This window comes from Hippoglossus hippoglossus, chromosome 13, assembly GCF_009819705.1.
Source record: "Hippoglossus hippoglossus isolate fHipHip1 chromosome 13, fHipHip1.pri, whole genome shotgun sequence".
Classification (NCBI taxonomy): domain Eukaryota; kingdom Metazoa; phylum Chordata; class Actinopteri; order Pleuronectiformes; family Pleuronectidae; genus Hippoglossus; species Hippoglossus hippoglossus.
In genome coordinates this window covers 20,764,484-20,836,572 of record NC_047163.1, presented here as the reverse complement: position 1 = coordinate 20,836,572, position 72,089 = coordinate 20,764,484, and the positions used below count along the sequence as shown (strand labels likewise).

The 72,089-nt window shown below is 40.3% G+C and overlaps 4 protein-coding genes across 4 annotated transcripts; 2 read left to right on the top strand and 2 right to left on the bottom strand.

The window, feature by feature from the left end:
- Window positions 1-11,796: 11,796 nt before the first annotated feature.
- On the bottom strand, window positions 11,797-43,972 carry snx19b (sorting nexin 19b). Its single transcript, XM_034604403.1, has 14 exons — window positions 43,903-43,972; window positions 41,641-41,926; window positions 41,297-41,491; window positions 39,832-41,007; window positions 38,751-38,949; window positions 38,410-38,510; window positions 38,172-38,291; window positions 37,840-37,964; window positions 36,430-36,523; window positions 36,129-36,288; window positions 33,048-33,177; window positions 17,149-17,333; window positions 16,480-16,567; window positions 11,797-13,959 (listed from the first exon to the last, which is right to left on the bottom strand). The coding sequence occupies exons 2-14, from the start codon at window positions 41,842-41,844 to the stop codon at window positions 13,836-13,838; spliced, it is 2,901 nt and encodes a 966-aa protein (XP_034460294.1). The 5' UTR covers window positions 41,845-41,926; window positions 43,903-43,972; the 3' UTR covers window positions 11,797-13,835.
- Window positions 43,973-45,753: 1,781 nt separating this feature from the next.
- Window positions 45,754-51,860, top strand: il4i1 (interleukin 4 induced 1). Its single transcript, XM_034604404.1, has 7 exons — window positions 45,754-45,853; window positions 46,672-46,886; window positions 48,243-48,355; window positions 48,899-49,100; window positions 49,787-49,855; window positions 49,951-50,087; window positions 51,040-51,860. The coding sequence occupies exons 1-7, from the start codon at window positions 45,823-45,825 to the stop codon at window positions 51,806-51,808; spliced, it is 1,536 nt and encodes a 511-aa protein (XP_034460295.1). The 5' UTR covers window positions 45,754-45,822; the 3' UTR covers window positions 51,809-51,860.
- A 1,446-nt stretch (window positions 51,861-53,306) lies between these two features.
- On the bottom strand, window positions 53,307-56,239 carry timm8b (translocase of inner mitochondrial membrane 8 homolog B (yeast)). Its single transcript, XM_034604407.1, has 2 exons — window positions 56,018-56,239; window positions 53,307-53,534 (listed from the first exon to the last, which is right to left on the bottom strand). The coding sequence occupies exons 1-2, from the start codon at window positions 56,117-56,119 to the stop codon at window positions 53,367-53,369; spliced, it is 270 nt and encodes an 89-aa protein (XP_034460298.1). The 5' UTR covers window positions 56,120-56,239; the 3' UTR covers window positions 53,307-53,366.
- A 3,261-nt stretch (window positions 56,240-59,500) lies between these two features.
- sdhdb (succinate dehydrogenase complex, subunit D, integral membrane protein b) lies at window positions 59,501-68,240 on the top strand. Its single transcript, XM_034604406.1, has 4 exons — window positions 59,501-59,610; window positions 60,509-60,619; window positions 64,393-64,543; window positions 66,467-68,240. Exons 1-4 carry the CDS (start codon window positions 59,562-59,564, stop codon window positions 66,630-66,632), a joined length of 477 nt encoding a protein of 158 aa, XP_034460297.1. The 5' UTR covers window positions 59,501-59,561; the 3' UTR covers window positions 66,633-68,240.
- Window positions 68,241-72,089: the final 3,849 nt, after the last annotated feature.

Sequence of the window (72,089 nt, the reverse complement as noted above, 5' to 3'; positions counted from 1 at the left end):
GAACTGAAATTCAAGGCAGACAAGAATTTATCGCTGTCCTCTGTAGATTGGTTTAATGCTCCTGACTCATTATCCTCTGTTTATTTCAAACAAACTACTTTTTTTGACTGTTTGCAGAAATATTAATCACATCAGATATTCTGAGAACGGTTGATTTACATAAAGTATCATGTGTAAATGTCAAGTAGTTCACATCTACTTGTTTTCCCTGTTCAGGCATCATTAGAACAACAGAAGCAAGATGAAGTCTTGATGGTTTGTCTCATTGTGTCCTATTGTGTTTGAAGCCTCCTTTAAAAAGACAAAGCTCTGGAGAAATTGTTACTTTACAAAAAACCCTCACATTCACATTTTCATATTTTCACACCTTACCATCACTTTTCGTGCGTACAACTAAATTGAAAGTGTGAATGAGTCTGAGGAGCATCTGTCTCTCTCAAGTGTTGTTATCTCAGCCCCAGGGTCGCTGCTGCTCTCTGCTCCAGAGGGCGCAGTCATCGGGGTCTACAGCCAAATACAAGTTCAACAGATTCTGACAGCCTGAGATGAGCGAGGACAGAGGGGAAAATCTCCAGTGATCTATTGTAACATGAAAGGAACAATGTCATTGCTCACTATTAGTACCAAAACTCAGCTACTCTGTTGATACCAGCAGAGTCTCACCTTGGGACAGTTTGCTCTCATTGTATCTGGAGTTTGTGGGTGTTAAACAACCTGTATCCGTCCAGCATTTCATAAAGCAGTGCATCCAACTGCCAGACTGTGTTGGAGCCGGCCTCGTATGCAGAGGTTCCACCAACATGCAAGAGAGGATGAAACAAAAAAAGCAAAGTATGAAGAGCAGGCTGAGGTTTAACATAAACTCATCACTCCAGAGATGAACAGAGGAATGAAGACCAGAAGCTTGAAATCGTACCAGAGAAGGAGTGGTAAGCTCTGTTCCTCAAAACATTTAAAGTCTATGGGCTGCACTCGAGGGCCATCAGAGCTGGTTTCCATCAGGATGTTTTCTGATTCGATGTCTCTGTGGAAGACTCCTACTGAGTGCATCTTAACGTCTGCATCCACTTGCTGCATCATGATGATCTGGCAAAGATGGATACTAGAGTGGTGAAGAGACAGACTCTGAGCGGCTACTGATGTTTGTCAATGCATCCGCTTTACATGTTGTAGCTGTCCTGGAGTTTTTCAACCAGTCATCATGAAACTTAGTTTTTCAAAACTACATTTTCTCTTGAGCACTTTGACCACTCAGCTATTGCTCAAAGGACCGGTTCTGTTCTCTCAACAGAAAACCAGACACTGCAGGCAGCAGAGCACGCAGTTCACACCCATACAACAGAGCCTGAGCAAAACATAAGACTGCAGAGAACTGCATGCCCATCACAGGAATGTACATTTGAAGCTATGTCAAGGTCTGGATGCCAGTGAGGATGGTAATAACCTTATGGATGTTTTGACTGTGTGTGTGTGTGTGTGTGTGTGTGTGTGTGTGTGTGTGTGTGTGTGTGTGTGTGTGTGTGTGCGCGCGCGTTCTACACTGGGAAATGATCAGATTTTCTTTTTACAGCCTTTCATTGCCTCTATTCAAAGAGCAGCACAGTCACTTTGTTTCATACGAACAGCTCAGCTATACTGGTTTGGCCTAATAACAATGTGCCACAGCTGCACTGTTTGGCTGGTGAAGGGCCTCTGGAGCTCAGGGCTCATTACTCTTGCGTACACAGTTCTGTGTTTTCTTGTTCAGATAAATGTAACTGTTGAATGCCAACAGATTCATTTTCATTTTCTGTTGGCCCATCAACAAAAAATGAAAATGAATGCCAACAGATCCAACTTGTTAACTAAGTGTTTCAGCAAGAGGTTGGTTGGTTTGTTGGATCACCACATAGTGTTAAAATGGGGACGAAAACAGCTGCTTCCCTTTAAGCCATATCTCCAATAATGGATGGATGGATGTTGGCTGCTTGATAATGTAATTGTCATGATTAAAATTAGGACCCCAACATGTTCCTTCCATTCTGAATTGAATGATCAGATCCCAGACACCAACTAAAGCCTGATGAATGATTAGTGTGGCCACACTGAAATAATAGTGCTTTTGGTATAGAGAGACAACTAAAGAAAGGCATGCAGATACAGATACAGAAAGTTAATATATATATTTATGCCAAAAAAGAGCCAACCTGATCACCATAGCATGGATCACTGTAGAGTTGTTCTAATTTTACTGATTATCTTGTAGATGCAAATGACCATCAATCAAACCACTTGGTTTATTAAAGCATAAAAGCCAGAACTTAGAGTGTAAAAATGGAATTAGCAGTGATCGTAAAAAATATATTTGTACCAAAAGCAAGCAAACTAAAGGCATGTCAGTAAAGGATTATAACTAAGATGTGGGTCCTAAGCAGCTTACTAAGCATCAGTGCAGGTTGTTACTGTTGAACAGCCGGATCAACCCAATATCCCCCTCTCTGTAGCTGACATAGTCTGATCCCATCAAGTTTTCTAAGATTTTTAATCTACTTAAATGGAGTCAGTGGAATTCTGGGAGGTTTAAAGCGACAAGTTAAGTTGATTTTCCAAATGTATTTGCAAGCAGTTGCATTCATTAGAAGGTGTTTACAACCAATATCTATTCTTTTTGCGACGAAAAAATATGATATACCATTTTGTCATATATGCAAATTACATATATGAATGCATGTCGTGAGTGGATATACAGTATATTATATATATTATATGAAAATGTAAGGTTTTTTTGCTTTTTGATATACAATATATTTCATTGATATATAAATGTTAATTATTTATTTTACAAATATTTTTTCTCTTATGTATTTGGTATTTGGTGTTAAAGTATGCCCCCTCTAATATAGTATATTAAAGTTTAACCCCTCAGTTTTGGCTGAAGGGTCAGATTCAAAAAATGCCTTTAGAGCAGTGATAGAAGGCGGGGCTAAGACATCTCTGCCTGCTCCTGCTCCTCCAAAACGACCACAACAAGACACAGGTACAACAGGACGAGAAGTGCATGTCAAAATAACAATGTGTGTGAACCAAAACAATCAAATATGCTAAAACCTCAACAGAGATCAATACAACTAAAAGATCAACAATCTCTGTCATTTAGCTCTGTTTTGGTCTCCACCACCTCCTGAGGGAAATCCATATATTCAGCAAACTAGCTAAGTTCCTGTGTCTGTAATTTGGAACTGGGCCTGTAGAAGTTTTTCCCTCACACACAACAGCTGCCTGCTTTGGGAGTGGTGAGAGAGAACCAAAACAGAACAGTTGTGCAGATAAAAAAAAGCCTCATAGACTGGAGGAGAGTTAGCTGGCAATTCTTCCGAGGTTTGACACGACAAGACACAGCATTGACATAACTTTTTGACATTTGACCCATCAACAGAAAAATGAACATTCACATGTAGAAATATACATAGAACAATGCAAATTTAAAAGTCCATTTTGAACTAAATCTAGGTTTTGGCAATATGGACAAAAAGAATACCTTTTATTGTGTCTACATATTGTCTCTGTAAAATAAATAAAAAAATAATTTACATATGTAAAGCGAAATCTTTTCTCTTACCACTTATAGCGCATGAGGCTTTCCAAGAGATCGAATTGCTGCTAATTCTCCACTCAATCTGCCCAATTGGACTGTATGTAAACATACACCTGCAGTAAGCCTGGTTCAGATCTGAGGGGGCACACAGGGTTCAAACCTTTGATCATCCAACAGTGTATAAAAGAGAACAGTCAGCTGCCAGCAAAGATGGTCTGAGAAGCTTCAGGTTGAACTATAAACAAAGAAACCCAGAAAAAAAGATCCCTATACGACCAAGAGAGGGTGTTTTTCTCCAGACTACTGAGGCAGAGAAGCTTCTTTACTCAAACATAAAAATAGAATTAATTAATTTGCAAATAATATATCTGAAGGTGACAGTTTTAAGAATCACTGAATAACAATGGATGGGAGATTCACACCTCCTTTCATTACAACAACGACCTGAAGCAGCCAAGACAATGCTGGGTGGCTTCGGTACAAGTCTCACCGTCTCAGCGTGGCTTAAAATCTAAACTCAATCATCTGTACACAACTGTGATAGACGTGAAGATGACAGACCACATGGCAATCTAACGGCAACCTTATACAAACTAATAAATACTATTATAACTAGAATGAAACTCAGTAGCAAATACGTCTTCCACGTCTACCACAGCTCAACGGCCCTTAAATTCAATCAAGCTGCAGCTAATTTCTCATAGAGATCAGTTCACTAAACAAGTGTGATTGTTTTCATCAAGATCCATGAATTATTTTCTGGGAAAATGTTGACCCCCTATCTAACAACGTGTAAAGAAAGCAACAATATTTCTAAACTTTGTCGCATTCAATTTTTCCCTTGAAATATATTAGAGATAATATCAATATTAAATGTTAAATTTAAACCCAAATATCGCTGTAAATCTGATTAAAATGACTGGTAAAAAGAACAGACCACTTTTTAAAGCACAGGTACAAAAACAAGGCAATCTGTTGAGTATTCAGTATATTTCATTGACTTTGGTTACTGCTTGACAAAAGTTGCCAAATGACTGACTGTCAGATTAATGTTGAGATCCCTAAAAACAAGAATAAAAAAAACATATTCATTCCTCTTTACCTCCTACAGGTGGATATAATATTGCAAGAGTTAATATAGGAAATGACGTTGCCAGTTAACATTTTGCAAACTCATTCACTCCAGTCCAGATGAACAGTTTGTAACTAGGCAGTAACTCTAATGAAGGTTCCTTAACTAAGTTTCCATACTTCCTTCCTGAAGTTGCCGATCAGCAGTACATCTATGCAGGTTGAAGGAGACTCCAGCCTTTATGGGGTCCCAACTCTGGTTACATACTTATTAAAGGAGGACGGTCAAGGGGAGGTGGGAGTGATGCTGATTTTCTCATCTGGCTTCTTGTGCTCGGCAGCTTTATGGTTACTGGTATTTTTTATGAATTTAAGCTGTTTTTTAAGATGCCAAGAAAAACCCCACACACGTGTATTGAAAAGTCTCCGAAACATGTGGGAAGAATATTTGGGGAACAATCGAAGAAGAAGATCTCGTCGAAGTAGAGTTGACGTGTTCATATGTTTGGCTGTTTCACAAATGATGCACACGGACAGGGGGGTCACTGTTCCCCACCTGTTTCATTCACCATCACTTCATTGTCTTAGTGAGTGAGTGCAGCAGGAGCAGCTTTGTTAAATTCACAGTTTAAAGAAGTTGTTGCTGCCGTTTCACCACTGGAGGAGGATATCCCCAGTTTCACACAGATACAAATACAACGTGAGCCATTTACGCAGGCGGGGAAACAAATTAAGTAGAGGAGGATTGTGGTTACAAACCCAGCTGTGGGTGTTGCTCAGACTGCTCAGTGGTTTGGCTGCATTGCGACAGTGAGTGGGAGAGCTGGTAACCACCAAAACAAAAGGCTGGACTGGGAATCAACCCCTCTCTCCCTGTTGGTGCTTTTCTCACCCCCCTCCCCCATGAGGCCATCATTCATTGTCTTCATTCGCAGCCTCACTGTCATCACATTTAAACTGATACATTTCCTTTAACTCGCTGCTGACAGTAAACACCAAACAACCCTCCTACAGAGATCACGCTCATTATTTCTGATGATGGATATTATCATGGTAATTAATAATAGAAGATACATAGTCAACCCACAGAGCTGGCCTCCTGAGCTGCCTCTGCTACATCCTCACCTCCACTGCCTCCTGTTCTCAGCAGTAACAGGTGCGTCACCGTTACTTTGCCCTGTAGCGCCTCCCTATGGTCACTTTAAAAATGGACGAAAGGTCAACAGTTTGATTATGTTGCCATCTAGAGGTGAAGGAGCCACACGTCTCGCTCATTCCCAGAAACAATGTCAAATCTTTAGGTTTGGTATGGCTCATGAGACTATGTGTAAAGTTATAAATGTAATTAAAAGTGTTCTGGATGTTACAATAGTCACATAGTAGTGCTCTAATTCACCTTGGATCTGTCTCCCATTGCACCTAAGACGGTTAAAGAGCTACTTGACTTGCATTTGAATAATTTAATTTATTGTAGTTTTCATTTTCAACTGTCTCCTATTTGTCTCTTGGTGCTGATATGTTAAGTTTCCATTTTGTCCTGAATCGTGAAGCAGTTTGTGATGTTTGATCATGAAGCTGCCGTTTGAAAACAGATGAACTTACTTTCAATCATATTCATCAGCATCTTGATATGTTTGATGGTGATGAAGATGCAGTCAATGAAAACACAACTTGCATGCACGATTATTAATTTGACACAATTGAATCTCCTCAGATTGTATCGTTTACCATATTGAACTGTGTTTTCTGTTTATTTTACTAAATTTTAAGTCATTTCAAGTCACTTACTTTGCTTATGACACACTAGAAGGCGCTGTAGTGGAGCACAGTAACATTGATAGACAATAAATTCTTGCTGGATAGTCTCATTTAAAATATGCATGTTGTTCTCAGCCAGATTGTAAAACTCCAGTGACCATCAGGGGAGATTAACATTTCCAGATTCCAAGACGGTCAGTTTAACAACACGTGTTGCACGTGTTGTTAAAAGAGCAAACTTCTCACGCAGGCAGAAATTAACTCCTCACCTTAGAAGAGAAAATCATAAACCCATAACTTTGGCAAAAAGCACAAAAGGTTATTGTTTATATGCTAATTTTGTTAATCTGTGTGTGTGTGTGGGGGGGGGGGGGGGGTCAGGAGTTTCGAGCTTTTTTCATGAGCTTGGACAGATTGATTTTCAAAAGCAGACCTCACTCTACTGAGTAGTTTAATTTTTTCTGGCTGGTCACAGTGTCCTGAGTAGATTTTTCGTACATTTATTTGTTCCAAGATGTTACAGCCACAATGAAACTGACAAAAGAACTGCTCCAAACGTCCTGGAGTGGCCTCGTAGATTTTTATTTATTTAATTTTATTTAAAAAACTGCTACTCATGCTTCCAGAAGTAGACAGAGCTGAAGGTCAGTACAAGTACCTGTGGGGGTTCAGTCTCCGATTTTGTCCTTTAAAGGGCTGTCAGCTCCAACATGTATGTCCTCAGAGCTGCTGGTGTGCGTGTGCACAGTGTGCGTCTGTGTTTTATTACGTAAGAAAGAAAACAAAGAATGAGAACAGAGAACGAAAAGGTGGAGTGAGCCTCTAGAAAACAAGCGGTGATGAGAGGGGATTACATAATCTATAATAAGTGGTTAGCATGTAAATCTGTCCGTGCTGGAGACTGACGCTGATGTGAAACCACGCTTCTACTCCATTAACTGCGGTGGCTTCATGCTGCCACTCAGGACCGCACGCTGATGATACAGACAATTAGCTCCGTGGTCTGGAACAAGATGGACGTCCTCTCATGACACATAATCTTGTTGTTGTTGACTGAGGGAATTTGTGCAATTACATGTTTGGCTGCTTTTTCCTCTCTGTTGCTACGTACATAAACTGTATCACACACGATAAGAAATAAATGTGTGTTTGAATCTGACGGAACAATCTCACCTCAAAGTGTATTCAGTACCCTAACTGTTCTGGAGCTGGCGATCTCACCACAGGAGTAAATCTGAGTGTGTATTCAGCGACAATAAGTCACATAGTTGGCACTGCTGCAAATGTCTGGCCATCACAAAAAAAATTATGTCATCCAAAGAAAATGAATAGATTAAGCAATAGTAAAGCATACATTTGTGTCCACTCCAAACCCTCCATCCCACATGTGATGACTCTCACATGTATTAAAAAGAGTTGAGAAAATCCTCAAAGACAATGAAAGAGTTCACTTTCTCGAACGTTTCAATGTGGCTGAGACAATTCATTATTCATCTGCAATAACTTTGTTTTTTCCAAATCTCTAATGGTTCTGTGGTCCCAGTGGTTCACTGTGGGGACCTGCTGCTTTTCTGTTTTAAATCCTTTTCCTCTCACAAAACAAGACATGATCTGGGGCTGGAGAAGGTTGTGCTGCACATTCTCTCTGGTTTAGGATTCTTCTTGTACAGACTGAGGAATTGATCAACAAATATTTGCAGCACGAGCTGTTTTTCTTACAGACGTTGTTATGACTCTAGCTGGTTTTGACACGAACTCGAGCGTGGGGCCTTTTTCTTTCCTGGGTATTGCTCACTTTACCAACTCTCTAATGAACCCACAGACACTGCAGTGATATTCTGAGGCTCCTTACTTATTTGGTGTCATGCTTCAGTGTTTCTGGCTCCAACAACAGAACTGAGCTGTTTTTTTTACGAGTGTCACTGGGATGGGCATTTTCCATTTGAAAATGTGTTGTAGGAAATATAGTGGAGCCAGTTTGTTTGAATGGGCCTAATGGTAATAAGTGTTGTTAATTTCCTGGAGCTGTTTGAGTTTGTTAGCAGAGGAGATCTTCTGCTGGATCGTCAAGTCAAAGTCAGGGGTGGCTGTGGCTCAGGGGGTAGAGCGGATCGTCCACTCATCCTCCATCCACATCCAGTCTCAGCCAGCAGCAGCAGCAGCAGCACAGATGTCTTTAGCAATTACAACAGCCTCAGCGAGGACTAGCACAACCAGACATGTACAACCAGCAACCCTCATAGAGCTGTTACTGCTCCACCAAATACAGCTGACTGGCCCTCACTCCTTACAGACTCCATGAGGACCGAGTTAGTGTGCAGGGGCCCATTTCTGCTCAGGGGTCAGGAAGGAGGGCCCCTTAGCAGAATTTTGCTTAGAGCCCCAGAGGGATCGAGGGCGACTGGTTTCTGGGTCTCAAGACAGTGCCATGAAGCTTCTCTCTATGTTCTGCTGTGTATACTGTACTTGATGGAAACTTGGATATGAGGGGACCAATTGAATTTTTTCTTTTACCCTGCATGGGGCCCCAACAAGTTATTTATAAAGAGAGGTGACATGTATTATTAACTTTAGCTTTAATCCTCAGGAGACTGCACACAGAACACAGAACTTTACATTAATCCCTAGATCATGCAACACGGCTGAAAGCTCATGAACAAGTGAGTATATGGACTTAAAGTGGAGAGTGTTTTATCAAGTTCATTTCTGAAGTGCTCAACATAATGATACACATACCTACTAATTCCACAAACGTCTGTCTGTCTGTATTTAGAACACATATCTCACAAACCATTCAACTGATCTGCTTCAAATTTGGCATGAGTGTTGTTCATTGCCCTAGAAAGTGTATAGCTGAATTTGGTGTCACATTATTTCACCTTATCGGACAGACAGAGACATTCACGCATGCTGATCTCCGTCATGGCAACAACATTCTTAGAATCACTTTGACTTTAGCAATTTGTCTTCAAAGTAAAAGCACAATTGCCATTTCGTTGCCAGCGCATAATTCCAGGGTATATTACAGAACAGAAGAAAAGTTGCGAACTTGGGTCTGAAGATTGAGTCGGTTTCTTAACAGACCTCTGAAAGAACCAAAATCTGTCTGTGGCTTCCAATCCAGGTCACATCACGGGCTGATATTTGTTGCCTGGCAGTGATACATCACAGGAAAATACATCAATTTAAGTTTTCAAAATCAAATCTAAATCAATTAAAGTTAAAAAAAACTAACTGTGGGATGTTGAAATTGAAACTGTGAAGCACTTATCCAAGCCTGAGCCCCAGGGTCATAGCCTTCAGGAGAGTCAGAAGTCAGATGAGGACATAAATATCATATTTGACTGACAGAAAAGAGATGTATTCAGTGTACATTTTCAACAAAACACACTCATGTCTATATCTGTATTCCTCGGTTTCGCAACTTATCCATAGTGTTCTTTACAGTTTTATCTGTAAATCAAATTTCTGAGGAGTAATGCAAAGCTGCCCTGCAATGGCCTCCCCACCACCTCATCCCAACCCTCCTTTGTTGTTAGAGAAGTGGAGCTGAACACAAACTTCTCCAAGAAATGGGTCTGATCTTTATTAAGGGTTGTATAGAGGTTTTTATCCACAATCTCCTTGTTGTTGTTGGACATGAATCATGAGTCTGCAGGCTACAGCAAATTAGTGGCGGGCTGACTGAGCACAGAAAAGAGAGATTTATATGGAATACAGACATTTCTGATGAACCTCAGCACTGTTAGAAGCAGGCATGGGATACATTTAAAATTAAATCTCATAAAAAATAAGCCAGCTACTCACCAGCCTGCTGTAAAATGTAAAACCGCCTCAGGCCAAGAAAACAACGAGTGCGAACAACAGTTGGATGTTTTAATAAATCATGTTTGGTAACTTTATTGTGTTGGCAAATATATATTCAGGAACCACTAGCAAGCGTTTTAAAAGACTGTGACACAATCGGTGAGAGGAAAAAGGCGAGAGGGATCACAGCGTTTATATTAACACAACCACATGTTCAAAAGTCTGATAACAGACAACAAGACACAAACGTGAAAACCAGTGCAGAGGAGAACGGAAATAACAGTTAATCATTATCACACATTACTATGAAAGACTAAACTCTGCTGTTCTACGTAACATTTAATATAAATATGTGAAGTTCTAATAGCAAACAGCACTGTGCATTTTTCTATTAGGAGTCAAACATCTACCATCTACTGATTGAAGGAGGAAAGTACAGCAGCCACCACATGACAAACACTGATCTCTTTTTACTTGGGTTTTATGATGACGATGCTTTGACATGATCCTTTTAACAATCATTTCTCTTGCCGTTGTAGCTACATATGAAATGATCACATAACAAAACAGTTGGCTTTACACAAACAAAAACCCCCCAAAGTTCCCTGTTCTAATATTATACAGACTTTTCTTGTTATAAACATAAGTTGTTGCACATTGTTATGATTAAAATATCCAGTCTATGCAACACACAGTAGCCAACAGGCAGGATGTTTTTTTTGTACAGTACTATTGTCGTGAACGACTTTCAGATTGTTTTGTGCAGATTTATATGACCACTATGATGAAAATCAAGATAAGATAATATTAAAAGGTGTTGTTAAAGCAGTGATACACTGAGCAGGTAAGTTTCTGTCTCTGTGCCAGTTGTATGAAGCAATGTGATCATGTTCTGTGGCAATTTGCAGTTTAATCATAACAACATACATGGAATTCCTTCATCAGAGAGAATGAGAAAGCAAATGTACGACCCTCCGCAGCATTCTGTAACATACAACAACTGTAACATACAACAACTGTAACATACAACAACTGTAACATACAACAACTGTAACATACAACTGTAACACTTCAACGTTCAGCACAGTCGCTCACATAAAAAGAACAGTAAACAGGTTCACCACAGGGAGCTACAAGGGGCTGCTTGTCACTCTGCAGCTGCACACCTGCAGGACACACCAAACCAAACTTCCATCAATCTGCCTGTAAGGCAAAACCCAGGGGGTAAAAAACACTTCACAATACTGCAGGGGGCCCCTCTCCGTCAGCAGCTCACTCCTTCTTTTATGGTTGGAATTCAGAATAAGACATTATGTCATATTTCAAACACATAAATAGGTTAATAAATACACTGAATCACAAGTAAACACAATGGAAAGAAACAAAGGAATTTAAGACGAGGATGCGGGTTTAAGTGCAAAAAACAATGGAATGATCGTAGCATTAAAATATGGCCTTGTTTTTCACCACAAAAGACAGACTGAAACATTTCACATGACTTAGCTGTCTTAACATTTTGGAGCAAAAAGAATGTTGGCAGAAAATGTCGATGTACTCTGTACTACATCATTTTGTGTGTGTGTATGTGACAATATTAAGGTTACAACATTTTCTGTTCATTCTTTATCCAAGTGGCACTGACCACAAATAAGGCAATAAGATAATAAGGCAATTTTCACAAATATGAAAACCTTCAAAAGTTTGTTTACAGTGACTGCAGATTGTGTGGTGACGCCACTAAAACCCTCTTCAGATGGTTCCTAAGGTGACTGAAGGACGAGGGTTCGGGCTCAGACGACCTTCGGGCTCATATGGGCATCAAACAGATCTGGGGCTTGTTAAGTGGAAATCCAGGATATTATTTAGGCCATTTGGGGGGAATGAAAACATGTCATCTTTCTTTATTTACAATCTATGATCATGATTATCTGCTGACTGTCTCACACCTCATTCATATCCTGCCTTTACTTTGATAATCAACAGAATGAGTAAGAATAAGTGAGTTAGTACCAATGATCAGACGCTGTTATTTTAAAGAACAGGATGACAACACACTGAATAGTCTGAGCATTGACTGTATATCAAAAATGGACGGAAGGACTGCTCTGAAGAAGTGAAGCCAAAGCATCTCAATTCTCACCTAGTGGACATGGACCAAACTAAAGTCCAATAAAGTTTTCTCAAAAATGGATTCTGTCATTTTAAGTAGTTCTTATTACACTGACTCATGTTTCTGACAAGTTTGGTTTATATTCGTTATTTGATGATTAATAACAGGGTGATATGTCATGATTAACAATTGAGACTGACTCGTGATTAGTCGAGCATGGAAATTGACAGGACCCCACTACCACTGCTCATATCCGAGATATTTTGGCTTCACTTCTGGATAATGGAGACGTGTCGTCCATCTTTATAGACAGCCTATGTATCAGAGTATAAAAATGTTGTGAATCATAAGCTATGGCCCTCAGAGTCACCGGATTTCAACCCAGTTAAACACCAAAGAGTAGATTCTGGACCAGCATGTTTGACAGATCCCTCCACCACCACCATCATCATCATCAAAACACCAGATGAGGAAATATCTTTGGGAAGAATGGAAATCTTCCTTCCAGCAGAGTTCAGAGACTCACTGAAGCTGTTCTGGTGGCACATGGTGACCCAACGTCTTTCCAAGACAATTGATGTTGGTTTTTCTTCATTGCACAAGAGAATATGCTTCTATGTAATTTACGCTTAAAGACCTGTGGTTAACCAGCCTGCCAGCTCACTGTTTTACAGTAGCCTACAAAAAAGTTATTGACTGGACCTCTGCCAACAGCAAATGTCCTTCGTATACCTGCTTTTGTGAGGCTCGACTCTCTTATTATTTAGGCATTAACTGCACCGTGGAACTTATTAAAAGAACCTACCTGGAAAGCCAGTAAAATACCTTATGGACAACTCTTCATCCCAACTCACATGTACTTTTCCTACATTCGGATAGTTGCAGGTTTAAAATCACTGCAAGAGACCTATGCTCCCCTCACGAGGACGTATATTGTGTCAGAATCAGGATTGGGTATATACAGCGCCAGCAGGACACTGACGAATGAAACTGGTCAACAGCTAAATCTTGGGGTGATAAATCCTGCTTCACTAGATGAGAGACAGAGGTGCGAGGTCTTGTTCCCAGAGACGGTGGGAGGGGATGAGGACAGAGTGTGAAAACCATCTGTAGTGAGTTTAGTCAAAGCTGGACGTAGACAACGGACAAGGCTTTGCCACATGTTTGGATCGCACGTCAGGCACATTCGATCAAACACAAACCAGGTGCTCTCGTGTAATTAATGCTTCCTCAAACATGTGTGTTCGTATACAGGACACTGTGCTCAAGACACTCATGTCCGTACATCAGTACATAATTAGAGACAGAGCAGACGGACCTCGGGAGATTAAAGTGGGGACAGAGGAAATTCAGTCTTACCAGAAATATTCACTCACACTGTGATCACAGAACGTTAGCAGAACAGGAGCATCCTCGACGTCACGCTGCTTTTCAGCATCTCATCTGAACTGAATGACGAGTCAGCTTGATGAAAAATGAAAGCTGGGTTAGCAGGTGTTCTTGTGGGTCGTCTCCTCATGCCAGCAACTTCTCAGGGTTTTTAGAGAGGGTCTGCAGCAGCCTCCTCTGGAAGTCCTCCTCGGGTATTTCAGGAACCAGGAACTCCAGCAGAAGGTCAAATATACAGTAGACCAGGTGTCTAAGAGAACAGGAGCGGCACATTACTCTTTTCATCTGAATTAGACCTGGTTTTGATAAAGTGGCTGATGTAAATTAAAAAAACAAATGATAAGGATCTTATTTGAGTTTGTGTCACTGTCTTTCTGTATGCAAAGAAGGAGGTTTAAGTTATTTCAGGCTATAGCTGACCAAAAAATTTGTTTGCATTGTTGTATGTTGCTTAGCCTCTAGGTGATACACATAACCAAACTGTACTATGTACATCCTGAGTTGACAAATTTACCATCAGGAGGCAACTACATTGTAACGTCAGTGTTTACTGAATTTAGATATAAGCATTGAAACAACAACAAAAAGGTATTCTTACATAGTGATTACTTACAATAATATATACACAGCCAGGTATTTTATAACTCAAAAAAGTACCAAACAACAGCTACCTAATATATATAATCTAATAAGAGTAATATATGGTCCAAATATTTGACCTTCAGGGTGTAAATCAAATGTACATCAAACTAGAAGCCTTCACCCACCATTGCAGATTTAGTCTACATACATTTTCTTTCCAGACTCATGAGGTATATAATGAAGACTTTAAAGGAATTTGATAAAGGGTATTAGGAGTATTTTATCATATTTGGCGTATGAATTCTTGAGTTAGGACCAAAAGAGGTCACAATGACCTTTAACCTCCTAATTCTTATCAGTTCATCTTTGAGTCCACATCCACCAAATGAAGGTGGTTTGAGAACAGTTACACTCACACTCTAAAAGGCTCATTTTTAAAAATTGGGTAAAAAGCTGCCCTTTGATGAAGCAATCGTCATGCAAACATATCACTGAAATGATGAAGAAGCAGAGCAGAGTGGTAACAGAGGGCGACAAGCTCAGACACTTGGTGAAAATTGGCCTAAATAATGATTAACTGCAACATAATTTGTCTCATCATCCCTGAGATGTCCCTACTCTTATCCTGATGTTCAACACCAGAAGTAACAAAGTCACCTGAATGTGATAAAGACAAGACATATTCTGTATCTGTCTACGTGTATCCAATGTGCTCCCTGTCCATGTTAGAGCTAAAGTGAGGTCAGGAGGCTCTCGCACAGAACTGAGACAAAACCGCTGACTACTGACATTTTCTATGATTACAAAGGACATCATTATTACATGAAATAAGTTTGAAACCAGTGGCCATCCAGTGACCATCACAATTCAACCATTTTTTGTAAAAACTAAACATTGGAAAAGTGAAGGCTTCTCGTCCCTTGGTTAGCATCACGATTGAAGGAAATAACGTATGGTTTGTTTCCACCTGTGAACCATTTCAGACCCTTAAACTGTTGTTTAGTCAAGAGATAGAGACTAAACAACAGTTCAGTCGACAGCCTGTTGTTTAGTAGACAAACGAGTCTTCGACGTAAGATGCCGAGTGTGTTTCTGTCTCTGGAGTGAGCTCACACTCTTCCAGGCCACTTAATTAGATGCATCTGCTTGGTAACGCAAGCCAGCTCCTCCATCAGCAAACAATGTGGCTGCATCTGAGTGAACAAAGCACGCAGCCACATTCTAGAGGATCATCTAGCACAGTTTTGACATCAGAGGGGACATGACCTGTGAGGTGGGCGAATGCTGTGGCGTCATTATTGTTACTGGAGGTGGTCTCTCCAACAGAATCACACTTCTCTCTGCCTCAGATTACTGTGGAGGCACGACACAGTGGAGCAGAGAGGCCAGAGGAACATGGTGTGTTGTAACGGCGTGCGTGTGTGTGTGTGAAGGTACTACGGAGATCTTCTTACTGACATGCCATACATTATTTACCGGAATTACAATTTAAATATCCTATACATGCTCTAGTATGATTTCATGGAAAAAAAACTGCACCAATTTGCCTCTAGAGAGTCCGAATTCTGATGATGAGACTTTCACAATGTCGAATCAGAGTTTACAGCCATGCTCGTAGCTCTGTGAGACTGTAGTTGGGCACAGTGGTGTCTTGCTAACTCCAGCATGTTAACATAAGCCCCTTTTCTACTGGTCAAAACCCCCCAATAACATCTGTCTTTTGGCTGCAATGAGAATGGATACAATCGCTGCTCTCTCCCGGGTCAAATTACTCTGCAGTAGATACGTGTTATCGGGTTTGGCTCCGACAGGGTCTGATGAAAACACGATGCCCTTTATTTTGGCAGTCTAGATGCTGACGAGGCACTTTTTCAGCGCTATGTTATGATGCACATTGAACTTCTGAGCGCTTACACGTAAACAACCATGAACGTTTCAATACTTGGTTTTGACATCTTTGGAACAACGTGCAACAGCTGTTTTTTGCTTTGTATGATGCAAAAGTGCAGCAATAGCAAGTTGAGAGAGCTTCTCAGTTTCTGATGCATTTGTGACATCAAACACAACGCACAGAGGGAAAAAAACAGAACAGAACCATCACCATCTTGGCTACGTTTCAAAAAGGGAGGGACCATCAACGTATTTTTCAAACTGTGGCCATTTAGTGTAAATTACACAGTATATTCACCTGTTAATGTAGGGGTCTTGAAGAGAGTCCAGTGCCGTCTGCCAGCTCAGTTTGTACTTGTCTTGTCCCAACATGTCTGAGACCAGATCTGTAAAAACACAATAATATGGAGAATTATCTATAGTTATGTAACTGGCTGTGTGTGTGTGTGTGAGTGTGTGTTTGCATATGTTTGTAAGTGTGCGTCCGTGCATGTGTGTGCACAGCATACAGTACAACACAACCTGACTGATGCTGGACATTGGAGGGAGAGAGAAACAGAGGGTATGACATACAACAGGTCCACAGCCAGTTTTAAGCTATGGACATTAAGGTGGCACACACTGCAACCATAGCTCTGAGGATAATATTATACATATATATATGACAATGTACATTATATGTAATGTCTGATAGTGATCATTTTTTTAATGCAAGAACATAAAGATATTTATGAGGATTTCTTTATTGTTGTATGTAATGGAGTTTTGTAGTTTAAAAGGACGACATTTTTGTACTGCAAATTTTGTTAGTTATCAGCCTGTATATACTGCAATAGATATTTCTGTGATACGCTAAGCTAAAGTGACAAATTTTACAAGTGACATCATAGCACAGTTGTCTTTAATTGGCCACGTCACTATTTCCTGTAGTTACTATTGTGTTACTATTGTCTGTGTGTAAATGTACCTGGTAAGAGTCTCATCAGACAGTGTAGGGCTTGTTGTCTGGTGCTGTCCTTCTGCTGCTGGCTGCGTTCAAGTTGAGGGGACGTAGGCAGAGCTCCACCAGGCCATACAGCCTCCTGTATGACCTGCAGGTAGAACACCCAGAAACTTGTGGATGTCAGGTTGGCTACGCTCACGTCTAGCCACCTGAAATTCACAAACACATGACAGTGATTTTAAGTTAGAACCAACGTTTAGATCAAGGTAGAGTATATTCTTCCTGTTACTCAAGTTTTGAGACCTTTGTTTTTTTGCCATCACCCAAATATGTAGGCATTTGGAATCTGGGTGGGCTGGAACACTTCTGTCTGCAAATAAGTGTGTCTAGTGTCTTGTGACCTCGGCAACAGCTGATTAACCTGCTGACTTAAGGTCCCACAAGACAGTCTGCAAGTTCAGTGAACTGTGACCTTTTCATCGTGCCTAACCTGACAAGTACTGACTGATCTTGTCCTCAGACCAGCCAATCCTTTCAGAGGTAACCCGTGCCTCACTGCATTCCCACACGGATTTGAAAGGCAGGGCTCAGCAGAGGAGTGCAGCCTATAGCACAGTCTGGAAGCAATCTCAAACTGAGCCCATTCCCCTGAACTATTCCACATAACTGTTGGATTCAGGGTCGTGTGATGAGTAAATTCAACCCTTGGGTTCTGACCGACCTGACCTTTTCCCCAAACCAAGATTTACCATAGGAGGAGTGGAAACACAGCCAAAGCTAAAAATAACATCAGTGTAGCTCAAGCATTGTATGGGTCAAGCCTGTGAAGGTGACAATTGGCAGTTGTCTTAAAGACGACACAGCTACTATTTACATGTAGAATAATGGTGTTCAATGCCATCAAGGTCTTAGCATCATTTCAGATCCTGTGAGATTCCAAGACTTGCAGACACCCTGTAATGTTTAATACCATGCAGATGCTGTGATGCAACATTGTTTAAAACTTCAGAGAACCAAGGACCTCGCCCGGGGCTTAATGTTCTGCTAAATGTTTGCTCACTTCATGTGGGCCCTAATAAAGTTATTTCATTAGCTTGTTCTGGCCATTCACCAATTTGCTGAGCTGCTCTCAGAGAAGCTTTGGATGAAAAAGTTGTGCCAGCTGCCATTTCTGGCTTCAACCTTTGTGCTTATTTTCATGGTATTTTATATTAGTGCAAGAGAAGCCAAATTATAGATTGGCTTCTGTAGATTGGTGTAAAAATCACTAAAAGTGAATTTTGATTCTTCAAGTTTCAAGAAGATCAAGATCCCTTGAACCATTTTTCAAGCAAACAAAATGAGTTTGGGACTATATTGGTCTTTATGAAGATGTCACGACCTGCACTTCAGGGAACAGGTGTTTTTAAAGCAGACGTTACTAGTTGATGTTACTAGTGACCATAGGTTAAGGGCACTGCTGCGCAAACAGTTTTTTTTCGATATTGACGTAAACCCACTAAAATTATAATTGAGACTTGTTACTTTAATGCAGTATCCATCCATCTGTTTCACAAAGGTACAGAGATAAAATAAATAAATACAGACTGGACAGTAGCTTTTGTAAAGTTTAGGACAAAGTTTAAGACACAACACAGGCAACATGCTCACTGGGCATTTTATTAGAAACACCACACTGACACTGGGGAGTTCCTCTTGTTGCCTCAGTTCTTCATGTCGTTGATTCCACAAGATGTTGGAAACTTTCCTCACTGCCTCACATCATCTCTGCAGATTTGTTAGCTGCACAGTTATGCTGCCAATCTGCTGTTCTACCACATCTGGTGACTGAGGAGGTCACTGAGGTTCACTGAACTCACTGTCATGTTCACGACACCTTTTTGAGACTTTTACTTTGTTACATCGTGTTCTACCCTGCAGGAAGTATCCATTAGAAAATGGTTAACTGTGGCTATAAAGAGATGAACAAGGTCAGTAACAATCATCAGACTGTGACATTCAAACCATGATGGACTGATATTAAGGCCCAAAGTGAGTCAAGAAAACATTCCTGACACCATCACACCGCCAGCCGCCCGGACTGTTGACACAAGGCAGGTTGGGTCCATGGTTTTATCTGTTCTTTGCTGACAGGAGTGGAACCTGACGTGGTCTCTGCTGTTGTAGAACATCCACCTCAAGGTTGGACGTGTTGTTCATTCTGAGAAACGAGTCGGTTCACCACAGTGGTGAGAGTGGTTATCAGAGCTACTGCAGCCTTTCTGTCAGTTCCAACCAGTTTAACCACTATCATCTAACCTCTTTCATCCGCTCCAGAGTAAATTCTAGACTCAGAGACTCTAATGGGACATTTTAGCAATTTCAGCAGTTTGTGTGTAATTATAGTATCATGCAAGAACAATACAACAAAAACTGAAACATAGATGTTTCCATAATGTTCTCTTGGTGTTACACATTTATGTTTGTTATCGTTTATGTACTTATTTGGTCAAAACTGTAAATACATAATTTCTGTGGTATTATTGAATGATGGCAACTTGGATTTTCTTACATTCATTCCAGTTCCTCCACTTTCATAAACTACTTGACAACTAAATGCAATGTTGTCGTTGAGCTTTGACCTTAAGTCCAGACAGAAAACCTGAGGTAGTAATTAAGAGCTGTAGTAAACACACCATTAAAAAGTAATTGGTTTCTATATAATATTTGTTTAACTACTGTGTAATACTTGGCTGTAGGGGGGGTCCTCTAACAAAGGTATGTGTTTAGTTTTTACAGGCTTGGGGAGCTGCAGGGAATTTGCACAATAGCTGAAGCATCATTGTAACTAAGAGAGTATATTTGGAATTTTATGTTGACTTAAGGCAAAATTAAATTTAAAAACATAGATGCGAAAGTAAATCATACATCCAACATCTTGCAGTGAGTGATTATCAGGTTGCCTAAAGTTTTAGCTGATCAATGAGACATTTTTCCATGAAAATATTCCACCAAAATTTGCTCCCTTCTGATCCTTTGGTATGATTACTAGAGTCAATGAGATTTGAAAGAATTTCGATGTAGTAAGTAGTTTTGTCGCTAATCATAATAAAAACCTGTGTGTATTCATTTGAAATAAACTCAAAATTCAAGAAACTGAATTCATGGGAACACAGAGTGAAACTAGTCCACACACCACAGCCTGTAACAGACTGACAGAGCTTGTAACTGGACAAGAGAAAGGTTCCTCCATGTTGCCTGTTTTACTGGATAACATGACACCATGTACATCCAGAGAGAAACTCCACAAGATGTGAAACAGAAAAAACTTGAGCACAGACTCAGGAAACGGAGTCGAAAACAGCAAATAAACATATTATCTAATGCCTGAGGTAAAAGTGAGTCTATCCCCATTCATAAGACGAGCATGTTTTTTTTTATTTACCTTCCCACATCTTAGCTTCGGCATCTGAGTCTCATGAGTACAGTTTTACTTCTGCCCAAAACATCGGAGCTCTTTTCAGAGCTTAACACGTGAGAAACGCGACACAAAAAGCAGGATCAACGCATACAACCTTCTCTGAATTCACTGTGTGTATCACTGTGACAAACACCTGAGAGGAAACACCAACAATTCAAATATGTGTACATGAAGCAGTTAAACGACAAAACATCAGAGCTGTGTAAAGCCATGAGGAGACTGTATCACAGTTATACATGAAACACATGTCATTATTTCCATCATGTTTTCTTTGAGGTTTAAGTGGCACTCTTTCAATCACGTCATCTCGCTGAACCCTCTTCTTTTGCAACTATATCTAGGCAACAGGAACAACAACATCACTAGCTGCTTATCTCAAAAACAAACACAAAATGCCTCATATTGACGTAACAGTAATGAGTGGATGGATATAGAGCTAATGAGAGGCAATTAAGTTGATGAGTGTTATCTTGGGAGGTGAAGTCAGAGGAGTCGACGCAACAGATTCTACTTTATTCACTCTGTCACATCCTGCTGTGTAGTAAACACCAATTAAGCTGTTGACTGTAGAAATTAAGCTGATGTCAAGAAACACAAAAACAGACGCCCAGACCAGGACCCACGCATCATTACTCTGCCCATGGTTCCTTTATATCTCTACTACCACTATCAAACAAGGACAAACAATATGAAAAACTCTATAAAATAGACCTCAAAATATGAGCAGCAATAGACACATTCACATGGACAGCAATTTTCTAACATCAACCTGATTAATACAACTAGCGTCTCTCTGCCTGTTCTCTTGTCCTGTGTTGATGCTCTGGAGCTACCTCAGAATTAGTCCTTGTCATTAGTGAATCCTCCTCAAACAGTTCTACAATATACTGTCATTTTCTATTGTTTGTGTGCTGGATGTTGTGTGCAGAGTTTTAAAAACAGTCTATGTTGCAGAGTGAAGTTAGAAAATGTGTTCATCCTACCTGGTTTATCTGAAATGAAGATTTTATAGTCAAAGTATTTCACTGGATCTGCTTTATTACTGTTCACATTTGATATATATATATATATATATAAATGACTAGATATATGGCTCTGTAAATGATAGAAATAGAGAGGAAAATATCAGACACATGTAGTCATAAAATAATTAAAATCTATAATCAGCATAAACATTCTAAAAAAAAACAACCTTCCCCTTTCCAGAATAAAATTCTATCCAAATGTGGGTGGGACTGTTAAAGGACAGTCTCACCCCCACAGACAGGCCATTTCAAACAGGAAAAGTAAAAGTCAGAGCCAGGCCTTCACCAAAAGCAGCTGTGTTCAGACAGAGAAGCAGAGATAAAATTAGAGGTCAGTCAATGTGATGAAGTGCTAATTGTCCCATGTTCACAGCCAACCCTCAACTCAGAGCCATCACAGCTATAGACAGACGAGACTGCTAAGATTAACACTACATCTGTTTACATACAACAATCTAATTATCATGTGCTAAAACCAGACGCTTCATAAGGGAAGAAAAACACTCAAATTAATTTTCATTGGAAAAGTACTGATGGCCAAATCAGAACCACAAAACGTCAGCTAGCAGTGGTGGGATTTAACAAAGTAGGCTACATATACTTTGTTACTGCATTTACGTATACTTTTCATGTATCTGAATTTCACTTAAGTAGATTCAGGTATTCAGGTACTTTTTACCCCTACTCCACTACATAAATCAACAAATATCAGTACTTTCTACTCCACCACATTTTTAAAATGTACTGTGTTACAATCTTTCGATTGTTTTTTATATTTTTAAAAGTAATCAATAATGAGAGGGGAACTGGTCCAATGATTCAATCAGAGCAGGTAGGTAACAGCAGACGCCACCGCCTTCAACGTGTGCAAAGTGAGTCTGAAGAAGCTATATAATAGTATAATGGATGGATAGACTTCCTCGACCAGTACCTTCTGTAAGCTTGTCATATAATTTCTATAGTGCTGACTACAGACAGCCACAGAGGAGATGGTCCACCAACAAGCAGACAAAACATGTCTATGGACTGTGGGAGGAACCCAGAGGAACCCAGAGAAACACACACACACACACACACACACACACACACACACACACACACACACACACACACACACACACACACACACACACACACACACACACACACACACACACACACACACACACACACAGAGAGAGAGAGAGAGAGAGATAGAGAGAGAGAGAGAGAGAGCGAGAGACAGAGATATACCGAGCAGATCCAATCCTTGCAGGTCTGAACACCAAAGATATGAACAGTAACTGCTGCTGTTTTACAGCCCTCTGTCCTGCTGTCTGAGGTCAGCTCTGTCTCTCTGTGTTATGTTTAAGTGTTTGCCCGTACAGTATGTGCTGGGCCTGGTTTTACTGGGACACTTTTGGTGTCTTGTTTCCCCGTGGCTGGTCAGCACAGACACGTGGCGTTATAATAACCCTCAGCCACAATTTAATCACATGTGGCCCACAGAGATCAACATTAATGCCGTCTTGGCTCCATTCATGTCACATTAATACCCGAACTGACACACGACCAACCCTGAGATGGGTCACACACACACACACACACACACACACACACACACACACACACACACACACACACACACACACACACACACACACACACACACACACACACACACACACACACACACACACACACACACACACACACACACACAGCTGTGTGCTTTCAACCAATTAGAGCTGACAAATGCCAAGTAATTCTATATGAGAGATTGTGGTCTGGTTGAGTCTAACATGGTGCAGCGTTATTGCTACCATGAAAACAAACAGCTCCACTGTCAACGACATTTTCGTTTAACGAAAGTTCTGCTCTCTGGCCCAAGACTAATGGGGCTTAAAACAAAGCGTGAAGTGTAATGTTTTAAAGTCACACTGTGACAAATGTGGGGATTTCGTTTGCAGAAGTATCCAAAATGTCACCAGTCTGGTATGTGAGCCTGATAACTTTACAAACTTCATGCAGATTTGTGTGTCCTCATTCTTGGCCTTTTTAGGTAGGCTATACAACAATAATCATAAAGAAAAGTGTTGTGCAGTAGGTGACTGTCGCTGACCCGAGGCCGCCTGAGAGAAAAACATGCAGCTCTCACGAAAGAACACAGGGACATAGCCAGCTCTTCTCTCTGGTAGTGATTAGCCCAGCTCCTCTGCTGGGCTTGCCAGGAAAGAGACGTTTACAGTGCAGGTGACACACTATAATCCTGAGAGGAAAATCCCCTCAAGCATTGCAACTTGAGTTTCCAAAGGTACACAAGCAGCAGGGGTAGAGAGTAGGCAGTGCCAGCCCAATATGAGCTCAGGATGAGATCTCTGAGAGAGTTCTACATGGAATACATATCACGTACATCAAAGTGGATATGATGCGATTAAAAAGCAACCAAAATAAAAAGTTTCGTTACCTTGAATAAAATAGGGGATTTCTCTGAGTTTGAACATTGCTGGAAACATTTTGGATCATGTTATTACACAAGTCCACAAAATATATAACATATTCATGGTATTTTTTAGATATTTAAAGGAAGAACTGTTAAATATTAAATCTTAAAAGTCACAATGAAATTTGAATTCTTATAAACTTTTGAGTGAGAAAATATAAAGTACAATGATACTTGAGCCACAAGAAATGATTTTTTACCCACTGAGCCATTCTGCCTCAGGAGAGGTTCTACCTAGTGTTTGCTGGTTATTCTGCATGGGTCCAGTTGAGATGAATGAATGAAGTACTGTACATGTTCAGTATTCCTGATCCGAGATAGTATGAGGAAATTAAATTATCAACATTAGTCTGGTTTACATCTACATTTATTATAAAACCTTCAGAAACCTGAGAAAAGCAAATGTGAATTGTTTGTTTCCCTTTCCTTAAAGCCACTGCAGAAGTAGAGACCGTACCCAGCCAGAAAACACATATCGGCATATATAACATTTACTAACATTATAGTCTCCTCGCAAGCTTGAGTGACATTTGCTTCACATGCCTCACGTACATTATGATTTATTTGCAAGGTCTGTTTCCTTTGAATGCTGTTGCATATTTGTATCGATAAACCACATCCGCTGAACATTTTTTCTAATATGTTGAGAAATAGTTTGAACCAATAATTACACAAATATACATCCAGGATGTATATACCAATTTCATAGCAAACAGGAATTTGAAGTTTGACATTTAGTCATAACACCCTTCATTTACAAGGCCTCCATTAGTACCATGTGTCCTTAGAAACCTCTGGAAGACACTATGTTCGTTTTCCACGATTAGGCATATTTATTCAAAGTTGTGAGATAAAGACCAGTTACATTCACAAGTGCTCAAGGGTTTAAATCAACTGATTAAATTAACAACTGTTGGGCTCAGCTCCAACAATCAGCAGCAATCAAGATAAAGGGGGGATGCTTCAAATACTTGGCAGGAAATCAGTAATGTGTGATGCAAGAAAACGTAAATTAATATAAATCAGCTGAGCTGGCCTGAAACTATGTCTGTGTTAGACTCCACTGGGGTTTATTTTAGTGACCATTTATGGAGAACACAGACAAGTATAACCAGGTCACGTTTGAGCTAAAATAAGCCTACAGACAGTTTTCAACAGACATACTTGCACAAGTATGTCTCTGGAGACAGAAGATGAACCATGACTTAGGAGCCACATCTCAGAGCCCCAGCTCAGGTGAGGGGTGAAAACACACCCCAGAGATGTGAAGGGGCCAAAGGGGCCTTATTTAAGACACACTGTTTATTATGTATCAAGTCCACTGCAAACATCCCAGCAGTGCTTCAGCACTGAAGCACATGTCCTCCAGCACTGAAGCACATGTCCTCCAACTAACTTTATCAAATGTGTAGACAATAATGACCGGTATTATCTTTCATGTCTGGCCAAGGGAGGATTGCCATGTCACTACAACCTTCCAACACTAAATAAGGATAAATGGACAGAGGCTGGAAGCACTGGCGCTGAAGGGATAAGTGTGTTTCATAAGCTCCACAGGAAGTAACCCAGGTAATTGACCTATGATGTCCCCTAGACAAAATTAGGGAGATCTGAAGGCATACGAACAAAACTGCAGAATACTGTCAGCCTGTAACAGAAGTCAATATTTATAGTTCAGAAATGTCTTCACAGAAAAAAAAAGAAGGAAAAAAGGCTGAAACACAGCATGAGATACAAGCTGTCTGAATCTGTCTCATCACAGGAACAGCCTGTCTGAGGATATCACACCTCCCCCTCTCAACACAGGCTGGTAGCTCGCACCATTATGTAACAAGCATCTTTTCCATCCAATGCCAAATCTATCACGTATGGCCCTGCCATCTGACCACCAGCACACTCAGCCTGTTGACAAAAGAAGCTTGGGGCTTCCATGCGGGTTCTTCTGTTTGCATCTCATGTCTGGTTCAGGACCCACATGTCAGGACATAGCACCAGAGCAGAAAGAAAACAAGACTCTGGTATCACCTCCTCACAGCGAAAACAACCAGATGTTGTATCCCTGGTCGAAGAGAGGCCGCTGTTTTGGGTCCAATCATTGAGAAGAGTTAGTCCCTGGATTCCCCACATCGCTCTCACTGAGAATCCTTAGGTCTTCACACTGTAACAAGGCATGAGGTCTTCTGTTATTTTAAGACGAGATGAAAAATGATCTCTGACACTTGTTAAGTCAGGCAGCGCTACAAATGAAACACCATGTCCACAAGAATAATTTCTCGCAGATGAAGTCACAACTAGACTAAAACGGTCAGTTCTTCACAGCCAGACACAGATGGCTATTTTAGCTACATATATTCGTACATAGAGTAATTTTAGACCACAGTGCCTGAACCAAATATTCTTCTCTCTCTGGAGAACAAGGTGTCAAGCCAACAGCAGACAAACGACAAACTGGCAAATGACCCAGTTGACATGGGTAAACATCACTCCATATGGATCTGCTCAACACATGACACCAGCAGCTAGCTGGAGCCATGAGGTGTGTCTGCATGGTGATGCACTGTGCTGCAACATTACATCCAACAAATAGCTGCCGTTATGCTTATTCATGAAAGCTCCAAAGGAATCAATGCAATGGCCTTATGCAACCACAACGCTTCAACAATAGAAAAATAATCAACGACCGTTTACTACACGTCTTTCTCACCCTGTTTTTTGACTCTTCAATGTGTCTCTATAAATAAAGACAAAAACGACAAATATAATATAAAATGTCTAAAGTTACCTTATTGTTATTGTTTTTATTGTCACTGTTTTTACCATGTTAAGCGCCTTTGAGTACCTTTTAAAAGTGCTATACATATAAAATGTATTATTATTATTTTTAAAAATACTGGTATCAAAGTGTACCTTTAATCGCTGACATTTAATGTTTTAAAACAGCATTAAAAGTTACACAAGATTGTTAGAAAGCGGGCTTTTCTTCATGAATTGCTGCTACAACTTCCTGTTTAAAGTAAATTTGTGGTAAGGTTTCTAGTGTGACTCTATCTCCTTGAATAAAAGTAGCCTATGCACTCAATTAAATGCCAAGACTTTACTGTATGAAGTCGTGCATCTTCCTGTCCTATAATAACAATAAAAACCTTTTTAAATCAAATGAATGGATTCAGTCAACAGAAACGCTAGTGTGCTTTTGCTATTCATAACAGGCACACGAAGTGTTGCAAATATTTATGTTTGTGGCATATTCAACATCAGCATTGAAACTGTGGTAAAAGATAATTAACACTGTCTGTTCTGCTGTGAACTGCGCACAGCACATTGGGGAAATAGTTAAGACCCCAACTCTCTGGAAGAGCAGCACGGCTCACACACAGGAGCACGTGTTGTCTGATGCAGGCAGTGCGGCCACTGTAGCCTGATAACATGGGTGCCGTAATGACAAGCAAGATGTTCTGTGATGCCCCTTTTCATACTAATCATATTTGATGACATGGTCTTTACAATTCACCTAAATCATCTACATTCAAATAGTATTGACTGTAATAATCAGAATAACATTCTGCATTCTTAGATACAGAATGTCTGCCCATGCTCCAGAAAATTCCAAAGCTAGCTGTCGACTCAGAGAAGTGAAAAACAGATTACGAAATACTGTGCGAGAGGACTCGTATAATAAATCATAGATTAAAACATACTACTTACAAAAGCCAGTATAATGTTGTTTTTGGTTAATATTGTAGTTCAGACCACATCTTCTGAGCTCTCTCCAAATGCCATTATGTGGTCATGGGCTAAACTGTGCAGCAGTGAGAAAGAAACCACTTTCCCCAAAGCCAAACTAATTGTTGTTCACCGCCAGTGAAACCCAAGCAAGCCACTGGATGTCAGATGGAGATGCCTGGGTATTAATTAACAGTGTAGCTGGAGCAGAGAGAGGGAGAGCAAAAGAAAACTGAGAGTGAGCGCGTTCTCTATGACAAATGTTGACAAGCTTTAAAGCCTCCATGCTCCCCTTCATCCTCACCTCACCACCACCTCATCAAGCTGTGAACTGAATTGTTTATGGAAGTGTTAATATGCAATTTAAGGGAGTAAAAATAAAGGATCATGTCATAGAATGACAGGTGCAGCTGGCAGAGAAGAGGTGATCCAGTAGAAAGCCCTTTGGACCAACAAGGAAAAAACAGAAAAAGACTGCTAGGCATCAGCATGGTAGGACAGGTGCTCCAGCAAAATCAAGTCAATTTTATATTTATGACATCAAATCACAAGACTTTTTTTTAACATTGTGAGATAAGGCATTTTTTCACATTTTCACAGATTTTCCAGGGATCAATTCATGGATCTTGATGAAACCACTGACAGTTTCTACAACACACGATTACAGGCACTGTGGTCCAGAGAATGTAAGCCAGTGTCTCAATGTGCATATTTTTGACTCGTATATCTATCACACTCTTGAAAGGCTGAAACAAGTCTCACACTGTCTGTGATGTGAAACTGAGTAATTATACGGATTAATCTTTGCCTCAAGATGGTCACCAACTGGAACTTGCGCACCTTTTTATATGGAAAGTGAAGGAAGCCCAACATTTGCCGACACATTTTAGAAAAAAGAACGTTAAGTATCCTTAGACATGCTTGTGATGTTGTCACAAAGTGGCTATACTCTGCTTCATCTAGACACAGTTCATCTAGACCCTGACAACAATCTGGCTCCAGTTGGATTTTCCATCCAGACTGCTGTCTAAGAGAAAAAAACTATACTGATCTTGTCCCACTTTCCAGTCCATAAAAATCAGACATCTCCCAAACGACAGCTTCACCTTGGACCCCATTTATATGAGAAGAGAGCCGGCATTTCCAGCCAGATCTGTCCCAAACACACACAAGATTTGGCCACCGAACATTGGGTCCTGGTTTCGTCTCTCAGACAGAAGCACACACTTGCTTTGTTCACTTTGAGTTCTAAATTAGATTCTGGGATATGTGCAATAACTGAAGCTGTGGACTGGCCTGGATACATATTTTGCTGCCTCCAGCTTCCATTTCCCTCCAGCTAACAGCTGTCAGATTATATAAAACCTGTCACAATATTTGACAAATCTTTTCAGTCCCAGTACAGAAAAAAAGCTTACCAAGAGATTGTGTGGATATATTTATTAATGCGAAAAATGGACCAAAACAGAAAAAAGGTCCACTTCAAATTTCAAAAACCAGTTCTGAGCAGTAATGCACAATGAGGTGTGTATGGCTTTTATAACATAAAGGACAGAGTGGAAGCAAAATCACTTCCTCCACTGAGTTCCTCAGTTATCTCCGGTAAGTAGGTTTTATATATAGAAGGTTAGTTTCTTGATTGAAGATACTCTACTGAGTGCCATTCTAGTTTCTTCTTTATCCCAACATCTCAAAGTGTCTCATCACCCCTGCAGTTGGAGAACTGAAGAAGCCTCTTGGATGAGAGGTGAAACGTCTTCAAGAAACATAAGCGAGTCTGCACCATGATGCTGGACCTACCAACACTGCTGCCCCTGCAGCTAAGCTGGTAGCTTTTAGGCTTAGCTACGAATGGAAAAATATGAAATAGCTACATCTTTTGTCTTTTGTGTTTCTTAATTCGATGGAGTGCATTCAAATATTCCCAAGCATTGTTCTGGTAAACATCATTTAACACTGGCTAAAACCCAAAGGTTGTGGCCAGGACACATTAAAGCACCCTGACATATGCTAACATTTTGAACAATTATTCACATCATTCTTTAATCCCTTTTTCCATTTACAAGAGAGGTTTTTAAATTGGGCTTTTGTGTAATTTAATTTTTTTTTAGGTATTCCTGCTTGATTTTTGCATTTTGCTTTTATGTAGCCCCATGCCTGGACAGTTTTATTGTTCATTTGTTTTGGTTTTATTTATTGATGTTTTAAATGGTAAATGGTCTGTATTTATAAAGCACTTTTCTTGGTCTAGATGACCACTCAAAGCACTTTACAGTACCATTTTTTTGCCATTCACCCATTCACACACTCATTATACATATCATACAGTGCATCTATTGGCAGCACATTTTCAAAGAGAATGTCAGGGGCAATTTGGGTTCAGTATCTTGCACAAGGACAGCTCAGCACGCGGAATAGGCTTTGCATTTGTTTCAATTCTTCTATAAAAATAATAAATGAACAGAACTATTTTGGTCATGTGGTGTTTCTATTACAAGCAATTCAAAGCATCTTGTCTCCTCTGCACAGAGAAATCAGTTGATGAGAGGAGATACCTGCCACACTGAGAGCTGTCACTGCCATGTTGACAGACTGCTGCCTAATATAGATGAGGCTAAACAAAAGTACAAGGTCGTTCATGCTTGGCTGGTGGAACTTCTTAAAATAGAGGGGCCTGGCATCAATGTGAAGCAATTATATTCTGATACTGACACCCCAGGGAACGTGAGGTCACAGCACGAACAGTACAACCTGAGAACATTGTCTACATGTTCAGTTTACTGGCAGCACGAGATATATACCTCACTGTGACAAATGTTTGCGTCGGCATTCTCTTAAGGGCCAAATAGTGCAGGCATGCATGTGCACATAGACTGCAAATGCAAATGCAGAAGTGAAAAGCCTTCATACTATTCAAAAAGCGAGTGCAAGCTTGCCTTATCAGATAGTGGGCATTTTTTTTCTTCACTGATTATGTTTCTGTTTTGTTTCTGAATTAATAACTGCATGGCGAGTGATGCCACCGATTTTTTTAAGACATAGACCTCTGCAAGGAATCAGGGTCGCTTTCAAATATCAACTCTTTTGACAATCCAAATAGTATATAAGCCTGTATATAAGTCCCCATGGCTCATTAACATCTCTCGCTCTCTGTGGAATCTCCACTAAGAAACATATGTCTCCATGTCCTGACCTGGCTGAGGATACAAATTCCTCCTATGCAGAAGTTTCCATTGCATTTTTTGTTGCATGAGAAAAAGCCAGTAAAAGCTCTTTGAGAAGACACAGTCATTCAGAGGCAATCGACGTGAGGGGGGAGATAGCCAATGCTTTGCTGCAGGCAGCATCAGTCAGGTGGAAAGATGGTTCTGCAAATGCAGCTGATATCTGCTGATAACCAAGAATAGGTAAAGTCAATGTTTGTGTAGAATCTCAGTGAGGTTTCCTCTCTGTTATATTACAATATCATATTATAATCATCATTGTTATGTTTGTCAGTTCCATGGATTGAAGTGACTTTTGATTTTCAGCAACTAGCCTGCAGCCTTGGCCACAAGAGGGAGACAGATAAATTGGTGCAACATCATCTGTGATACTGGCTAGGACAGGGCAATAAAACGACATCAATAATTATCACAGTTTTTATCAACAGCAATATAAATTGGAAGAACTTAGTTAGCGTAGAAAGGTTTGGGAGTCTGATTAGCATGGCAGCACCAGCAACATTATACCTAAGTCTTTTTGTTAAGTGTCGGCAGTTTTTTCAGGCCAACAATGTCAAGCTCCAAAATTAATGGGGAGAGAGTCACACCTGCACTTTCAATGATCACCAGAAAATATGAGTTGCATGTACTGAATCACATCTAAAAAAAACTTGATTACATCATTTTTACCACAGATAATACTTCTACAACAAATGTGCAAGGATTCACCTGCATCCATCCAAGAACACCATTAGTTAGATATGTTTCCCATTCGACTGATATTCATGAGGAGGAGTATCTTTCATACAACCACCATCTTTGGTGTTATGGACTTTTCTTCCCAGGAATCTGTATGTGGTTCGTGTCTCTTAAATCATCACTGATCACACACCCTGGGAAAGACTCTGCAATACACGGCTGGAAAGAGAAACATCTGAGCTACTTTATTTAGACTGCTGTCATTGCACCCAGAAATACAGCAGAAAATGGCAGGATGGGTTTAACTGAGCTAACTCACAGTACTATATATTATTTTTGCCCTGCTCAGCAAAGCCAAAGAATATTGGTGCAGACGAAGGTACAGATGGATGACAACTGAAAGAAAAAACAACATCTTTGAGGAAATTAAATAAAACCTGAGCTCAGAGGACAAACCCTTTCCTGTCGTCAGTGTGCATGTAAAGATGGAAGACATGATGGCTCCCAAAAGTGAAGCCAATGTGTCTTCATAGCTACCTGGCACAAGGTTGCACTCTAGGTCATTAATCCTGCCTCTTCCATTTTAGTAAATGGGACATGGGCCAAACTAAAAAGTAAAATTACACATCAAATAAAATCTTCTCAAAGAGGGTCTCTGTCATTTTAGGTAGTTCTTATCACACTGATGCTTGTAAGTTTTAATCTTTCCAGCAAGTTTGGTTTATTACTTATTTGATGTGTAACTTCATGACTAACTAACTGACTCGTGATTGGTCAAGCAAGTGTATCAGCAGGACCTCAATACTACGGCTTAGGGCTGTGCGATATGACTTCAAATCAATATCACTGTTATTTAAAACTTTTTACCTCGATTACAATTAAAAAAGGATTATTTTATGCTCCTCTGCTCTTTTCTAATCACTCACACGAAGAACTGATCTTAATAAAAACCTGCTGAATTCATATTTATGTTCCTGGATGAACAGGAACATAAGGCGACACCGGTGTCAATGTATTGTGAACAGAATCATGCGACCTTCGCAGCAGAATTATTACATTACATCCTGCCTCTGCCTGATGCACCACCCATCACCTGAATATCTGTGTTGTTGTGAATACGTCTGACCGGAGAATCTACTGCTGCCTTGTCCATGTGTGAAGGACAAACACCAGAAAAAGTCCAGACCCAAATGTGCGGACATATGTTTGAATGAAAGATGCACAATCATGGATAAACCCAAATCTAAATTAAGTATGTTGATTGATTTTTGGATGCATTTGACATCTGCTATTAGACAACTCGTGTTTTTCAAATGAATGTGGCATGTCACCTGTTAATAAAGGTCCCAAACAGCAGCCTGATGGTCCTCTGGACGTTTTCAGTGCACAGCCAGCTCCACTGCTCCTTCATCAGCAGACACAGGATGTCCAGAGCCACCTCAGCCAGCGCCATCTCAGAGGCTGTGCCCACGACATACAGGACACAAGAAAAACACAACACTCCGGTTTTACTCTGCAGACTCATAAATTCATTACTGTGTTAGATAGACTGACAGACAGATTACAATATGATGTTGTCTTTTCTTCAGTGTGCATCTGATAAACAGCCTGGTTCAGTTGTCACATCAGCACTACATGCATTCATTAATACTGCCCTCATGTGGCAGTGAGGGAGAAATTACTCATGGTAGGTGATTATTGCTGTGAACCTGATCGCCTGTTTGCAATAAATTCAAGGCAATTTTCTTAACGATTAGAAATCTTTTGAATTTTAAATTCCCAAGAAGGTGATACAGTTATGGAATATAATATTCCATATAAATAAAATGTCTATACTACTGAGTTAATAGCACTGAAATAGTGTACTTTGGAAACCATCTATCTATGATGTGACTTGAATTCTTAAATTCATTTAGATTTTCTATTCAGAGTGATGGGTTAAGATATACAGTGCATTTTCAAGGGTACTTTCTACATTTTACTACATTATTTCTTCTTGGATCATGTGAGTCACAACTTAAACCATGTTTGCAACTTGAACCAGTTTACAATTTTCAATTTTGGTGTTTGAGTTAGCTCATTCTGAGAATAACAGCTATAATTTGAATATTGAAAAAAATCAATACTATTCAAAAATGCATTTTTATTTGTTTTATAAATGTGTTCTGTGTGGGTCTTTCTCGGCCTCCTTACCTCGGCCTAAATGCATGTGAAAACGTAACGCCTTAGCTGCACTGGGTGCGTGTGTAGCACATGACAGCTGCAAGTATTTTTTTACAATGGGTTTGTGTTTCCCCTTGTTTCGAGAAACAGGGAGGGAAATTCAAACTACATACATTTGGAAAGAAAGGCCATTGATTTAGTCTCAGTAATTCAGCAGGGATTGAATGTAGGTATTGGGTTGCTTAAAATTCAGTGTAATGTTAACACACTGTGGTTATATTGGTTGTGGAACATTGCAGCATCTGTTCAGAACAGACACTTCATTCAACCTTCATTCACTCGGACTGTCTGGAAAAAGCCAGTCAGAGTGAGTGAGACAATGGCCAGATGCCTGAACAAGGAAGAAATGCAATTGGGATTCAATTAAACAGAGAAGGTCTTATTTCAATGTCAACCAAATGCAAAGATCGTTTCCATATGATGTGAATGAGTGATGGACAAAGATGGAGCGGTGACGTGCGTGATGCAACAAGGAGGACAATCTCAGAGGTAAAGACAGCTAAGGGGTAGAGTTGGGGCGAAGGCATGGGTCCCAAATGATAGCACCTTAAGGACTCAATCTCTGGTTGGATGAACGCGGATTGAACTGTTTGGTGTCATGTCTGGAGGAAAGCAAGCACAGCTCATCTTCTGCCCAATAGCACCCCTTCAGGGAAGAATGGTGGTGGCAGCATCATGCTGTGGGGTTGTTTTTGAATGGGAGACTAGTCAGGTTTTAGGCAGGGCTGATCAGAGCAAAGTACAAAGAAATCCTTCCCAGAAACTTGGTCCAGAGTGCTCAGGACCTCAGACTGGGCTGACAGTTCACTGTCCAACGGGACTATGACCCTGTGAGCTCACAGCCATGACAATGCAGCAGTGGCTTAGCTCGGACTTGAACCCAGTCAAATATCTCTTGAGAGACCTGAAAATCCACAGCCCCCATCCAACCTGACAGAGTTTGAGAGGCTCTGCAGATAGAATCGTAGAAAATCCCCAAAACCTAAAATGGATGCATACCACAATGTGATATTAAAGTTTTTTCCTTTTTAATAAATCCTGTTGTCATAATGGGATGTAGAGAAAATTAAAACAGGACACAAATTATTTAAAAGATTTTAGCGTGAACCTAGAATATTACAAAAGGAGAAATGTTCACTTTCACTTCTCTCCTCTACTTAGTCCCACTTTCATATGGTGCAGCTGTCTTCCCCGCCAATGAGTCAAGTTATACAACGCTTAAATTGAAAACATAATTCCACAAATATAGTTTACATCAACAAAGATGGCTGTTTGCCAAAGCCGAGCAGAGTCCAAACTGGGTTCAGATGCAGGCTGACCCATGTCACTGTTTGTGGAAACTTTTTGGTTTGGAAAGAACAAAAATAAAAAAAAACAGGTCTGTCGCATCAAGTCAATTCCTGTGCTTTTGTCTGTTCAGCTACAGCAGCATGCCAAAGGTTGCCAAAATATATAACCTGGTCTGGTGAGTCTGATGAGTGACTGCAAAACACAAGCTGGTTTCGATCAGAGGGCGCTGCTGTAATTGTGATCAGATGGTGGATGGAAACTGGTAAGTGAAGCAGACAGGAAAGAAGGAAGACACAACAGGGAGTGAGTCAGTGTGCTGGTCCGACACGAAGGAAAACGAAAGCAGACAAGCCAGAGTGACGCAGACAAGCAGACATGATGATTGCACAGATAATGACGAGAGGCCTGGAGGTTAAAGGATAAGACTGTTTTAAATATTTGATGACAATATGAAGAATACAGAAAATTGCTGGCCTTATCATTTAAGGCTCTAGACAAATTTGGGATTTCAGCTAAATTACAATATTTGATTAAAAATATTCAGGATCATCAATCTAGCTGTAGCAGCTCTCTTTGTAATATAAGCTTAACTGCTGGTGCCAACACTGTTATGACAGTTCCTCCAGCAGTCCAGCCGGACGCCATCAACAGTTCCAATCTCAGGACCTGTCCTCGGTCAGTGGACGCAGCAGAGTACAAGCAGTAACTCGGCTTCATATGGTGTTGTGTTGGCAGTTGGGTGTGAAGACATGTGATGATAAGGGTTTTACTTTTAAAGTCCTCTGATCCCTTTAAAATGACCAACAGTCACTCTGGGAAATTGACCAACTAACAACCTGACTGACCTTTACACAAGGCCAGTGTTTCCCATTTCAGGTATCTAGACTGTGCGCTCTTACCACGCTCCTGACTCTGCTTTCCTCTCAAGCTGTTATCCAGATAGCCTCTGAATTCTCGGACCACTGCGCTCTCCTCCCTCTCCGACTCAACTCTGATACACAGTTTTTCTTGTTCAGTGATAAAGGCTTGCAAATCTCCCAAGGACATCCTGCTGAAAACCTTCGAGGGAACAGAAAAAAAGAGGAAGAGGAAATTATCAGGTCAACCAGCAAACAAAATGCAACAGAACTGAGTAAAATGTAGTTACTGTAGATTTCAACTAATGGTGAAATATCAGTCGTGCAAATGTAAGATACTTACTGTGCTGGTTTGCTCCCAACTGAACAAAACTGGTGGTCTTATGTCAGAGCCGTTCATAGAGGGACTGTTTTTACTACTGAACTTCAGACGAGACCTGAGAGTAAAAAAAATGTTTTCACCACAAAGATAAAATCAATATTGGAAAATCAATATTTCCCATAATCCCGTTGTTCTCTGCTAGGAATGATGTTCTCTTTTTTTACGTTCAACAAAGAGCGGGTTCAGACTCCCCAAATCCTGATCATGGTTGAATGCACTTATTGTGAGTCTCTTTGGATAAAAGCGTCAGCTAAATGAAATGTAATGTAATGTAATGTAATGTAATCCCCTTTCATGCAAGACATGGTCCCTCACAGGCTTCCCACTCAAAGTCACTAATAGTATTTTTTCATTAAAAATAATGGCAAAACTGACTTAGGAGTAAAACTGGCCCTGATAGGGTACCTGCTTCTCTCTTCTCCACCTTACTGTGTTTTTTAATGAAAACTAAGTTTTATAACTTATAACTACATTATTTGCACCAGCTCCCATCAGAGAGAAATATTTTTAATACGCCTGTACTGTAAGACCATGTTTTTGTGTGGTAAGGCAATTCTGGCAATGCTCTATTAGATAGAGACTGTAACATTTTCCATAACATTTTCACAATTTCACCCATGTTCAACCCCTTTTCAAGGGTTACCAGTTGGAGTTGATTTTAAAATATTCTCTGATTACATTTAAAGCCCAACATGGGTTGACTCCTAATTATATTGCTCAGTTGCTGCTCCCCTACAAAGTAGACTGCTGCATTAGGCAGGGTTTTTCTCGACCACAAGACCAGAGGTGACCAGGCTTTTAAAAATGGGGCCCTTTATTTTGGAACAATCTAAGGCATTTTATCAATGCTATATCTAATTTGAAATTTCTAGTCTTGATTTTCCAAATGTCATGCTCTTTGTACCTTTCTTTTGAAAGGTGCTGTATAAATAAAGCTTCAGTATTATTACTATTTATCAAAGTATGAAGAGAAAACATCTGTAAATAGAATTACCTCCTTGTGGTTGTTTGCCTCAGCCGACCAATCAATTTGCAGGAAATATGTTCACAATCTCCTCTTCAGTCTCAGTGCTCACATAGTGAAAAGTGTTTTTGCGTAATGATGTAACAGTGAAGTTGACCTCTGAACTTTTGGATATAAAATGTAATCATTTTATCTTGATGAGCATTTAAGGGACATTTTGTCATAACTATGGCCAAAAAACATGTTTATTTGGGGACATTGACCTTTGACAACTAAATTCTATTAACCAAACTTCTACTAAACTATTGTTTGCATTCATTTTTTTAAAATTGTAAAGCCCCTTGTATTTGTGTTTTGAAAAGTGCTTTGAAAAGTGCTTATTTATCATAATTTATTATTTTTATTACTTGCTCTTCTTGTCCAAACTTATTTTCCAACCATCCACCTCTGCTTCGTTATCCTCTGTGGGGCTTTGAGGCTCTGAACGAGGAAAGGCTGTCTTCAGGGTGTCCACAATGGCATTCACCACAATCTACACACAAAAAACACACACGTGCTGCATTTTAAACCCATTATGACCCCAGCAGAGGCTTAGACCATCAAACAAGTTTTTATCGTGTCTTTACATCGTTGCATCATGGTCTGATTATAGTTATTACTAAGCATATACAATGTTCTTATTGTGAAGTCAACTACATTATTATTCAGCTGTACCACAGTGAAATATTCAGGATCAAACCTTGTCTATGCGTGACACAATGAAAGGTTTCTTGACAAAGGCAATCCTGGCGTCTGTATTGAGAGCCAGAAACTCCTGCATCTCCTCACTATTGGCTATTTCAGGGATGGCACAGAGTTGCTGAAAAAGAGAACAGAATGTAGGTCTACAAGCTCAAAGATCAAAAGCCATGTACAATGTTTGTGCATATACATAAAAATCCTTAATTCATAAAGTAATAAAATATCAACCCACCAACCTTCAAAAAGGTTTCTAGCAGTCCTTTCCGGGCCTCAATCTTGTCACTGTCCATGTTCCCAAATGGCATGTCTGGAAATATTTTCCTTGGACCTTTTACACCTACAGCACAGTAAGATAACAGTCAAATTAAGTTTGTTGGCTCAAGTAACAAACATAAATCAAACATCTAAACAATGTCCAAGGACTAAATGGCAAATCCAGGTGCATGGATTTCTCCAAACCAGACAAAAGATAACTGGGCCACAGTGCACAATGGTGGCTCCTAGGATCAACAAGAGGTTTCCCATTTTAAATTTCATACATAAAATAGACAAAAAGGCCAGACTTCACTCCTCCTACCTTTGACAAGTTTCCTTAGGTCAGTTTTCTCTTCCAGCCGTGTTTGCAGGTTGAGGAACTCGCTGTATCGTCTGTTGACCATGTGATAGGCTACCGGCTGAATGTGAGAGGGATTCTCACAAGTTGTCTGTACGACTTCGGCATAATCAGAGCCGGACTGGATGCTTCCTGGGTTCTCAAAACCCATTGCTGTCTCATACTGAAAACCAACACAACCAATTGTAAAGCTTAACATTTTCTGTTGATTCCTGTCAGAATTTATATTGTGTGCAACATATTGCAGTTTGTGGCACAGCTTGTAAAATGTCTTAAGGCCTAATGCTATTGTACCAATGTTCAATACAATTAAGTTATAAAACTAATGAAGTTTAACAGTTTGTGTCCAAAATGCCAACATTAGAAATAAATTCCAATACAAATAGTTTTGACCTAGATAATTTAAAATGTTAAAATAAAAAATCAGCATAAAGCATTAATTGGAGAATGGAAATAGAGGCCACTTTTCTTCATATTGTTGCTTCTTATTTCCATTTGGCACTTGTTTAATCGTCAGCTTCTTTGAGCTGAAGTTGATTAATTGAAGTGAGGTGTGTCTAAGCACCCAAGTCAAACGTGCTTCAGCTCTGAAGTTGACACTTTTCATCATCATTTACGATCGAAAGTAAACCTCTGTGGGTTTTGGACAATGATGAAATAAGACGAGCAATATAAATCACGTTGGGCTGTGGCAAACCAAATTTCCAATTGTCTTCTTCTCTTTGTTGGTAAGTTGGTATATTTGTTGGTGCATTTCCGCCAACAACTGTCAATCAGTAGAACGGCATTTATGGTCTTGTGTTTACATGCACAATCCTGTGCATATGCATGAATGACACAAGCAAAATGGGGTTAACCCATTTAACATAACATTGCGACACAGCGCTGTTAGTAGTCAAAAACTCCACTATTCTTCATTTGTAACTTTGAAACTTGTCTTTCCCTTTGGATTATCATATTTGAGCCCTTCATCAGCCTGGAAAAGTACAGGATCACAAATGAACAAAATAATGATTGGTGAACAGAGGAAGTGGACACTTCTTACTTTGATAGTGTATAATGTGTAGGGGTGTGAGCCAGTGCCTCTGTGTTCCTTAGCTGTGATGGTACCAGTGATGCGGAGGTTCTGAATGATGACTGGTCCATCTGGGCTGCTGAGGGGCTGGAAACTGAATGCTGGCATGGGAGAAGTGACCTGCGAGGGACTGACTAGTTCATTAGGGTTACCCAACCCAGTCTGTTCTACACTCAGGAGAAGCTCCCTGGTTGGGTTTACTGGTGGGGAACTGGCCTCCCTCTCCAGGTCCTGGAGGCTGTTGACACTAGGAGTCCCCTGTGATGCCCCAACTGATGAGGGGCCATAGCCATTTGGATTTTCTGAATTCACATCCAATGGACAGGGACAAACATCCTCCAAGTCCACACCAATGTTATTTTCAACAGATGTGGTAAACTCTTTGCATCTGTCATCCAGAGCCTCCTCTTGGCCTATCATGACCAGTGAATCGGTGGGACTCTGTTTATATTCAGCCAAAGGAGAATCAAGGTCCGAGTCATTTTCCTGGTAAAATGGATTTGACTTGCTTCCTCTCATGAAATGCTCTAGAAAGGGTGGAGGACTTTCTTCTTCTTCAGTGTTATTCTGTGGACAGTCCACCTCCTCTGAGTCAAAGACGTCATAGGCAGCAAGCTCAGCCATCTCTGCCTCAGGGACAATTTCAGTCTGTGCTCCTGCTTGAGGAATTTCAGTATTCCTTTGAGGAACCTGTGCAATCTCTTGTAATGCAGGGAGATCAGATTCATCTGTTGGTGGTGATGGAGTCAGTGGCTCTGTCGCAATGCGTTCCTGGGGTTTGCTGGACCTCCCAAATATTTCAATTATAAGGATGTTTAACCAGTCAGGGTCAGACAGTTTTGCAATAAGAGGGAGAAGAACATTGCAGGTGATGAGCTCTCCAACAACAAACCGTCCAGTTCGGGACTCCAAGTGCGGCAATGGCACCAAAACATGCAATAACAAATCTACAAATGCTCTGGTGTAGTTTAGCTCCACTCTGTCACTGGTCATGGCAAGATGAGGTGTGGTAAGACTGGAATAAGCTTTCCACAACCGCTCGCTCTCACGACTCATGGTCATCTGCTGCTCGGTCACCAGCTCCTTAGCTCTGATGTAGTCCTGCAGGTGGCAGCCAAACAGATCGAGGATCCTCTGGGTCAGCTCCTGCAATGATGTGAAAAGTTTATCTTGCCCCTCTGAAGTCCAGTTGTTTAGAAACTAAAATTAAAATTAGGGTCTTCCATGAGTAAATGTGGTTTCTATTAATTCTGTTTCTATCATTAAGAGTGTCAATATTGCTGTAATGGCAATTTTGTTCATTTACAAATTAATCTACAACAGAATACAGTGTGTTATAAGTGAAGGGGTCTAAAGCAACTGTAAATGTAAACTTATTGTTTTATCAATAAGATTAAAAAGAGCTGCCAACACAGAGGAATTTACATTAAAGTACCTTCCTGTCGACATGTCTTGCACGCGTTTTCAGTTCCATGGCCATACAGATCATGGCCTCTTTAACTTCTGTCTCAAAACCAGTCTCAGAGGACACCGTGCAGTACCAGGAGGTGACAAAGTCCCTGATGATTTTCCTCACTGTCTTGTGGATCTCTTGGTCCAAGTGTTGATCAGCCTCCACGGAGGGTGGAACCTGACATTTGGCAAGGACAAAATGAGAATGACGTGATACAGGAAGTATAGGAAGCCTATTTCCCAAAAGAGTCTTACGGTTAAATGTATCTCAACCATGTACAGTATAACCAATTAAATGGTTACAAAGCAAAATACCAGAAAAGTTACCTGCTCCAGTGTGATAAACCTCTCCAGATGAACCACACTGTTGGAATCTAGGACTGCCTGCGACCCAAGCCAGCCACCGAGCACCACCAGCAGGCTGGTGAACAAACAAAGCAGCCAGATGTTGACCAGCAGGTGGAACAGAACCAGCCATGCCAACACCACACCAAAGCCCAGCAAGCTCCTCTGTCCCATCACCTCAGCCATGGCACCCTCCACGGCGTTACTGTCTGGGTTGACACCGTCAGGAAGGGATATGGAGATTATACATGCCAGAGCCACATCACACCTTGAAAAATAAAAGCAATTAGGCATACAGATTAGATCCTGCTCTGTCCTGGTATAGAGACAGTCTGAAAAACCAAGCATTGACATACATTCAAACTATTTTTTTTTGTTTCGTGTGTGTGTGTGCGTGTGTGTCTGTGTGTATCTCTGCTTCTTTGGATGCAGATCAGTTGAGGAAAAACAAATAGCTGTCACTCATGTGCAACTCTCAACAGAGGTGAGAAGGAATTGAGGTGGCTACTGAGTGATGACACATTGAACGATCGTTTATACCTGATGTGCTGTAAGTACAAATGCTGCCTGATCACCATTTGTTTCTCTGTGATGCTACTGACGTGTTTGTGCTCTCTTTAAGCAACAGATGTTTGTGCTAAAGTTGTTGAGTAAAGAGAAACTTTCTGAACTTAGTGAAACGCTGTCTATGACTAAAACTTAATTATTTGAGGCCTTCTTGTTAATTCGACAAACGTTATATACATGAAGTTATTTCTTTCTTCTTCTTTCAGGCCCAGTGTGTTCGCTCAATAGTGTCGAGGTCAGTTAAAACGCATTACGTCTTCTTTTTTTTTAAATAAATTTCATCTTTGCAAACAGGGTAATGGGCATGTTTATTTGCATGTAGAGCGGGGATTGTAGTGGTCTGTCTGATTGGGTTGCATATAAGCTCCTCTACTGAGGTCCTCTGTGTGCGACTCCCAGGTGAGAGCCTGTCACAGCCCGGCACTTGCTCTCTGGTATTAATGCCTGTCTTCGTCATCTACTGTTTCTGTGACGTGAAAGGATTTCCACACAGTCACAGAAAGTTAAAGTGTGTGTCCTGCTCATTCAGCCCTTTAGTGTCTATAGAGCGGGGAAGAGAAATTCGATCCTCAGTTGTCACTTGGATCAGGCATGTTAATCAGTGGTATAAACAGAGACATAGACCCTGTGATCGGTGATCAGCCGATACTACTTCCACCGAAGACTAATTGTACTAACATGATTCTTGCTGTTCTGGGTTTGTACCCTCATGGTTGAATGCACTTACTGCAAGTCCCTTTGGATAAAAGCGTCAATTCAATGACATGTAAAGTAATATGTAATGTATTCATTTACCAGATCTTTAACCATCTCATTTAACGACTGAAGTATGACAATCTATATAACTGAAGTTATGGTGTTATGGCTGCTTCATGTCACTGACTGTGGCAGAGATGTTGACATGCCACCGTAGAAAAAGCAATGGTGTAAATACAAGCGACCTCCAGTTCATTTTCATTCATAAAGCTGCGAGCATGTTTATGCTAGCAGCTAACGTCGGTATCACGATGTCTGACCAATGTTTACTGGTTTTACTCTCCTCAGCCAGTGTTCAGTTCAATCACACTTGTATTAATTTGTCTTTATCCGTGATAACGACCTCAAACAGCTTGGTGAGGGGATTAGCTAACGTTAGCTGCACACAAACTTGTTTGCTCTGCACCAAACCCCGCAGAGAAATGTGACACTTTACAAGTCAGTTGTTACACAACAAGAATCCGCTTCTACCAACCTGTTAATCCTCACGTAGTTTACTGAGCCCGTTACAAACAACCTCTGGATATTTGGCAGACAGGTTAATCCACTCCGAACAACACAATGTCCACTTCAATGTGCTGTTGACTGTGTAAGACCTACTCCGTTACATGATGTTTATTAGACGAGGGTAGGGACTAGATGTCAAAGGGGCAGTCGAAATATTAGAGACATAATAGTTTATTCCACTGTCAAGTATATCCCGAAGTGAAGCCAAGACGCTGTCGACTTGTCAGAAGTCTGTGATAATGTCACGTGTTTTGTTATAATCAGCCAAAGCGCATAACAACCTTAAATTGTGTAGTTTGTGGCCTAAGACTGGTCGCATTAGAATATGACTCGTTAGCTAACAACAGCAACGTGAGGAGGCTTCACACACACATTTCAACGAGAAGACCAAAAAACAAGAGAGCTGCGTTTCACCTGCACGAGCTGTCACAGCACGGGGGGGGGGGGGGGGACGGCGAACACTGCGGTCCGCTTTGTTTACTTCCGGTATAGTGACGTAACTCCGAGCGTCGGCACGGCGGTTTGTGAGAACCGCGGTCACGCTAAACCATAGACTGTGTATAAAAGCGCCAAACACCAGCTTGAAAAATCAATGCGCGTCTATTTGCGGTGTTACGGTACAGGTCCTTGGAGCTGCATTCCACACAAAACATTAAATGAAATGTAATATTATATATATACATGCATGTATTTCTAAGAAAATTAAAGGGAAAGTCAGCTTAATTTTCTTTCAGAACTTGCTCTGAATATTATTCCCCAAAAAAACTCAATCGGTGACAAATAATTTTCACCTCACTCTTGTTCAGGATGACGTGTGTGTGTGCATGTGTGTGTGTGTGTGTGTGTGTGTGTGTGTGTGTGTGTGTGTGTGTGTGTGTGTATGGTGACCCATGGTACTGCTACTGGAGTAAATTCCCCTGAAACTTGACATGCAGACAGTGGGGGGTCATATATATATATATATATATACATATATATATTTATTACCTGCAATCATCAGACCCTGTGAACTGACTATAGCTCAGACCCCTGTCTCATTTCTCCGGGCGTTGTGAGAGCAGCAGCTTAACGCACATTGTTCATTAACATGGATGATTTCACTCCACAAGCCTCATTGGTTCAGTCAACTCAGTCTTTTCCCCCTTATGCTGACAAAATGTGAAATTAAAACCTGCCCGATAACAGAATCATATTCAGCTACACACCATTCCTATACTGCTTGATAGTTTGGCAGCCTGTGACATAGTCTCACCAGGTGAAGGATTCCCAGTTTCTGCTGAACCAGAAACTGTTGCAGTTCAAACCAGGCTGTGGCATAAGTCAGCAGAGCAATGGAAGTCCAGACACTTCGTGCCCCTTATGGTTTTTGACATGTCTTTCAATTAAATAAAATGTATGTTCTAAATAACTTGCTTTATTTCTTTCACTTTCCTTTCCTACAGAAGTGTTTATTCAGCATTTAACTATGAATATGAATCACCACCATACAGCCACTGATGCTGTCAGGAAAATGAAACTTTGCTTCTTTTTGACCATCCTGCTTTTGCATTAATTTACTGCAGCATCTGAAAGCTGTGCTTTTACCTGTTGGACACAGACGGAGGTGGGTTAGTGGAACTGCTTTGTTATGGCATTACAGATGATATGACATTAAATTAAAGCAACTGAAAACATTTACTGCTGTTGAGTGTAGATTGTTTCATGGGATGTATTGCAGCTTTAAATTTGAACTAGGCATTTCTTTTGATACCACTGACTCTCAGGTCAGATATTGAAATGAATGAAGATGGAGGAAACGAGGTATGCAGATGACTAGTAGAAGCTCACTAATCTGATTTGTTCAGTATGATTGACTCTGGAGCCGGTGTGGGAAAATATTTCCAGACTCAAGTCTCGAGGAGCCACACAGTCCCCTCATTAAGATGATGTTGTGTGCAATTTCACACATACCACGCGTCCAGGTTTTGCAGGTTGCTTTCATATAGGGGGACACAGCATTAGAAGTGAAGCTTTATCAAGGACTTGCTCATTTCTCCTCAGTCATGCAGAGGTTTATGATGACGTACGAGAATTTACCATTGATAAAGGTGAGTGGAATGTGGCCTGAGAGAAATCTCATTTCTCATTCACTTCTGCATGTGCTGCTCGTTTTAAATCTGATTTAATGTATGTGTGTCCGAGTTTATTGAGATCAGGTGGATATTCAAGTTTTACTAGTTCATCATCCATTTAACTTATTCAATTCTGTGTCTTTGGTAGGTGTCATTTCCCTCTTATAGTGTCAGGAGCAGCAGCACAGGGAACAAGTCTAGACGTTGGAGTTCCATCCTCAAGATGATCCCTCCCATGGCACTGTGTAAATTCTGTGAGTATTAAAATGTTAACACATAATACATTAATTTAATAGTTACATTTGGTGCAATACTTCAATGTCTTTAGTAAAAATATTTCAATGTATTCCGTTTCCTTTTGTGCAATAATGCAGAACTGCATAGCTGATTGTATATATTTTGTGTATTTATTTGATATTTTCATATTTATATTTAATTATTAGAAGTTTTTTGCTAATAAAAATTATTCAAATGTATTGTAATAATAATAATAATAATAATAATAATAATAATAATAATAATAATAATAGTAATAATAATAATAATAACAATAACTTTATTTGTACAGCACCTATCTAAACAAGGTTACAAAGTGCTTCACAAAAAAAAAATCCATGGCAAAAAGAAGACTGAATTAATAAAAGGTATTCAGTTAAGTTCAAGTTTAGGAGCCAAATCATAACATAATAAGGTCAAGACCTTAACATTTATAGAGAAACCCAACAGTTCCCACAATGAGCAAGCACTTTGGAATATCTGTCTAAAAACCCAATGCAGCTATTGGAATTTCATAAATTATGAAATGTCTCTTTCGAGTCTAAGTGAAAAATCTAAATTAGCATTACAGTATAAGTGAATTATTGCAAAATGCAATATGACCACAACATTTATGTGCAGACAGTCATTTGTCATGGGTTGTACTTAGAGGCGAGAGACATGACTACGTTTGTAAGCTGAGCAGGTTTCAGTCTGAGTGGTTAAAAGTCTGAATAGCCCCTCACTTCTCCTTATTCACCTCGTGATGCTTTGAATTAATCCCCCTTGATGAATTGGTACTTTCTGTCTCCGTCAGTTCCTCTGGTTCTAGTGGGGGTGGTGGTGATTGCTGTGAGTGGGATCACTGGAGACCCTCTGAACGACTGCCTCACAGACGGAGACTACAGTGAGCTTCTCGACATCGTGAATACAGGTCTCCCCACCACGAAGACGTCCCGTCATGTGGCAATCATCGGTGGCGGCATTGCAGGACTCACGGCTGCAAAGTATTTAGAAGATGCTGGCCATAAGGTAAAATGTGTTTATGGTGATGAAAGAATGACCTGAGCTTGAAAACATGGTAATCAAACCTTGAGTCAGCCTCTTGATCTATCTGTGTGTGTGTGTGTGTGTGTCTGTGTACTTTGTGAGACAAAGATTTGTGAGGACCATTCTGAGCATACAACCTACAGAGTGAGAACATTTTGGGAAAGTGAGGATATTTGGGCCGGTTCTCACTTTCTGACCCACTTTTAATGGACTGTTTCAGGGTCAGGGGATGTCAGGGTCAGGGGATGTCAGGGTCAGGGGATGTCGGGGGCTAGGGGATGCATTATGCCACCGAGTGTCCTCACTAAGATACATGTAAAAACATGTTTGTGTGTGCGTGTGTGTATCCAATGGTATTTCCACAGGTGTTGAAGTGTTGTCCCACTCAGCTATATGTGATGATAAGATTTTAACTTTAACTGTCTTCTTGTTTTGCTATTACCTTGTCTTACCTGTTCTCACCTTTTGTGGCCTGTTACGGCGGCTGTGGATGAGCGGGTAGAGCAGTCGTCCTTTAACCAGATGGTCGACGGTTTGATTCCAGTCTTCCACATCTACATACATGTCCTTGGGCAAGATACACAGAAAAAGTGCTGCCCATAGGTGCACTGTATGAATGAATGGGTGAATGGCAACAGCCTGTACTTTAAAGTCATAAAGACTAGAAAAAAGGTTTATATAAATATAGGCCGTTTAGAATCTACTCATTGTTAATGATTCAGGAAGTTTTTAAGATAGATAGAGGTCTCCCCTGCTTTAAAACAAACATACCCAGAGGTTAAATCTTGTAAAAACACTAAATAAAACAGTTTTGCATTATAAAGATGCATTAATGAAGTGTTCTATGCTGGACATCTAGAAAGCCTGTCAGCCAATCTGCTGCTAACATTTGCTCAACTTTTTTCTCTGATAACTTACGATCCACTTGTCCAATGACTGAAGTCCATCATTCAGTTGAAATACACAAATAAAATCAACTAAGATATAAATAGTGCATTACAAAAATGTGGAATATGGTCCATTTTGACTACTTTGACTTACTTTGACCATTTAACACCATTGACAAGCAAATAAATGAAACCAATCCCTCGGTTAAAATGACGTCCCAAATGACGAATGTTGGCACTTGGCAGAGGTATGCGCTCTGAACACCATTGTAGTTTGTCTGGTGCATTTTGATTGGAGAACATCAGGATGTTGATGCCTGCAGGTATTTCTTTCTCTGGAAATGCACAGGTTGTATTTTAATGCCCATTAATTCCTTGAATCCTTGAAATTATTGTATGCTGTGTAGACGTGTGTTTGACATGATGATTCTGTGTCCCCATGGACAACAAGGTGACCCTAATAGAAGCGAGTGGCCGTATCGGAGGACGTGTGGAGACCTTCAGGAACAGAAGAGAGGGCTGGTATGCAGAATTAGGTGCCATGAGGATCCCCAACTTTCATAAGTGAGTGTGTCACTCAAGTACAATATTTGAGTACAGTTACCACGAGGGCATTCACAACAAATTCATTTCAGTAGTTGTCAAATATTCCGTAAAAGTAGTTGACTGCAAGGACAAAGCTTAACATGCTGCAGTAAGAAAGTTCAATATCATAACAATCAAATATCAACATTAAGGCCCGAGCAGCGACCGCTTTGAATCTTGTGCGTTTTTGTTAAATGCTGTTGCCGTGGCATTACAAGTGGCAAGTTGATGTTAAGTTTGTGCAATTGATCACATTTTTAGGGGCATAAATATGATCGAAAAAGTCACAAAACTCATCACACACGTCAGAAATGCAGTGAAAAAATGGCGCCCCCTACAAAATTTCAATTCAAAAATTCAAAATTTGGGTTTTACAATTGTCAGCTGGACACAAACAGGCCTTCATCTGTGAGTAATTGGTAACACCGCTACACTGACTCAAGAAGTGGACATTGCTGCTGTAAGCACTGGTCATTTTATTTTATATAATCAGTATATATATAATCAGTATATATCCCACAGGATCCTGCTTTCCTTTGTCTCCAAATTATCGATTTCCCTCAACCACTTCATCCAAGACGACATCAACACCTACTATCTGATAAATGGAGTGCTAGAGAAAACCTATGATGTGAAAAGTAACCCTGGTTTGCTGAACTACAGCCTGAGCGAAAGCGAGAGGGGGAAGTCAGCCGCTCAAATCTTCAGTGAGGCCCTGTGGAAGGTTTGTTTACTTTCCTCTCAGAATAATTCATAATGTTTGCAGGTTGTTAGAATAATCACCCACAGTATCATTGTTCTTTTCAAACACATAAATATGGTTTTATTGCACAAAGATAAAAAATATTGATGTTTCTAAATCCAAACCCAGGGCCTGCCTTTTTAGTCTGGCTTTCAATTAAATTTCATTTATTTATTTGTTTGTATTTTAGCTTGCTTTATTATTTGGTATATCTTTTTGAATTCGTTATTGTTATTTACTTTTCACACATTTATTTTTTGATTTGACTTTCTTACTTTCTTTCTAACTTTCTTTCTTTCTTTCTTTATTAGGATCCCCATTAGCACCAGCACCAGTATACGCATTAGCTATTCTTTCTGGGGTCCAACACACACACACACACACACACACACACACACACACACAAACACACACGCACACACACACACACACACACACACACACACACACACACACACACACACACACACACACACACACACACAGCCACATAAACAAACAAAAACAGCTCATCTCATTAAATTAAAGTACAAACAGAAGAGAAACAAAATAGTACAAAACAGATATTAGGCAAAACACTTGTTTCTTTTTCAATGAAAAGTGCTATATAAATAAAGTCTGACTGATAACGACTGACTTAAATACCTTCTTTCTTTGTATGTGCACAGGTGAGGGATGACCTAAAGAGCTTTGGCTGCAGTGCCATACTGGCTAAATATGATTCCTACACAGTGATGGTAACAGTTTGTGGATTTTGAAATTGTCTTAGCAATGTCACACAGGCCATAGTTTGAATTTGAATGAAAAACATTTTACATTCGACTGCTGACAGGACTATCTGGTGAAGGAGGCCAAAGTGAGCCGTGGTGCCGTGAGGATGATTGGGGACCTCCTGAATGAAAACAGCCTCTTCCACTCATCACTGCTGGAGACGCTGTACATACAGTTAGACATCAATGACAACACTGAGTGAGAAATATTCAATTGATCCGTTTTATTATGTGTCTGGCAACACACATGGAGTGCATTATTTTTCAGTCTGATTTGAATACACAGCATATTGTGGACAGCATATTTTTCAATTCAACAGGCAACGATAACACAAACTCTCCTGCCTGTAGCCTTAAGTCACATTTAATGTTAACTTTCTAAACATGTCCATATGGTGTTGCTTGTATAATACAAGATATATCATGGGCAAAATATGCAGTCAACACCATGGCTGAGTATTTCCACCATGGAACTGCACAGAAGGAATCTACCTCATCAACCTGGAGGTTGGGGCTGTAACAACCAGGGGAAACCAACGCAAAAGAAGAACCTCAAAGAGGATGTTCACGCAGAGATTATCCAGTTTCAGTGATTTTGTAGAATGCAGATGTATGCAGGGGCGAGGCACGGAGAGCGGGCAAGCAACACTCCAAAAACAGCTATCAATAACGTTTCACATCTTTCTATAGCATCAAAAAGTCCAAACTGAACTAAGCAGAAAAATGAACACACAGGTGATATACGAACGACCTAAACAGACAGAAAACTGTTATATATAAATTAGTTGACGTGCATGTTGACTTTTTAGTTTGGTCCATGTCCGATCATGAGTCAATGTCTGTCTGAGTTACTCCGCTTGTCATTGTGTAGTGTACACTAGTTAGGTTTGTGTGAGAAGAGTCAGAGCTGCACACAGGCTGGGCTCATCTGCATCTTAGATATGAGGATTATTGAAGGAGGCAAAGATGCAGTGTTACGTACAGGCCATTTTAAGGCCATGAAGAGATATTATTCACTGAAAAAAACATCTAAATATGTAACTTTCAGGAAGACAGAGAGAATTTCAGGGGTTTATTCAATGAAACTCTTGATAAGTGACATTTTAATGATGTATTGTGATTAAGTTTTTAAAGGTGTGTTTTTGTCCCAGGTACTTTGAAGTGACTGACGGCTTCGACCATCTCCCCAGGGCTTTCTACCAGGTGTTAAATTCCACAATCCTTCTCAACTCCAAGGTCAAGCTGATCAACCAAACAAGTGGCAGCAATGTAACCGTAACATATCAGGACCGGGGTAATTCAGGCTCTCTAAGCAACCTGACAGTGGACTATGTCCTAGTTACGGCCACAGCCAAGGCCACCCTCTTCATTGACTTCCAGCCCCCTCTCTCCTGGGGCAAGATGGAGGCCCTGCGCGCGACTCATTACACCAGCTCCACCAAGGTGGTGCTCAGCTTCAGGGAACGCTTCTGGGAGAAAGAGGGCATCAGAGGGGGGAAGAGCATCACAGACCGTCCCGCACGCTTCATCTACTACCCCAGCCACAGCTTCCAGGGCACAGACGCAGGGGCCCTCCTGGCATCTTACACCTGCTCTGACGACTCCACCCTCTTCCAAGGGATGAGTGAGGAGGAGGTGATGGCAGTGGTCCTGGAGGACTTGGTTAAGATGCACGGAGAAGGAATTAGGAGCCTGTGGACAGGGGGGCTGATAAAAAAATGGGGCCTGGATCCTTACAGTCTGGGAGCCTTTGCCCTGTATATGCCCTACCAGCAGGGGCAATACGCCAGGGAATTGTTCCAGAGTGAGGGACGGGTGCACTTTGCAGGAGAACACACAGCGTTGCCTCATGGGTGGATTGAAACTGCCATGAAGTCTGCACTCAGGGCAGCGAAAAATATTAACAGCTTTACACTGTAGCTTTGTTTCTGACTTTTCTTTTTACATATGTTCGAACACGTTCACTCACGTTCAGAGAAATGAAAAACATCATTTTCTGGAACCTTGGAATCCTGTTTGTTTTTCATCCAACACCCACACAAAAATATATGCAGTTTACTGAACTATTAGAAAAAGAAAAGCAGTAAATTTGATGTCATCTGGGAAACTGGAGGCGGCACATTGTCAATATAGCTTTCAAAGTGACTTGAGCGATTCATTAGCTGTCAAGATAGATCATTTCATGTTGATCGACCAATCGGTTAATTGTCTGATCAATTCAATGCCTGATACTTGTGAGATGGTGAAGAGCAGCATTAGAAGATAATTGTAGGTTGTTTTGAAAGGAGTTCCTGATGACTCACTCTCTCTACACCAGCCCCTATCAAGTCTTTCATTTCTGTATTTTATTATTATATTATTATTATTATTATTGTTATAATTTCAGTTCAGCTGGTTTATATTTCAGGTATTTAAATGTAGTCTTAGGTACAGGAAAATAAAATGTCTGAATGAAGTAATTGGTTTAAATGTTATTTGGGTGTCAAAGGTCAGACAAAGGTGTTACTAAAGAAAACAATGTGTCTCAAGTATCAATGAAAAACATTCTCCTAAAATATATTGATATAACTGGAACATCCATTAGATCAACATTAGGCCCCAGACTGGCATTTTGTAGGGGAGTTGTCCCAGGGCCCATGTGGAGTGGTTTAGTACTGATACAAGAATATAATTCTACATTCATGTGAAAATATTAGTGTGTCTGTCGCAGGTCGAGGGAAATAACACCATGAACAGACATCAGCCATTTGGCAGGTGCTACTACATGTAGCCTTTGCCAGCTTTAACAGAAAGATTCATTTTTAACAATAACTGACAAGGCCAATAATTATGTGTACATCCATTCACAATATTGCCCCCCCATCCCTTTGGACAATCAGTACGTTTTCAGAGAAAGAGACAACAGACTGATGTCATGAGGATTTTTTTGTTCTACTTTATTATGGTACATTTATTTTCATTTTTATTGTTTCAGGATACATTTACTTCAGCAGAGGAGAATGTTTTTCAAAGAGGTTTTACTAAGACATTGACCTTGATGGGGAGCTTTCAGTTGTTTCAAATAAATATATGAAATGAATCTGTTATTAATCAAAGCTGTCCTTGATATTCGTGTGGCCATGCTTCAATAAATTCTCATCTTCACTCCTTTTCCTCAGTTACATGATTTTTTCACTGGTGCGACACTAAAACAGACAAATAAAAAGAAGTCACTGAAACCAGATATTCCATCCACATGCTGGTGAATGAACTCTGCCTAGGGAAAGCTGCTCGTCCCCCTTTTTGTTAAGTAGACTAAGGATCACAGTGTCAGTTCACTAAGGTCACGTTACATGACTCACTCTGGACCCTTCAAGCACCATCAGTCTAAACAGTAAGTTATCAAAATTCACATCCTCTTCACATTATCTTCCATCAATGTGTTAGGAAAACATTATTTCTGTCTTAATATAGTCCTGCTGGCATCTGTGGTCCATCATTAATGAGCGCCCTTCTGCACCATCTGTGTGAAGCGGTTGGTTATGGTCAGGGTGGTGTCGATGAATCGCTCGACGCAGCTCACCAGGCACGTCTCGGTCCTGTGGTCCAGCTTCGAGCCCGGACTCTCCATACACTTATCCCAGCAGATGTCAGTGAAACTGTGCACCTGGAATCAAGAGGAGGGGAATATAGCTGATTAACAGAAGTATGGGGATAATAATTCATGGGGATGGACAGATCACAGAATCACATTTTAGTTGGATTATCAGTAGGTGATTACTGACAGGATCCAAAGCTAGACTGAGGATGGATAAAAAAAAAGAAGAAAGAAAACATAGGTAATTAAGTAAAAAAAAAAACATTAAGGTGGAACAAAGACGTTCCTTTCTTTCCTGGAGGAAAGAAACCTGTGTCATAACTCTTCTGTTTCCGTTTCCTCCTCTTCTTCTTCACTTTTTTCCAGCAGTGTTGGATATTTCTTAGAGGTAATTGTTAAAGAGAAAACTGCATGGAGTCTCTGCACCTCAGGTACGAGTAGAAAAGGGAAACCAGTAGTGTCGTCGTCACAGTTGCCCGACGCAATGAACAAGCCATTAAGTACAACCGCAGACTTACATGTAACACCTTTGACTTAGTATTTGCTTAGTATCTATAAAGATGCAAATTAGCACTACCTCTGTCTTCGCCCACCCCTGCAGCTCTTACTCTTCTCATCAAACACACAAACCTCTGCACGTTTCTACTTTTCGCCTACACAATGGCACAGGAGTAATTCAGGCACACGTGTTGGAACCGACTCTAATGACAATAAAGAAAAGTAAATTGTTAAAAACTTGAAAGGCGCCATATAAATAAATTATATTATATATATTATTATTATTTTGTAAAGGATTACCCACAAGTGTCTTGTATCAGAAAGTTTATGTATTTTATGTGTCACTCCCTACAACATTAGCTTGACTATGTTATCAAACAGCAAACAATGTGTTGCCAATGTAAGATAACATGAGTTTGAGAACTTGATCTTCATTGGAGGGGGTCTTTTTCTTTCCCCTGTGTCTTATCCTAATGTGTTGGTCCCTTTCACTGAAGACCTTGGTAATATATGCGTTTTTAGTGAACCGGCATTCTGATCATTGGCTGTGAGATTGTGACGACAGAGTCAAAGCTAAGTCAGCTGCAAACCTGCAGGTGTTTATGAGCAATTGATATTTGTTACACATGTAATGGGACACACTGGCCAAATAACAGTTAAGCTGGCACAGTGACTAATGCCAGTGCAGCTGTGGAATGTAATGATCAAATATCTGTGCATGCAAATACTGAGGCTAACAACCACCGGCATCTGTATTTTCTATTTCTACTATGATAATTTAGATGTTACAGAGCATAGTCTGATATGAATCATGATAACAGTATGTCCAACAACTTGTTTATAATCAAACCCAAGGTGTCACAAAGCAGTTGGTAATTGCTGTATGTCGATGTTGCAAAATGCTGTGAAAAACTCCAATAGGACGTTATGATGCGATTAAGATGCATACAATGCCTACATAACGTGACTACGGTCAGAACACTCCATTTGCCTCATTTTGATTACAGCTTATTCAGAGTATGACCTTATTCTTGTCAAGGTACTCAGAAAATGGTGTTAACTTGACAGTGTCTTATTCAGACTAATATCAGAATATTGGTGTCCATGTAAACACTAAACATGTCCGTTGAAAGTGCTTGAATTTATATATTCAGTGCAAAATTTAAGATTGTTCGTAAATAGTCTCCGTTCCCCGGTCTACTTGTGTCTCCAATCATTCCCTTGCTCTTCAATTGGCTCTCGCTCACTTACACAATATATTGTTTTGCTGTGCTGTAGAAGCCACTGTAATCTGCCATCACTGAGTTCACACACTCAAGCCTCTCTCTGTCACTGATCTCTAAACATCTAAAACATTCTTAATGCAGTAACAAACAAACCATGAGCCATGTATCACACTGTGCCATGCTGGGTGCTGAAATTAAAAAAGGGACTTGGGCCTTCATCTGAAGTTGTGACCGACACTTATTCTGTAACATTGCAACCAATGCATAGCAAAGTTATCCTTGTTTGCTAAAGATGCTTGTAAATAGAACCAAGGCACTGTTATGATGCACACAGTTGTCATTGTGGCTGCACTATTCTTGATTTCATTTCTAATTTTGTGATCGCCCTTTTTTATCTTTACACTGTGCCTCTGGATGTGTTTGTGTATGAATTGTGGCTGCATGGGCGCTGTCCGGTGCTGAAAGACGTTTTGGACATTTGCCTGTGGTCAATAATGATTTCAAAAACCTGATTTATTTAAAGTAAGTGAAACTGACTGTTTTCTTAGCCCCTCTAGTCCAGCTCCCCCATGGCACGGGTACAGAACATACCCTGGCGCCGGCCATGAGGGTGTTATATCATCAACATCAGCTAGAGTATCTCATCATATTCTAACAGCTTATTTCTGCCCAGACTGCAGAGGAATCTTATATTGTCTCAACAGTCCCACCCCCGGAGAGAGGCTGTCCGCCCTGAGGTCAACACCGGTATGTGATCCCACTCGTTGCGGACCTGGATGCTACAGGGCCAGTTTCGTGGATTCAGGTTAGTCCGGTTATCAAACCAACCTGGGCCTGGAACTGAGCTTTCTGCTGCTCCACGGCGATCATCCGCTGCAGCTCCGACGCCTCCGCCTTCTCCGACGCGTTGAAATTATCGAAACTGTCCATGGCGTCGTTACGCAGGCGTAGGTAGGCAGCGGCCGGTCGGTGCTGAGCTCCTGGAGAAAACGTGGTGGACTGAGGTGACCTTCGATTTCTGCGGGTCGGAGCCGGCCGCAGTGGCTTGTGGGTAGAAGCACTGATCTACAAATCATATGGAGCGGCTGTCTAAATGAACATGAACACGAACCGCGCCCCCTCTGGTCAATGGATGAAGAGCAGGCGGCAGCAGGGAGCACTGACACTCCCCAACAACTGTTAACACTGTAAAGTACAGAAAAGAGCACATGTCACATGTTGTTGGAAGGGGCCTCTGACATATTGACGTCTTCGTGCGTTTTTAAGGAAATGTGACATGGCAACGTTGGGTCTAGTCTGGAGCAGAACATGTGTATTTGTACTCTGAACAAATACACATACAGAACTACTAAGAGTTCATTTGCAATGTGGACTGATGACAAAGCTCAATACAAACAGTCAATATCAAGAAATACAATAATCCCACAAGCAATTTTGATGAATTTAGATTTTTATATTAAAAACATGATAAAACACAATTTACTAATCAGTTTCATGTGATTCAATTTCAAAACCACTGTTTTGGAATACATGAATTACATCCTGCACACTGTATATAGCTCTTCTCTTTACTGGTGGTATTTTTAATTAGTTAGAATACTTAGTATTTGAAAGATGCATTACTGAGGTGGTCTACCATCAATCTGAAGTGAAACAGGACTGGGGAAACAGGAAGTGTTGCTTTAATTGTTATATGAATTTAATGGTGAAAGTGGTTCACATTATGATATTTTATACAGCTTTCACTTTGTAACTCTCCATCAGAATGTCCTGATTGTGTGTGAGTGACACTATGAGGTGGTCTCCTGTAAATCTGAAGAAGTTTTTGTGAAAGAAAATAAATTATTAGACCATTTTTCCCTCCATGAATTTAGTTTAATTTCTCTATTTATATATGTTTCAGTATAACAGAACATTGCTGTTTTTGTAAAATCAGTTTGCGCAGTTAACGCCAAGTATATACACATAAATTAAAACAACATGGGGGCTGGTGTTCAGAAGTGGAGGCTGGCTTGATTGCAGCCAATAAGCTGAGGTTCTCTCTGCTGATTGAATGTATTTAATACGCAGACTGTCGGCTGCACATTCATGTCTGATTCAACAATTAGGACCAACTCAGTGTGCATAGCTGTACAAAGGTAAAATAATAAAAAAGGAAACCTGGGGTTGTGTGTTTTATTTACACACTTGATTACAACTGTGACACATTTACGATGTAATACAAACCATCAAGGTTTAGCAACAGTACAGGACTAGTGTCATTCATATTCTGTTAATACAAAATAAATATTTTTAAGCTGCTTACAACAATTGTTTCTAATTACAGATATGCAGGATTTCATTGGGAAGTGGAGGGGGAAAAAAATATGAACTCGAGTCTTAACATGAGGCCTGGTGGGAAACTTTGTACATTAATTAAATTTAAATGTGTTTTCTATCAATCAGGTGTTGCAGTAGTTTTCCCCCTAGAATCTTTTTTCAAGCCTGGTGGTATTTCCGACCATTCGGAGCTGAAGAAATAAGGTTTGGCCTAAGCCCCGGATGCCCAGGCCAGGAGACGCCCATGTTTCTGTCACACAGCCAGGGAGCAGGCAAAAGTCTGTAAAGAGACATACAAATAGTCATCAGGTGGACTTTTGACAACAAAACATCAAGTAATTCAGGGTTTCCCACATGGCGAGAAATAAACAGTGCTCATCTTCATAAAGTATATTGTAACTATACAAAGTGGGTGGGAAATCTGTGAGGTTCCCTTTTAGTAACACGTGTTTATCTACTATTTAATTTTTAAAATGGCTGCAGTGCTTATGAAACAAAAGGTGAAAGGTTTCTGTAAAATGTCACATCGCTTAGAACAACGTCAAAACCGAAAATCTACAGCCGCCTCGGTCATCTCAGGTCATATTGGGAAGGTTTGCATGACGTCAGAGCAAGTAGGACCGACATGCATTGCTACGCTGGCACCGGAACCATCCATGCAGTTTATAACTCAGCGTTTTAATGTGACGCCGGAAGTGACACTGACAAAGATTTTCAACGTTTAAGAGAAGGTATCTCCCAATAAAAACGATCTGACTCCAAATATTTACAAGCATTTTCTCTCCTAACCTCATAGGTTCATATCAGTATAAAAAAACAGAAATAAATAAGTTATAGTATATATATATATATATATATATTTATATAGTATAGTATAAGTATAGCACAAACATATGGAAAACATATCATATTTTACAAGGCCACATGATTTAAACACACATAGACTTCAGCATGAGGACTTTGTTTCATTGTCTTCTGATGAGGACTTTTTTTGAGTCAGTTAATCGTACAAAATTATACATTAATTTCCTCAGTGGAAACCGAAACATGGGGACATTGACACACTTGTCCATCTTAGAAGCTTGAGCAAAATTCTGAAAGCATCATTATATCATATGCCACCCAAAGCTTTTTCACTGCATCACAGGAGCACTACATTAACATCATCTGTACTCTGTACTTTGCGTGCCAACATGTTGGCTTATGCATCAAGTTGCAGCACTCACACTGCACATCACATAATTGATTTGTATTTTGTAATATTGCCTATTTCTGCTGTAATTATATCCGTACAATTTAAATCTAAAATAATTAACCTAGTGTTTACAATCAACTCCATGACTGTACAGTCGATATGGAGAACCCATCTCTCCAGTCTGAGCCAAACTACACAAGTTCCATATAAGATGCTATTGATCAATTTGAAATCACTGTCTGGCTCTGCTTTATATGTCAGAACTTTAAACCCACTTACATTTCTCCGAGAACCCTGAGATCAGACAATCAAATGTTGCTACAAGTCGCATGATCCAGGTACGCTTTCATGCTTTAGCTCTTACACTGTGGAACAAACTCCCCCTTGAAATCAGATCAGCAGAATCAGTGCCTCAGTTTGACTCACCTCTGTGTAGACTTACATTTTTTTATTTTTGTTTTGTTGCATTACGTTTGTACTTTAGTATTTTTTTGTTTTATTGCATTGCTAAGTATGGCATGGCTTTTCTATGATTTGCTATCTTTGCACTTTTATTTAGTAAAGCACCTTGTTTTTTCTTTGTGTTTTAGTTATTTTTTTATCCATTTTTACTTGTATTTTTCTATTTGTGCAGCACTTTGTAACTATGTTTTATTATAATCATTATTGATATTATGATTATTATTGTTGTAAATGTTATTATTATTATTTGTAGCAGTAGTATTATCAGCAGTAGTACTAGTAGTAGTACTAGTACTCTGACTGCTCGGATCTCCTCTCACACTCAACATCTTTGTTCCGCTGACGACACGTCAACTACATCCGGGTAACTGTGGTGACCTTGGTTGGAGTATCATCATGGCGGCGATCGTCAGGTTGAGTTCTGTGTGTCGCAGAGGAGTTAGACGTGAGTTCTTCTGTGTGTTCCCGGTGTTTGAGTGTTTCTCAGTGTGTGCGCTGACTCCAGTGAGACTGTACGTTCTGACAGAGAGGACGTGTTAAACCTCGGCTGTGTACGAGACCCCCCCACAGGCACGACTGTAGTGAACAAGATCAAGTCGCCTGTGGCGGGGGTTGTTAGTGAAACCACCTCTGTTGAACTCGAGTCACTAAACCCTCTCATCTAGTGTCGTACGGGGTTTGATCGTTCATGTTTAGACGGTGACGCTCAGTCAGAGGCAGCTGAACTCACTGGGACGTTAGTGCTGTAACCACCGCGCAGAGCGTTTGGGAATTACAACTTCACACACGTATCGACGGAAACTGTGTGGGAACCATCCTGAAACATGTGACTTCATTCTTAAAAGCTCAGTGTGGACCACGAACATACAAGTCATGGTTTCCACTCTGTGGTTAATAAATCACATTCAGCTGCCAACTGGCTTGATACAGTTTTCCAAAACAGAAAATATGTTCTGATGTTTTCTTTCTACATTTTATTGCGAAATTCATCCTAATAATGTTGTTTGCCCTTAATTTTTCATTTGAACTTGTAAAGCATGTAACTGTGTGAAATAATTTATTATTATTATTATTATTATTATTGTAGTTATAATAAATAGCATTAAACAATAAATACGCCAGGGGTGAAGGGGAAGAAAGGTGAATAGTTTGTATGTATTGTTGCGTTTCATTTAGAAAGATTTCAATCACAGACCAGAGTAGGATTATGTAAATCATCTTTGGTGTGTTGAGACATGATTAAATAACGTACTTTATAAGAATTAAATGTGGTTTAGTGTGAGCGGAATACAGCTGATTCCATGTCAGCTGTAAATGTGACGTTTTTTGTCCCTTCTCCTCAGCTCTGTTGTACCAAAGCACTCTGATGTCCAGACCGCTGGTTGTACCACACAAATACCAGGAGCAGCCCCACCTGCTGACAGCGAGGATTCATGCGTCGCAGGCTCTGTACGGTCAGTGTCGACATACAGGCAGCATACATACATACATACAAGCATTGGTACAGCAACAATAAGTCAGTTAAAGTTATTTATAGTCAGTAAAATGTATCAATTGTTTGAGTAATATTTCAATGGAAAAATGCAAAAGAGCTAATCGATCGTCATTTCTCAAAAGAGAGAATTGTCTATCTTACCTCATGTTAAATTGAGCTGAATGAGGTTCGGGCTGTGTGGCAACAATAGGCTCTAGAAAAATTTGATTGGCATTTCGCTGTCGTGTTCTAGACTGGAAAAGTAATCGATCAATTCGGGAAAACGTTTGCAGGTTAAAAACTCAAGTCTCGTAGCCTCAGTATTTAGCAAACGCAAGGCGTGACTCACCGCAGCCTCCGAATAATCACAGAGATGAATCAGCAGCACAACACAGTTTCACCTCCGACTGACCTGAACTCCGTTATCACAACGATAACAATGTTGTAACTTAGCTCTCACTGGTATCATAGCACAACGCATTGTGTAATGTGTGTGATAGAGACTTGTCCACTCTGTTCTCTGGTTGTACAGAATTTGCATTAGTAGCGCTTGGACCAGGCAGTAAAACAATATTAATTATTATCTAAATATAATTTTTATCAATAGTAATATTACAAAAGTTCAATATAAGTCAATATAATGCTTATACATTGTGTAGACACAGTTTAATTTATATTATACAACATAAATACTAAATATATAATGAAATGTTATCATATGTATGGGGTGTGGTAAAAACCAGGAATGACTTATATGAAAGTCAAACACAAGTATAAAGAAAAATGTAATAAAAAGCATCCAAATTCTCTTACATATTATAAGAGAAAAATTGACATATATTAATACTGAAAAAATATAGAGGGAAGAACACATGCTATAAATACAGATGAATAACAGAATCTAATAGAGCTCATTTTCATTTTAAAGCAAATATTTCAGACAGCAGAGCATTTTCTATTTTATTTTTGTACATGGAAATTGAAACAGGAACAGAAAGTGAGGAGGTTTTTACACATTATAGATCAACCTCAAGAGTTTGTCCTTCTCTGTTCACGAAGAAGAGTCTAAAACCACACCCTCACTCCAGAGCAAAAAACTGATTTTAAACTTACAAGAAATAATAATGTGACATTTATCGAGATACTTATCAATATTGGCTGGTATGAACATTTTTATCCTGATATCATTTTTGGCCATATCGACCAGTCCTACACCAATGAATGGGTAAGGGCGTCAGATTCATATCTAACAGGATAATCTTGGTGACTTTCTTGATGGGTTTTTGCCAGCATGGTGAATTCTAAGGTTTTCTGTCAAGTTCCAGTTTGAAGTTTATTTGTCATGTGTTTGTTTATACAGGGTCAACAATACAATGTAAAGTGTTGGACAGAAGGAGGACACGTCAGCTCAGCAATGCAATAAGAGCAATGTCATAGAGAATATGAAAAAAAAGAGAGGACATTTTAAATCGAGTGAATTCAATTACAGTAAAAGAGCTCAGTATAAAAAAAGTAACATGTTGTCTGTGTAAGTACCTCTCCGTTTCCAGGCAGCCCAGTTTCTGTGGTCTTGACAGGACCGCAGCTGGCTCACAGCCCTGGTGTTTTGTGGTCCACATTTAGCACACCAGATGCTACAGTGGTGTCAGTATTTTTGACACCAGGCTCATGTTAGGTCAGCAGACCCCACTGTGACCCACTGTTAGGTTAGATACAGTCAGCTTTATCTGTCAAACACCACAAGTTGGTCACATTAGTCTTGTTGTTAGATGAGTCTTTTGTAGGTTTAGAAGACATTTTGGTTGGCTGCTACACATTAGAGGATAATCAGGACGACTTTTAGATTCGATTTGCCCCTTCTGACAAATGTGGTACGATAATCAGGTCCAACAGAAACCAGCAAAAGCCAAAGAGAGCAAGCTGACTGGAAAGCATCACAAACCGGATGTTGCGTACTTGTACAGCTGCAACTAAAACGACAATAAACCTCACCTTCAGGTCACGCTGTATATTCCCCCTTCTTCCACATCCATATTTTTCTTTTTTCTTTTTTCGCTGCAAAACAAAACACACAACATTGGTCCTCCTCCATGTTTGTTTTCCCTCCGAAGTCTCGTCCAATCACGCGCCAGTTCAGAAGGTGTTGATTAATGCCTCTTAAGGTGTTTGTTGTTGCTTGTGACATCGATCATGTCGCACCGGTGGAAAAATAACGGAAAGGCAAACTCCTCTACTGGCAATGGGAACGGAGTTAATCGCCTTTTTTTAACAGGTTTACCTATGTTTCAAAACCTGCGCATACCCGATAATTTTGGTGTAAATTGGGTATTATTTGAGCTTTTTCTTTCACATCTCTCACAATGTGAGCTTTCCTTTGCCGACCTGTTCAGGGTCTCTTGCTCTGTACACAGAGTTTTTCTCAGTTTTTCTTGTATTAGCTATTTCCACTCTTTATGCAATGGCTCTGATAGATTTTCCTCTCTTCTCTTCTTAATTTGATCTCTCTGCTCTTGTTAATCCTTCTTAACAGCAAACACAGTATTCACAGGTGAAACCCAAGAGCAGACACTACGAGCTATTTTATGGTTACAATCCATCGAAACGGGAACACACGGGCAACAGGAAACACCTGTCATGTTCCAATATTTTAGGACATGGACAAGAAGAGTGGTTTCAATAAAGTGCTATGTTTAACATCTATACACAGAGGTGTGTGTGTGTGTGTGTGTGTTTTTTATGTGATTCATTTGTTCTTTTTATTGTGTTGTCTGGCTGTGTCTAACTGTTTGTAGTCACATATTAAAGAAGTTGTTCATTAATTCACACCCTTGTTGAACTTTAGTTATATTACTAAGTGAGCTTTCGAGGTGCAGGCACATGTAGTTACTTTAAATCAGAGCCGGGATGTTTTTTTTCCCCAAAGAGACACAAAATGACTACAAATGACACCTGAGTCACTTTTTTGTCTGACACACAAATATTACAAAATATTACTCAAAGACACACAAAATATAAATGTAGCTCCATGGTGCTGTTTCAGTTAGGGGATGTTGCTCTGGGGCCCATTATCTCATTGTCTGTCTTTGGCTGGCAGCAGCTTCAAATTTTACAGTACAGACATAAAAGTGGTGTCTCTCTTCTCATCTAACTCGGCAAGAAGCGTTTCCAAAAATGCTGACCTGTTCCCTTACAACTCTTTGAGTGTCATCTAGCCAGGTCAAGGGAGGACTGTCTAAATCTCATCAAATATCCAGCTCGTTGTTTGTGGTCATGACTGATTTTACTCAGACTGTAAAGATGGAGGACGTGTCTCCTCTTCCTCCCTCCATCCGTAAATGAAGCCTAAATAGCGAGGCCCCGCTGATACAGGTGCCCGGCCAGCGCGAGTCCATCTCCCCTGTCAATCACAACGTTTCCCTTTTTTATAGCATCAAATAACTAATTAAAAACCAAACGTATCTGAAAAAGGATCACTTAGACATGCATCAGTTTAATAAGATCTACCTAAAATGTTAGAAACCATCTTTGAGAGAAACATGTTTGATGTATACTATACTTTTTTAAGTTTGGTTCATGTCCCATTCTCTAACATGGAAGAGGAACGGTTTATAATATATACCGCAGCCTGCGATGGAGATGCACTGGCTTCACTTTTGGGGAGCAGACCTGTCGTCCATCTTTATACACAGTGTATGGTTCTACCAGGCAAATGATTATGGATGCTGACACTTTGCTGTTTCTCTTGTTCCTCAGCCGGAGCTGGCTCCAAAGCCGCCTCCATGCACTGGACAGCAGAGCGAGTGGTGAGCATCCTGCTGCTGGCCATGGGACCCGTGGCCTATTATAGCCCCGGTCCTGTCATTGACTATTCCCTGGCTGCTGCCCTGACACTGCATGGCCACTGGTAAGATACTTCTGCAGGTTTCAGACCCTCTCTAATGGGGCCATATCGTCACTTCTAACCCACAGGTTTCCAATGACATAGATTCACTTCCTTTTTACATGGTAACTACACAGCAGACATGTTTTCTCTGCTGGTTGGTTAGTGGTTAGGAAAGACAGACCAGTTAATCTCACAGTGGTATGGATTGTTATTTACAGTCAGATACTAAGAAACATAAATTTGACCTTTTTAGGAGAAGGCTCAGATGTAACCACTGTCAAAAACATGATCTTTCAGTTTGAGACCAGGACATTTATGCTTTCACGCAAAACCCTGGGCTCAGACTTAAACAGCTCCTGCTTGTGCTTAGAATGTAATGTTTCAACTGTTTATGTTTAACTGGAAATCAAAATCCGTAAACTGTTAGTAATGCGTATCGTAATTCAGCTTGTGAATAAAACAGTTTTTAGAGAGGCGTTGGTCATTTTTTGGGCTGATAGTCGTCTCTTGTATTATTTTGTCCACCCTGCTTACATCATTACGGAAGACGGAATTTTAGAAGCACTTAATAAATAAATGGAGCGTTGCCACAAACTTCAGCCCCCAAACTGAGCAGTGACTTTGAGTGACACACACAGACCTCACCTTTCCTGGGAAAAAGCAAACATGGAGGTTGAATTCCTTCATCACATGAGGTCCTCAGGGAAGTGCAGTCCAGTGTGAAATCGTTAATTTGACTCAACGTCACCTCTGTGATCTTAACACCCACACATTGTGACTTAACAGATCAAGAGCATTGAGGCAGAGTCAGAGTCCTTTGAAGCCTTCAAAAACTCCAGAAACTCCTTTCCCAAAGGTCTCGACCCGGCACTAAGATTTAACGGACACAAGGCTAACTTTGTGCCAGGGTTTTGGTTTTTTTTCTTCCGTCTCACCGTAGCTGCCTGCGGCTATTAATTCAGCCTTGGTTAGTTTCGACTGTTAGCAGACTCGAGAAGGTGGCTTTAGCTCAGTGTCACAGCGATGTGCTCCACCATCAGTTAGAGTGCAAACAGCATGGCGTGATAAGTCTTCTTTAGCCAAGTCTCTCAGGGGCGGGTTGGTGTCTGCAAGGGTCAAGCTTTGACCTCTTTGACCATAACAGATTAGATCAAGACCCCAATGTCATTTGGCGTCGAAGAAAGCAAAGGTTGTAAAACGTCCTGTTTTCATCTGGTACTGAGGATAAGCAGTGTCTGTGCCTAATAGGATTTTATAGCACTGAGGAATGTTTGAAGTGAGCGGCAACCTGCTGAATGTGGCCTCAATAGAAGACATGAAGTCATAGTATATAATGTGGAATTGAGCACTCAAGAATCTATTAGGTCCTGGTGGTACACTTACTGTACGTGTCTTACAAACCTCTGATCATTGTTGGTGTTTATAGTTAACGTGTAAAGTGAGCACAGGCCAGCGGGGGAGTGAGGAGGATGCATGCACTGCAGAGAGTAATAACCAAATTAACCCACATGAGCAAGATTAAGGCTGTTAGAAGTTATAAATGTCGGTTTCGATACATTTTCGGTTAATTCCTCGGCCATATTTTTAATGGTTTTTTTTATTTCAGGGATGGTACTTATTTTACTTCAAAAATCGGCCGCATTTTATTTGCGCAATGGTAGCAAAACTTTGGCACACAGGTCTGTCACTTTTGACCAAAAATCAAGTTCGAACAAATTCGATTTTTGATGTATACTTTGACTTTTTGGTTTGGTCCATGTCCCGCACTAACATAGTAGAGGCAAACAATTCAACAATAAAAATGAAATAAAAATAAAAAATTTCAAACAGGAGCACATGGCTGAAAAACATTCTGAACAGCTCTAAACAGTATTTCTGTCGTTTAGATTTTGAATTATTCATTCACTGCTCATCTTTTCTGCACACTGTGTTTGTCTCCTTTAGGGGCCTGGGGCAGGTGTTGACAGACTACGTTAAAGGTGATGCAAAGATCAAGGCCGCCAACACAGGTCTCTTCCTCCTGTCCACGGTCACCTTCGCCGGTCTCTGCTACTTCAACTACAACGACGTCGGCATCTGCAAAGCCATTGCCCTGCTCTGGAGCAAATGAATGACTGTGGACTTGCGAGGACCCAGACGCCGGGACGGGAGCAATCCTGTCCTGGCCGATTGTAAAAAAAAAAAATCAAGGTGTTCTATGTAAATTCTTATAAATATATATCATGTTGACCATTTTGACAGTGATTGACATGTGTGTAATTGCGATTCATGTCTATCAGTTCCGGCTCTGTCTTCTTATCAAGTTCTTGCACAGCTAAGTTTGGGTAATAATTGGGCAACAGAAATCCATGATCTTTCCTTACATGTGGGAGGTGAGCTTCTCTTTTTGTTCAGTGTCGACTAAATTGAAGCTGCATTCTCACTAAGCAACATGTCCAGTTATTAAATGTCACGACCCAATATTCCAAAATACAAGAAATCCAGTATCTTGCAGATGTTATATTTACTAGGGACATGCATATAATTAGCTTCTCATTTCAATCGGGTATTTTTATCCAGGTTCGGGTCCTTTTTGTCGCTGACGTCTTAAATGTACTTTCTTTCAAACACTGAGTATACGCTGCCTTTGCTCTCTAACGCTTCAGGAATAACAGGGCAGCACTTACAGATTTAACCTTTTGTTTGTGAGGGAGTTCATCCTCCACCCCCCCTCCTACCATTTATAAACGATTCATATGGTCCATGTTTCTATTGTTGCTACAGCCTCATCACAGTACAGTTCAGAGCGTACTCCTGTATCTTGTCTGACAGAAGCAAACGCTGTTTGCAGCTTTAAAGTGAGAAATGTTCCTCAGCCGAGTGGGCAGAGACTGTTTTGTGCAGAGCAGAGTTGAGTGGATTTGCTTGTAATGGCCGGTTTGTGAAGGTTCATTAATGGTAAGGGAGGCTAGATTTCAAATTCAAGCCATCCAGCAACTCTCAGCCGACCTGTGCATCTCCTGCAGGAGGGAACACCTGACACAGCAGGGTCTGAATTTAACAGCTGCAAAATGCCGTCCTCTGCCAACCAAGTATCACTCAAGACCTTAACGGTGTCAGTCATATGAATGCCTCTGTAACATATTGACTTGTGTTGTATTTAATGTATGAACTACAAACTCCTTCCACTGTGTGAGTCAGCAAACTTCAAATGGGGGAAAAAAACAAACCTTTATTTTCACCGCTTGCAAATTATTTACAACCTTTAGGCAAATAGGGCAAAATGTCAATGTAATCTTGGAACATTTACTCCACATATATTTGCTAGTCCTTGCATGCAGCTATTACCAGCAGTTCTTTTTGTGTGGCTGGAATGAGCAGGGTTACAGGTCGGGTTCACGGATTCACTCCTTTGTCACAATGTTCATGCAGTAAATGTTTATGAGCGCTAACGAGTTTGGTGTTGGTCTGTTTGCCTCAATCGTCAATTTGTCATATCTGTTCAGCTGATGTCCTCAGATTATACGCACAAAATTACATGTGAGACGAGTGCACTGCTCCTGCTTCAGTGGAATAAACTTGTCTTCATGGTTTCATACTTGTGACATATTATTACTGAACAGAAATCTACACTCTTTGACAGAAGTATGTATGAAGTATGTATGTATGTGGGAAAGTCACATCTTCTCTTTTACACATTGATGTGGGATAAAATTAAAGAACAAAATTTAAAGCAACAGTCATTTCTGAATACCTGTTTGTTTCAGAAACAATAAACTGCCACAGAGGTGAGGAGACAAATAGGGTCAGTGAAGGTAGCCTGTATGCAACTTCTGTGATACCAGATGTAAAGGCAGAAATGAAACAGCAATAAGAAGGAAAAGTTAGCTTGGCTGCATCACCTTTACTATTGGTCAGTTCAATATCAAGACCAATGAACTGAAGCCAAAGCTGCTTCTGAGGGAGTGTTCGATGTAAACACAATCAATACGTAATTAGTTACCTCCACCCCTGTCCATTTGTTTGTTGGTTTGTAAGCAAGATTTCTCAAAAAAATGCAACGGACTTCCATGAATCTTGGTGAAAAGATGTGTTATGGGTCAGGGAAAAGAACTCTTTCAATTTTGGTGCGGATCCAGGAATCTCTTTTCACATTGTTTATCGTTGTGAGATTGGGTATTTTTCACCATTTTACTACTCAGAGAATAATTCATTTAGCTTGACATGTCCAGGGGACTGAGAATTTTAATGTGGCTTCATAAGCAGACTGTTGGGCCTTGATGAAGGTATGCACTGTACTGAGTGCCACTGTAGTTATGAATAAAACACAACACAAATCAAAAGTACCAGTGGGGAAAAAAAAACAAAAAAAACAATCATGCATAAGTAAGTAAAATGATTATGAATAAAACACTGTCCATGAATGCTGAAGTAACATTTCCTTTTAAGGAGATTCAATAATTATATTTCATATACTGTTACTTCATGTCTATATCATACACAGTAAATTCCTCAGATTACTTATTTCATAATGTTATTTATTTAATGTTATTAAACACTGGAGTTTCATATGCTTAAGGGTAAGCTAAATTAAAATTCAATTTCTAAAAAATACAAAGGTTTCAGTATTCCCAATGATACACAACCACAGAGCAGCGGAACTCTGCTGACTGATAAGATTTACTCACAATGTGTCTCTCTTTGCTGTGTCATCCAAGTGTCCCCAACATTCAAATTCGACTTGAAACGGCATCATTTACACCAAGTATTTAGCCTAAATGTCCTTTGATATCCTCCTCCAGGGCCAGAGGACATTTAGGCAAAAAACATGGTGTAAATGTTAAGTCAAATTTGAATGTCGGGGCATCCGGACACTTGGATGACACCACAGGAGCAGTATGGAGGCATTTTGTTTTTTTCTGTTTGAAGAAGTGGTCACCATTTACTTAAATTGTATCGGATCTGGCTGCAACACTGTTTACCCCTGAAACTCCAAAAGGTTTTGTGGATTCAAACACTTCACCCACCCCTTCATCGGCCTAGTGGTGAGTAGATGAGTGAATTTTCATTTTTGGGTGAACTATCCCTTTAAACCTACAGTAATTCTACAGCACAGCGTGTGGGTGGCACTACATGCATCTTTTTGTCGAGGCGTGCGACAATGGAAGCTGCACACAGAGAGAAAAAGCTTTATGCACAAGCAGGACAGCATGTTTTTTCACGAAGCAATTTATTTTTAATGAAACAAACAAGGTGTGTTTTTTATGAGGACTGTTTGAAATCATCCATTACATTTATATAAAGTAGCCTCAGAGGAATCGTCAACGCCATCGAGACCTTTCTTAAGCAAGACTAGTTTTTTCAGAGAGGGATTCCCGTCGACAGAAGTGAATCCCAGGAATTTAGAACGGTACAAAGTGGACTCGAACATGAACTTGTCAGTTGTGAGACTTGTCAGGTAGAACAAGGCCTTGTGTGCAGTATCCACAATTTCGGTTGGGAGAACCTGTAGAAAAAAAAAAACATTAGTGGCAAACCGGATAAAAGAAAAAGAGAATCTAAGCAGCACAGCATGAACCTTAACATAAAAGGTTAACAAGGTTTACGATGAGTGATATATTTACACATAGAACTGCTGCAGCTTTAACTTTCCCATAATTCTTTGCATGTTTATGACTTCCCAGGTCCTCTGTGTTTGCAGTGGCAGCAGAACCACTCTGCAGGTGGCAGCTCCCTACTTCTCAGCAAGCTAATTTACAGGGCTACACAAGAGGGCCTTCATTTCACACATCACATCACACACTGTAAATACACTATGTGTCATCCTCACCATTGCCTCAGGATAGATGTCATTGTTCTCCCTGCAGCACGCCACCATCTTCTTGCCATTTTTGTTGGCGTACAGCATGACTGGTACCCCTGGGCGTGCCTCCTTGGAAAAATCCTTATATATGTGGATGCTGAATTTGCACTCTTAAAAAAAAAAATCACAAGAGAAGATGGTGTGTGGGGGGGGGGGGGGGGGGGGGGGGGGGGGGGATGACATGTTACTGAATATTGAAGGATTATAGAAAATCACAAATTAGCTATGTGTTAAGGAGCTAAAGGTGGGGTAAGCGATATTAATTAGCAAGCTAGCTGTAGTTTATATGCTGGAAATAATCAATTTAAATACACAGCTATGGATCTGTAATTGGGAAAGAAAGAAAGCTGGATGACCCGGTCTCCACTACACTGTTACAACCAATCAGCAACAAGGGTATTTGTGCTTGTGCACAGGACGGTGGGGGGAAGGGGCAGTGGGAGCAAGATGGAGGTCTCTGACTGTCATAATCAGTATATATGACAATGGAAGGCTTATACTCTTGGAGCGATTTTTAAGAAAAACGTGGAAACATCACTTGTTACATCTTCATCATATTGAGTGACGACGACGAGAAGAAGTATCCTCAGATGACTTACTCTGCCACAACTGAACGTAACAACTACTGTTAGCCACTGGAAATGCAAACACCACTAACTCACAGGATGTTATACTCACAAATGCTGAAGCACTGCAGCTAACTTTAATAAGAAACTCTGTACAGCGTTTCAGTGTAGTTCCCCAGTGGCTGAAACACAATGCTACCAATGAACCTCAAACTAATATAACGTGCACAGTGTTGTTCCAGAATCACCAAAAACTAGAAGTAACAATTCTGAAACTGAGGCTAAAACCACGAAACCAATTTCTGCAATTAGAACTGCAGCTCTCCGACACAACCCACAGCTGCAGGTGCAGGTTGTTGAGCTCTTATTTTTACCTCTAACCTCTAACTAGGAGTTTATGTTTTTGTCTGCGTCTGTTTGTCACTTAGCAGGATTACACAAAGATAGATGGATTCCTGTCAAAGCTGGTGGAAGGATGTGGTGTAGGTCAGAGAAGAACCCATTCAATTTTGAAGTGGATCCTGATCAGGCGGTAGATCCAGGGATTTTTCACTGCACTTTCTTTAAAATGGCAAAGTGTTTTTTCAACGAGAATTCTGTGTGAATCTGGATGAAAACCATTCATGGGGTTGTTATCGATGCAGTGTGTGTAATTTCATGTTGATCCAAATAAAAATCTAGACCTACTGGATTTATATGAGGCTCCATATGTGTCAGCCAATGTATGGTAACAAAAAGAGCATGAAACCTGTAAGTAGCACCAATGTGGAGCTGAGAAATGTACCTGGCCTGTTTTAATTTATGGTGACTGTCGGACCTTTGCGGAGGTATATGGGCTCTACTGAGTACAATTTTAGATACTAATGTAACAAACAGTTATTTCACTGCTAACACTGTAACACATGTAAGTCATGAAATTGAGTGCAATATGTATAGCATGTACAAATATATGACTCCTAGCTGCATGTGTCACATGCCTGTTTTGTTCTAATCATGATTGAGTGGTAGTTTAAATAGGTCAAGATTAATAATAGATTATAGTACTCATATTTTTTGTGGCAATAAGCAGGAATTTCATGCAACTAATCTATAATATATAACAGGGGCCTCTGTGTTCTTTCCCACGGGTTAACTCTAACACATTGTGCATTCGTGTGGT

Coding starts and splice junctions, on each gene's coding strand:
- snx19b (XM_034604403.1), bottom strand. CDS start 41,844: ATGGCTGAGGTGATGGGACAGAGGAGCTTGCTGGGCTTTGGTGTGGTG. Junction 38,292..38,409: donor TGCTAGAAACCTTTTTGAAG/GTTGGTGGGTTG, acceptor TCTCTTTTTCAG/CAACTCTGTGCCATCCCTGA. Junction 33,178..36,128: donor AAAGCAGAGTCAGGAGCGTG/GTAAGAGCGCAC, acceptor TCGTGGGCACAG/CCTCTGAGATGGCGCTGGCT.
- il4i1 (XM_034604404.1), top strand. CDS start 45,823: ATGATCCCTCCCATGGCACTGTGTAAATTCT. Junction 45,854..46,671: donor CATGGCACTGTGTAAATTCT/GTGAGTATTAAA, acceptor TGTCTCCGTCAG/TTCCTCTGGTTCTAGTGGGG. Junction 49,101..49,786: donor TCAGTGAGGCCCTGTGGAAG/GTTTGTTTACTT, acceptor GTATGTGCACAG/GTGAGGGATGACCTAAAGAG.
- timm8b (XM_034604407.1), bottom strand. CDS start 56,119: ATGGACAGTTTCGATAATTTCAACGCGTCGGAGAAGGCGGAGGCGTCG. Junction 53,535..56,017: donor AAGCTCAGTTCCAGGCCCAG/GTTGGTTTGATA, acceptor TCTTGATTCCAG/GTGCACAGTTTCACTGACAT.
- sdhdb (XM_034604406.1), top strand. CDS start 59,562: ATGGCGGCGATCGTCAGGTTGAGTTCTGTGTGTCGCAGAGGAGTTAGA. Junction 60,620..64,392: donor TGCGTCGCAGGCTCTGTACG/GTCAGTGTCGAC, acceptor CTTGTTCCTCAG/CCGGAGCTGGCTCCAAAGCC. Junction 64,544..66,466: donor CTGACACTGCATGGCCACTG/GTAAGATACTTC, acceptor TGTCTCCTTTAG/GGGCCTGGGGCAGGTGTTGA.